Below are 65,529 nucleotides of genomic sequence, written 5' to 3'. Positions count from 1 at the left end.
GTTTTGCTTAGGTGTGGCTTATTACCAACAGCTCTGACGGCGGAAGATAAACAAGACTTCTTGGACAGGCCAGCTTTAAGAAGGGTATGTTTTTCACTACCAGGAATTGTTTTTCGTAAAAAAAGAGGACATGTGTACCTGAATGTGATGTCATGCACTTTTGTGTCAGTGAGACATGCCGAAAAGTTAAACTGTTGATAATGAATGATAGTTTTTTTTAAGTATTGAAAAACTTTAAACATTGCATTTAAAAAAGGAAAAAAAATGAAATGATCTGATTTATACTGAAATTGAACTTTATTCAATATTGATAATGAAAAAAAAAACAAGAATTTGTAGCAGTAATAGTTACTACAACAATAATAATGCAACAAAGAGGGGGTTTCGAAATCAGTAATCGTAGAAGTAGCAACAACAATAACAACAACAACTGTAGAATAATGGCGCTTGAAATCATTCGATATTTTCTAATTCGAATGCTTGATATTGATTCGAACAAATGCTCAATTTTGATTGGTTCCCTATGTTTAACCAATCAGAAACAATCTCTCCTGGAACAGCTCACTTACTCTCGGTTGCTATATAAAGAATTACATTTACACTTTTTAATCAGTTCGTTGACCAACTATTATCTACTACTTTCTTCGTGCCACAGGAAGATGTGACACATGGTCAGGAAGATAGAGAAAGTCAAGCTAGTGACTCTAAAGGAAGAGTATTCTCACCATTTAAAAATTGCCTGAATTGCCCTGTTGACATTTCCCTTTAGGGGCACCTCAGACAGTAAGTAATAAACTTATTCCACATGAAAAACAGAAGACAATGGTCTGGAAAGGTGAACCTCCTAGGACTGCACAGGATGTTTTTGCCATTCCTCAGTCAACAGACAAAAAAACATTTAAAAAATGACCCATACTCTGTTAGCTTTGGGGCCGAGGTAACTACCAACTGACCAAGTTATCCAACCAATCCACATTATTCAGAAAAACGATCAAATTTTTTCCTGGTGCACAAACAAAACCAACCTTGAGCAACTGGTTATTGGCATCAGCACATGGAGTTATTCTCTTTAGAATAGAAATAATATAAACTCTGCGAACCTTAGGAATTAACTTTTATTTCTACTTATGTATCTTTACAGAAGTTATAAAATAAAAAAAAAAGCCAAACATTATCGATTATAATTTTTTTTAAGTTACAATATCAACCTCCCTGTTGATATGAAAAAAAGATTTGCTGGTTACAATGTATGTAATTAATTGTGTTCCTATTTATTTCCCTCCCTACAAGGACAGAGGTCAGTCTAGAGCAATTCCTCTTTTACAGAAGAAAGAAAAGATTCAGTGTAATATGTAGCCTGTAACAGTGTCTTTTGAAGAGTCTTGTTTATCAGTATTTACACCAACAACTGTGATGTCAGCAGATAAATACAATTCAGTGAATAGGCATTGTTTTTATGAAGGCCATGGCTGAGTACCAGGTTCAGGATATCTCAGCTTTTCTAATTACTCTTTAACCTGGCGATTGGTCCAGGATGAATGGCACCTCAATGAAATACTTTTTAGTTCAAGTTTAGCAAACAGGCCTAATTGTTCGCACTGCAACATTACTGAAGAACTAAGCACAACTTCTTCAACTTTGGCTGTTCTGCAAGTATGACAACAAAGTCGTACCTCACATCAATCCCAGCAATTAGTACTGCTGGGCGTTATGTATGTAATTGACAATGTCGGCTAGCTATGGGCTAGGAGGAACTGAATGATGTTTCTAATCTTGGCCGTAGCTAGAATGATGATACAAAATGATACATCTGCAGAGATTTTTTTTTATTGCATTTTCACCTCAAACAAGGCAGAGTGCTACTTTGATGTAGAGGACTACTATCTAGAACATAATTTGCAGAGATACTATGAAGGGAGTTGAGCAGCAAGATGTATGTTTACATTACACTTGAACTTATGCATGTCAGTACAGTCAGGGAAGCAGGAACCCGGAAGAGAATACCAAAGTCTAGCAGTCCTAGGAAAGAAACTATTAGTGCAGAAGGTTTTCTGTCATCTGGGGATCTCTGCTGTGTGGAGATGGGATTTTACTGTTTGTCAGGTTTGTTGGGAGAATTTAGATCAAGAGGGTACACGGGCTTGTAGTTCATCAGAGCACTTACCATAAAAATACTTGTAAAACAGGCAAAGGGATGCAACATTTCATTGATGGGACAGAGGTTGAAGCCTAGCTGACAGTGCAGGACCTATTAGGTTGGTGACTCTCTTTTGAACCCTGCATAATAGTAAGAGACTAGTAAGAGATACATCAGCCCAAATGTGGCAACAATACTCCGTACATGGGCGAATGGTGGCCTTGTAGGGGTACAGGATACTCTCAGGCATAAGTAACTTTCTAGCACAGTAGAGAGATTTCTCATTCAGATCTGATTTTATTTTTTAAACATCAGCTTAAGATTAAAATTAGATGTGATAGAAAAAGTTTACATTCTATAGAATTCAATAAAAGATAGATATAAGTTGTGAGTTTGTGCATACAAAAGGGAGTTAAATGCGTGTTGCATTGTTTACTAATATCCCCTTATCTTCGTTCTGGATTTCTCATTGCCACTGGAATCAAGCAGTGCCCTTTCGGGAGAGGTGTGGTTGAGGATTGTGCAAACCTTGCTTCACAATTACACACATAGCTACTCTTGCAGGGTATATCCGTTATCTCTCAAGACTGACTAGAGGCCAATAGTTAAATGCACTTGAACACAAATAAATAATAATGTATCTTTCTATTCTCTCTCACATAACAAAAGTAATTATCAAAGCTTAAAGCTGTAGTCTTTAATTTTTTTGGTGCTTTTGTATTTACTGACCCGCAGTTCATTTGGCCTTGCTCGGCAGCTGACGGAAATAATGGGAAATGGTCAGCCAAGCATTCCTCAATTTTTAACGAATGCACTGTCTGTTTTTAGCTAATACAAATTTATGAAGGCTACTTTTTTTATAAATTGGAAAAAACAAAATATCGATTTTATTCTCACAGTTTAGGGTTAAGGTTTAAGGGTAGGGTTTAGGGTTAGAAGTGCGGTTGGGTTTGTAATTTTAGTTATTGTATTTTCCTGTTTTTCCTTATGTTTATCATTATAATTTCCTTGTAGCGGTTTGATGTTTCGTGATCGTCTGCTTCTGGTTATTTCTATCAGTGACCACACACACCCAAGAAACTCTGTGGAAACCACAGGTCAGTAAATTCAGAAGTATCAGTTTATTTGGTACTGTTTTTAAATATTCAACATGGTGGTCTCTATTTTAGCTTTTTATTAAAATGCTAGCGGGGATACCTAGCGTTTCCCGGGTGTTTGGAGGTGTGTGTGGGGGGGGGCGGAATAAATCAAACCAAAATGTGAAATAAGGAATAAGGAAACGCAATAACCTTGTTTAAATATTATAACCAAAAAAAAAAAAAAAAAGACAGCGAACGTGATTTTTTTTTTTTTTTTTTACATAGGCATCACCACATTATCAAGGCCAAGAGGCCACTCGAGGATAAGGGCTAAAGAGTGTACAGTAAAAATTGGACAATATAGTAATCATTAGTAATGGAAATTCGGTAAATTTGTTAACTTATATGGAACGGCTCATCAAGAACTTGTTTACGTTAGACTTGAACACAACCATATTGTAGTCAGCCGGAAAGCAGGAAAACGGAAGATAATTCCACAGGCGTGCAGTTCTAAGAAAGAAGCTTTGTTCATGGAATCTACGTTTAGGTTTAGGCACAGATAAAGAGTGGGGGGGGGTATTATTGATAGTGTTTTCAGTTAGACGAGTGTTTCTTGTGAAAGTTTAGCGAGGGGGGGGGCCATAGACTGAAGCTCAGTTGAACACTTTCCATGAAAATAACGATACATCAGAGACAAACTCGCAACATCTCTTCTGTGAGATAGAGGTTGCAGGGAAGAGAAAAGGACATCTCCTACGAGGTTACGAAGTCTATTTTGAACTCTATCAAGGCAGGACAAGTCCTTTCTAGCAGCTCCTGCCCAGATGTGGCAACAGTATTCCATCCTTGGACGTACCTGGCTCTTATATAGATAGAGAATTGCATCAGCAGTGAGATATCTAAAGGATCGATAGAAAGATCCCACCATTTTTCCAGCGGCCTTGCCAACAGATTTGATGTACGTGTTCCATTTAAGATCAGGAGTAACGGTCAAGCCCAGCGCAAAATAAAGAATAAGCGAACAATGTTAAAACTTCTTTAAAAAATTGGAAAAACAAAAACAAAAAAAAAACAGCGAGTGTGATGGAAAAATAAAAAATAAAATAAACAAACAAAAAAAATGCCATAAATAACCCTGTTTCAATATTAGAACTTTAAAAATCGAAAACAAAAAATCTGATATCTCGGCTCGAACCTGCAATCTTAAGATAATGACACTGCTACTATACCGACTGATCTATGACTGCGTGAGCGAAATTATTTTTTTTTTTTTTATATTTAAACTAATTCAAGAGAGAACGTTTTTTGCACATGCGTGTTTGATTAAATTGTCATGAAGGAACAATATTTTGCTACCCCTCTCTGTAGGAAAGTGCTCAGTTGAGGGTGAAGGAATTAATGTTTTGTGCCAATTTTTTGATATTTGTCGTCCGAAGGGTCGAGCTTCAAAATGATACTGATCTTGTGAAAATCCGTCGCCTCTGTTGAAAGTTTTTGCAAGACATACAAGCATACATGCAGATTTTTGGCCTTTATATTATAGACTAGCAGGGGTGCCCGGCATTGCCTGGGTGTTTGTAGATGTATGTGGAGGAAAAAAAAATGTGGTAGTAAGGCAGGCATGCTTGAACACAAACAGTGAAGGAGGAAAAGAATGTGAAAAAAAGAAAAAAAAAAAAGTGTTAGTAGGCAGGTAGGCTCGAACCCGAAGCCTTGACACGAATGCAGAAAAGAAAGGGAAAGAAAACGTGAGATTTTACCGCTACGCTATGACGCAAGACGAAGTGAAAAGCAATCAAGTTTAGCGATCAAAAAGTTGACAAGCAGAAAGTGAAAGTTAAGTGAATGAGTCCACGCAGGCACAGAAATGAAATCACGCTGTTAGCCAGTTAAGTTTTCAGCTTTCCGCCCACCATATTTGTTTCCCCAGGATGTTTGGGAAAACCAGCTCCACACAAAAAGGGAGTGTCCAAATGAATAGCAATTGTCTGATATGAGGGTTTCCCCCACAGTGATCAAAGCTGATTGCTTCTGGATGTCCCTGGCACAAAAGCCGGGAAGCTGCCTTCGCTTTCGCTTAGTTTCGATTTTATACGAAAAACACAAACAAACACGTGAGAGGAAGGAATAGCATGAATTTTGTAAAAGTCGCTCAAATCTGATCCAGAGTTCATAAAAAGGAGTGCTCATTACTCTTTTCCCCATTTTTAGCCAGAAGATTTATTGACGTTAATCAGAGCAACTACAAAAAAACTTCTCTGTTGGCCTGCCCACTTCCCAGTGAGCCATTCGGCTTTGGCGTCGACAAGACTGAAGGATTTAACATGGCAACCAAACAATCACACGTGGAATGATATCATAATACACAAGCTCATATTATATACAAAATCACATTGACGCACTGGTTTTCATTAGATCATCAAAGTTAAGCAATGTTGAGCCTGGTCAGTACTAAATGGGTGACCACTTGGGAACACCAGGCGCTGTATGAAGGAGGATGTTGACACCTTCCTGCAAGCAATGCAAAAACCTAGGGTGAATGCCTTTAGCATACATAAATATATACATACATATAAACACATCCATACATACACACACACACACACATATATATATATATATATATATATATATATATATATATATATACAAAAACATGCATGCATACATATACATACAAACATATACATTCATAAATACACATACATACAAGCACATGCATACATACATACATACAACTATATGCTTACAAACGCACTTGAACTCGGACTTTTTTTTAACAACAGACATTAAGTATGTATTTTCTGATTTAAATATTTTACTTATATAAACTTTCAAACCTGTTTCCTCGGTCATATTCTTAGTACTTTCTGCTACTAACCCCCTCCCTCTCAGCTCCCTTTACCTATGTCAAACGACAGCTATCTTCAATCAGAGATAAACTGCTCTCAGACTTTTGGCAGTCAAGATATTTTCCTAATTCTTTTCCATATTAATGATGTCCAATAAAATTATTTTAAATGTAGGTCAGAGAGTCCATATGTTGAACAAATGTTCTGTTCATAGGGAATGGAATTTTTGAAAAATGAATGAAGATGTGGCCACTAGAATTTAGCATTCTATTGTTATATATATATATATATATATATATACTAGCATGGGCGCCCGGCGTTGCCCGGGTTTTTGGATGTGTATGTTGAGCAAAAAAAAAAAAAAGTGGTATTAAGAAGGCAGGCTCGAACCCGTACCGCAAAGAACGGGGTAAAACCTAACATTTATGCTGTTACGACCACCGCCAAACCGGAGCAACATTTTTTTTAATTAAGGCTAGACAATCTAAAGGAGAGGATAACTTTCAAAAATATCGGCGAAAACAGTGCCCCCCCATGTAGAAAAGTGTCTAGTTGAAGGGGAAGATATTAATGTTTTTAGCCAATTTTTCGATATTTGTCGTCTGAAAGGTCGAACTTTAAAACGATACTGATCTTGGTAAAATCCGTCGCCTCTATTGAAAGTTTAAGGCAGACATGCAAACATACATACATACATTTATATATTGGTAACTAAAAATTTTCAACCCAAACTGATGAAAAAGCTTGCCCTATCTCTGAATACCCTTTATGTAAAATTTCAAATATTTAGACCAGAAATTGTCTGAGTAATTTGGAAGAGACCGCAGAGGTCAATTTTATTTTAACTTTGACCCCTTAACATTTATTGTTTTGGGCTCAAATCAAGTTATTAAGTTAGATCCATGTCCAAGGAACCTATATCTAAAATTTCAAGTGTGTAGACTAAAAATTGTCGAAGGAGTTTGGTAGAGTTTTCAAAGGTCAAATCGTTGAACTTTGACCCCTTAATCGCCAAATTTCTGACCGAAAACCGATCACATCGATTTTCCCAAATCTCAGTACCCTGTATATCAAATTTCGAGTCTGTAGACTTAAAATTGACAGAGTTATTGCGTAGAGAAATGTACACAGACACGTTCACTTTTATAGATATATAGATAGATAGATAGATAGATTACTAGCAGATTAGCCCGGCTTTGCTTGGACTCTATATACTGTTCATAACTTATGCGCATATGTATATATTAAAAAGTGTGAATATGTATGGTAATACTTTTCTATATTATAGGCTTCCTTAACTACCATAGAGAAAAGTTGTTAGAGACTGCAGACGTTTGGGCTCAAATTAAATTAAAATGTTTGACCCATGTCCAAGTAACCGCCATCTAAAATTTCAAGTATTTAGACCCAAAATTGGTGGATGAGTTTGGTAGAGTCTGCAAAGGTCAACTGTTAACTTTCAGCCAGCCAAATTTTCGCCCAAAAACTGACAAAAAGCTTGCCCTATGTATGAATACACTTTATGTAAAATTTCAAATGTTTAGACTTGAATACACTTTATGTAAAATTTCAAATGTTTAGACCTGAATACACTTTATGTAAAATTTCAAATGTTTAGACCTGAATACACTTTATGTAAAATTTCAAATGTTTAGACCTTAATAGTTTGCTAGAGACCGCAAAGGTAAAATCTTTTGAACTTTGAAAGCCAAATTTTCAGAAAAAAAATGATTAAAAAGCTTACCCTATGTCTGAATACACTTTATGTAAAATTTCAAATGTTTAGACCAAAAATTGGCTGAGTAATTTCATAGAGACTGCAGAGGTCAATTTTTTAAAACTTTGACCCCAATTATGACCCCTTAGCATTTATTGTTTTGAGCTCAAATCAAATTATAAAGTTAGATCCATGTCCAAGTAATCTACATCTAAAATTTCAAGTGTTTAGACTCAAAATTGGCGGAGGAGTTTGAACTTTGAAATCGTTGAACTTTGACCACTTAACAGCCAAATTTCTGGCCGAAAACCGATTAAAAAGATTTTCCCAAATCTTAATACCCCTTATGTCAAATCTCGAGTCTGGAGATTGAAAATGTACAGAGTTATTTGGTAGGGATATGTACACAGACAGACAGACAGACATTTTCACTTTTATAGATATATAGATATAGACAGAAATATGACAGCTAAAAACTTGTATTCAAGCATTGTCATTGTTTAAGCTTTTCAATTAATGCCTTTGCATAAAGCCTTTTTAATGTGAAGAAAGGCTTTGCACAAAATTAATCCCACTCTCCTAGTGGAAGCTACCTTAACCCAAAAAGAATAAGTAGTAGGTCCTATTTACTTGCCTCTCCATGAGGGCAGAGTTTGTTTAAATGTGGGGAAAATCCAGCTCCCTAAAAAGGGTCACTATGGATAGGAACAAAAATTAAAATTGCCTCAATCTAGAAGGATTTCTCCTTAACTGATCGAGGTAAGAAAAGGTGTAATGTAGCATCAGAACAGATACTACACTTTGCTCCTCGCCAAAAGGCCAAGAAATATTTTTCTTGTCTAGAATTTCCCCTCTATTAGACAACAAAAACATAGAAAAATCTTTATGACCTGCGACAAAATAAAAAGATATTCACAAAAAAAAAAAAAAAAAATCACAAATTAATCAAGTACTTTTATTTTTATAAAGAAAATCATTCTTAAATGATTAATGGGAAATCAGAGATTATAAGGCTAATCTTGCAAGTTTTAGTTATTGGGGAGTTATCTGCCCTTGTTTCAAAAGATGGTCCCTACTTGCTTACTCATAAAATTTTTTCTTAGTTAAAAATAAGACTACTTGATCAGTTTACATAATTTTTGGAATATGACATTTTCGTTTCGTCATGGATAAGTACATCATACAGTTTTTTTGTTTTTATTAATATAGGGAAAATTCTGGACAAGAACCAAATAATTCTACATCATTGGAAGAAAGTCTCTGCATGGTTTTTTTTTTGGCTTGTTTTTAATATCTATACATACCTCAAATGAAAGCTGAAGGTGACACCTTTGCCAGTGGTTTTACTGCATCCTCAGCCACCCACCTACCCACACACATACAATATATGCATATTTTTTTTATCAAATAAATAAAATAATTAAAAGACACGAAAATGAAAAAAAAATAACAAAAAAGGTTTATTTTATTTATTTTTTTTTTTACAAAAGTTGAACTTGAAATGATTGTTTTTCTGAAATAAAAAATATTTTAAGAAAATTTTCGCCATGACAGATTTAGCTTAACTTAAGACACCATTTACATCTGTGGCATCTGCAATTTGCTAACAGACTAATCTGACACGCAGAATTGCGGACCCAGTGATGAGGGGCCTTCGAGGCACTGGCTTGAAGGAGTCCAGCCCCATCAAGCGATTGATGTAAGACCGAGGCCCACTCTGTTTCAACTTCCTTCAGGTCCCTTACCATCTTCTCACGTACCTTCGCAGGGCAGTTCACGATATTGAGCACTGTTCGGAAAGCAGGGCTCCAGAGTCTCTAACAATGCCAGAGGTTGCCATGGCAAACAGCTTCTCATACCTACACTGTCTCGTTAGAGGAACCGACACTGCTAAAGCTGGCAGGCTGAGCCCCACCTCCGAAATAGCAGTGTGAAAGAAACCGACCGGGCAATCTTTTGGGAGCCTTAACCACAGACGCACTCCGCCCCTAATAATTATATCAATGGCTTTTAGAGTGTTGCTGTGTATGTTCCCAAGTACTAAACCATGGAGCAGTTTCGGGAGCGCATGGTTTCTCAATAACTCAATGCGCTGGTACGGTTTAAGGGGAGCGGACGATAGCTCTTCGATCCATGCATAAACTCTCTGTCAGTAGGGAAAGGCAGTGATACCCTTCCAACCAAACCAGACGCCACGATACTCGATGTTCCCGATCATGTCTAGGTTTTTGATCAGGACATAACTGGCATTCAGCGATGAGTGCTCGAGAAAAATGTCCTTTTCTTTTCTCTGGGCTCTTATTCTAAGGGATTGAGTTTCATTCCATTATACACCAATCCTTTCTCCACCTTGTTTATCTTAGTCTGCATCCTGGCCGGAGTCTTAGCGAAAAGAATCAGATCATTTGCATATGCTAATGACCTGACTTCCTCAGATACCATGAAAAATGAACCTCGTCCATGACCATATTAAACAATATTGGAGATAGAGGGTCACCCTGGCAGACGCCTCTGGAAGAGTGAAACTCTTTATCACCAATTATGCCCGTTGCACACTCATAGCTGGCGCGGATGTATCTAAGTAGTGGCGGCAGGGCCCCAAACTTACGAGCTGCTCGATATATAGAATCGTGCTTGATGGAATCGAATGCTTCGGAAACGTTCACCATCACCGCACATGGGCACTGCATATGATAACATGGAGGGCCGTAGTGGCCTCCAGGCAGTCGTCGCACACTTGAAAAGCGAACTGGCAGCCAAATTCACATGCCTGTCCCCACCTGTGCACCAGGATTTCATGTAGGCAGCGCAGCTCAATGGAGGTGACTGAGATGGGGCGCATCTGGGAGGGCTCTGTGATGACTTTGGACTTAGGAACCAACATGACCCTACTTCGACACAGGGCCGGAGGAGGTGATTCTGCCAATAGTACCAGGTCAAGAAACACGGTGACGATCTTTGAGATTGGCATAGTGTTCACGGAGGAGAGGCCATCCAGCCAAAGAGCTGATCTACTCATGGACTTAAGGACCGCCTCAACTTCAGCGATGCTGAGGGGTGCAAGCACCATTCTTCCTCCTTACAGGGACCAACTGGCTTCTCGTCTGCTTCGCCCATCGCAGACAGTCTGTCGACCCAAAATTCGAAATCTTAGGAAGATTTTGTTTGAATTTTACCTCCCTCCATCCCCCAGAGAGCATCGAGGCCACACATCCCTTTTTGTTGGTCGCATGCAGCCTTTGGGTCGCCACATACACCTCTTCTCAGCTCGGGGTCTAGGCAAACGTTTTGCCTTACCAATATTACCAGCTCTCTCACCGGTACCCTGTCACGCAGTTTTGCACTCCTTTCCCTTCCGCGATGATAGGTATTTAAGGAAAAAGTCGTTCAATAGTTTGCCCACTACCCCATTGTTGGGCATATCATGGATCAAATTTAGCATCCACCACAGCTCGGCTAGATCAAAGCTGGATCAACCTCATTGACAAGTATTTCAACTTCACGAACAATATCTTGACACCAGGCATGGTTTTCATGCTCTGGATCCTTCGCTCATTCTCAAGGGACAAACCATTGTCACTGGTCACCGGTTCCCTCCTTCTACCCTTCATCCTTCTCGACGGGAGTTGTATATTATGGTGCTGTAATTGGCGTTTAATGGCTTCAACTGTTCGATTTAATTTGGCCGCAAGCGCAGTGTACAACTTCATCCTTGACTCGCATTTATCTTCTAACTCATCCACCAATAGCGAAAGAGTCGCATTTCGCATTGTCCTTGCTAGTCCACCTACTCCTCCTCATGAAGAACCATCCTTCATGCTCCTTGTTCAGTTCTGATCGATGTTGCGACCAAAGATGAACCCCAAGGCCCCTCTTCGTCCTGAACACAGAACTGCAGTACCTACACTTGTAGGGCCTGCACTACCCCCGCTGCCCTTGCTACTAGGCCAACCGTCACCGACATTGATTCCTGCGGCTCCTGTGGGGGCTGCTTTACATTGAGGCATTTGTTATTTTCTGAAACCAATGTCTGAATCCCTGACAGGTGGTTGTGCTCTTAGCCGCACACCATTGCTGGCAGACATTACCAGTTCCACCACGAGGAGGTGTCACAACCTGAGAACCAAATCAAGACTGTGGCGCTCTACTAAGAGCCGGCAAGGAGACCGCTATGCTCACACCGCTGGAAACCAAACCAGTCGACCGTAGACCCGGGAAATTGCCAAGAACCCTGGCTGTCTCCACCAAACTGTTTATTTTATTTATTTATTGTGAATTTTGCTTTAACCTAAATTTTATTTTCAGTATTTTGGTTTAATTTGGCTCGGATTGTGTAGAAGCATTGGGACTGGATTCGACTTTCTTCAGAAAGTCGTTACAACTGGAAATTTCTGCATACATGTCCATAAAAGGAACAAAAAAATAAATTTAAAAAATACTCGGGATGGACTGAAAAAAAAATTTATCCTAAAACATTATGGTTTCCATACTTCCTTTTATTATATATCATTTATTTAATTTAAAAAAAAAAGAAATTAAAGTTTATAGAAGGCAGAACAATGCAAAGGTATGATGGATAGATTCAAACCGACGCAACTTAAGATATAATGGTTGAACCATCTATGCAGTTTTACTTTTATTGATCCAAGTCATGTGTATAACCATACTTATATGCATATACATATATTTTATACAATATTTTACATGTAGGATGTTCTTACTTGCGTCAGACAGTATGTCCATGATGTTATATTTTAAGATGTCTTCCTTTCATCAGGCGTGTGTTCGACTTTCAAATGTGCATGGCAGGTTTTATTGTAGATGGGGAACAGGTTTGCAGAAATTGGAAATTTATCTGTTTCAGATGCATAATTTATTAATATCAGACGTGTATTACTCAATATTACTTGCTGTTTTTTTTGTTTTGTTTTTTTAATATTAATATTTAGCCCTAATTTTTTTTTTAATTTTATTTTGGGAGGAAATTATACTTTTCTTCCACCTTAGAATGGGAAAATAAAACAGTCTACTCTGATGGTGTGCTGGGAACTCTTATTTTTAACTAACATAACTCATAAGATGAATGCGGTATTATGGGGATTAAAAATATGAATGTGATGTATAAATGAAAGAAATGAAAGGTATTATAAGTGTACATTGTGTAATTAAAAATATTACCAATGAAAAACTATCAGATATCCAAATTCATGGCTTTGAACTTACCAATAAATAGAATGGAATTAGGATGAAGTCATATGGTGTTGTGCTGAGTGTTCCTTTCAGCAGCTAGCATAATTGAGATATTGAATTTACATATTGTTGTATTGGCACTTGTACAGTTTAATCAAGACATTAAAAAATGAGAATATCGAAAAAAAAAAAAAAAAAAAAAAAAAGGTTATATTGTACGTATCCGTTTTAGACTGAAAATCTGCGAAAAAAAATTTCACTAAATTTTATCGAGTACCTTTTTTTTTTTTTTTCCAGTGGAAAAACACGTTTTTATGACAGCACGTTGTAAGTAGCCATCTTAGAACTTTTTTGAACACGCCATGGGGAGATAACTCAATTTAAAGTGCCGACACTCCCTCTCCATCTTTAATACTAGCTTTTCTTCCTAAAAATCAAACCGTTTGCTCGGTATCAAATTTTTTTGCTGTAAAATAAAAAAACTACTTGATGAAATTAAGTGAAATTTTTTTTCATAAACTTCATTCCATAACGGATACGTAGAATTGAAACTTTTCGATATTTTCATTTTTTAATGTCTTGATTAAACAGTATAAGTATCGTATCAAACTAAGTAAAAAATATTTTTTGAAAATTTAAAAAAAAAAAAAAAAAAAAAATTGTATGGAGCAAAAAATGCTGCAGATATATATATTATATCAGATATATAACATTCTTTAAATGTGAGATGATATATAATTATTTCCACAATCAGACAATGTTCAAAAGTTAAAAAAAAAAATATTTATGATTTGAAAAAAAAAAAAAAAAAAAAAAGTAAACAATTTTTTTTAATATAAAGGAACTTTTTTCTTTTTTGACTTTTTTTTTTTTCCAATACTTCCCGTATCGTTATAACTGTCATTTATTATTTCAAAAATTAAACAGGCATAAAAGTAAACAAAGATTCCAGGAACTTGCAGAATCAAAGTCGCTTAAATAGCAATTCGCCAGCAGCAATTAGTCATACATATTTAATCAAATCATGAAAAAGCGATAAGATGAATAAACTTTGGAAAATAGCAAAATTGTGTATATACAAATATATAAGTCATAAAAATATACATGGAAATTTAGTTTTACAGCATTTTCCACATTCTATCCCTCATAAGAACTCGTCAGCCTAAAATGTATGGAATTTGTTTTTATTTATTTATATATGTGTGTGTGTGTGTGTGCGCGCACACACACTAGTAAATATACCTGCAGAAAGCATTGCACTTTGCTGTACACAAAGCACCCTTGCAGTAAGTAGATTTTGCAAGAGCAACTATTGCTTAAGGTGTTTAAAAATTTCTAACCACCTCTTGAAGTAACTGAAATCAACTATGAAGATTGGTTGAGAGGATGGGGTTGGTGGAGGAGAGTGATCCGATTCAAATTCACAAAGAAGTTGGCTGGCGCTATGGTGGCAAACCCCAACTTGGTGTGTACCATCCCTTTGAGTGGTGAAGAACCACACCAAATATGACCTTAACCTTTGAAAAATGGTATACACCATCCCTCGATCAGAGGCCATCATCATGTCACGTTTGGTCATGATCAGTCCAGTGGTGTGGGCTGTAAGAGAGTGTATATATATATATATATATATATGCACACATATACATAGGCTATAATCTTGACCTTTACCTTGGAAAATGGTGCGCACCATCCCTAAGTGGGGGACCATTATCATGTCAAGTTTGGTCATGATCGGTTCATTGGTGTGGGCTGGAGGAGAGTTGTACACAGACCCACATGAATGCTACTGCTATATATATATATATATATATACACACACGGTGTTAAGGTTAGCTAACCAATCAGACTCATGGTTATTCCCATTTATGAGTGAATATTTTTATTAACCAATGTCAGAGCTTTTCTCAGAAAAAGGTCAGCTGACTCCTTTTCCTCTTGCTTTGTTCAGTTTTATATAGCAAACCTCATTGCTCTAATATAAAATACAATATAGGCATTAGGGTGTGGGGTGGCAATATTTTCATAGGGTATGTAAAATTTTAGAATATTAAAAAACTGAGTCCTTAAATAAAAATAAATGTAAAATATCAAAACGGTACCCCCTCCTCCTCCTCCTCCTTTGAAAGACTAGTTGATTTGTAAACTTATTGGAATAACATTTCACATGAAGTACATATTCCAATATATTTCTGAAGTGAAGGAGTTGATCCAAACTTAAATATAATCCCCCCTCCCCCAACTACAACCATCCTTCTGTAAAATGATTGGGAAGCATTCATGTAAAAAAAATTTTTTTAAATTTAAAAAATTATAAGCAAAAGCGAGAGTGCTCAGATGAAAAATAAAAAATTGTTGAGAATGAATCCTTTACATAATATACATAAACTTAAACAGCAGAAGATGAATTAATCTGACCATGAAAATGAGAAATGAAGTAAATGCAGTTTTCACAGCCTGTTTATGGAAAGCCAACATTGTTCGTTTTGGGCCATAGGCAGCTAACAGGCTTCCTAGCTTCTGGTGCGTCTGCTACCAGAGCGGTGACAAGGCAAATCAGTTCCTTCATTTTTTATTGTTTTTCAGTATTTCTATTGTGAAGAAATAATTCTTAAAAAAAAAAAATAAAAAATAAAAATAATTTCAATAATTCTTAATTTATTAAAAATAATTCTTAATTTTTTAAACATATTTTCAATAATTCTTTAAAAGAAAAAAAAAGAAAAAATGAAAAAAGTCTTCCCAATAATTCTTAAAAAAAAAAAAAATAAAAAAAAAAAATAATTTAAAAAATTCTTAATTAAAATAAGATTGAAAAACTTTTCAATGGTTATTAAATTGAAAAAAAAAATAATCAGAAAAACATAAAAAGAGTACATGCTCAGGGGAGATATAGGCATGACAGAAAAAAAAAGCGAAGGAACTGATTTGCCTTGTCACTCCTTTTGGTAGCAGACCAACCAGAAGTTAGGAAGTATGTTAGCTAGCTGATTATTACCCCCCCCCTTTTTTTGGGGGGGGAGGGGGCTGAAATTTTGAGATGAGGATATTTCTTTAACAAATAATTCAGTTATAAGTCATTTCTGATGAAAATTTTGACGTTTTATGAAGGGTCTTCTCCATTTCAGCTCCAACAATTGATTACAGCTTGGATAACTGTTCAATTTCAGTTTGTTTGTTTTTCTTTCTCTGAAAGCGGCAAAATCTAAGTTTTGCTTTCTTTAGTTTGTTTTTGATGTGAAGAGGAAAATAAATCAAGGAAGAATTAAAAGGTAATTTGTTTCAATTCAGGATCCATAAGACATTGACACCGGATAATCCCAAGTTTACTCGACTGAAAAAAAAAAAAGAAAAAGAAAATTAGAAGATGATATAACGTAGAGATAATAAAATAACACACATATAAACATGGCAAGAAGTGATATGAATGGATTTGAGATAATGAAGGATAATTAAAGACCTAACCAGAGATAGGTTGGTTTGAAAGTCATTTTTTTATTAGCTATTATGGAAATTGCACTAGACAAACCTTGAAGCCACTTGATGTCAGAAGTTTATATATATATATATATTACTATAAACTCAAAACCTAGCCAACAATAATTTTTAGATTGATAGTTTCTAAAACAGCAATTTCCTTTGTCAGAAACATCATTAATAAAACGTAGAGACTAAAGGACAGCTAAAAGCTGTCCAACACATGCCAGCATGTAAAACGAACGTTAAATTGAATATGGTGATGGTAATCTATTATATTTCTTTTTGTCTGTTTTTTTTTGGAAACTACTTGGCATATCTGACAGAAATTTTGTACGGATCTTTGCTATAATAAGGTGCCGGGAACTAAATATGTTATCTGTTTGGATTAATAGGGATTAGTATTTGGATTACTAGAGATTAGTATTTAATGCAAAAATGAGCACAATTGCATAAAAAAAAATTCAACCATCAGTTTGTCAAAGCAGGCATATTAAGTCACTGAGCCATAACTTTTGCCCATTTTTATGTGTTAAAAAACCTAGTTTCATAAATGACGCAAATGATCTCTTAATAACATTTCATCACTTTCATCTTTTTTTGCTCTTATTCTATAAAAGTATCACTCATTTCTGTCACTCTCTCTGTTTATTAACAATCAAAAAGCAATAAAGGAAGTAAGATTTGAATAGTTCATCATAAACAAAAGAGAATATCATCACAATCAGTAATACTATAAAATCTTCATTTGGAGAGGAAAAGAGATATATGTAGCAGAAAGAGGCTCATTTTATATTTTGGATTTATTTTTTTAATATTTAACTGACTTTGAAAATTCACTTTTCCTAATTTCAAAAACAAAATGTAACCCAAACTCAATGGGTGACTCAACATGTTACTTTTTTTTTTATTATTATTATTATTATTTAATAAGCACGGATTTAATTTGGTTCAATAAAATGTTGATGTGTTATAATAAAATCTTTCTTTTTCTAATCCATAGTTATCTCGCCAAATTTTCAAAGTCAGACCTAAATAGCATTTAAGCTGACAAATCAAACTTTCACAAGTCTGCTGCAGCCTGGGCAATGCCAGGTATGTATAGCTAGTAGCCAATAAAAATGGGCCCATTTTTGTAATTTGTTTCTAAAAAATTCATCAGGTGTAATGTTAAAAATAACGTGAAATTGAACCTGACAAAAAAAAAAAATATATATATATATATACACACACACACACACACATATATATTTCCCCAAAACCTCTGGCCTCTATAAAAGGGAGACTAAAACTTGCTACTATGGTTTCAAATGATCTGAAATAACAGCAAGAGGAGAATTGATTCCAAATATTTCTTGTTATATCTCCCCTCTTTTGGTGAAAAGAGTATGATTATGAATATCACCAGTATTAAATAATCCTTATACACTGTGAAATTTACTTTATGTATGAAAACCAAAGAGGGGAGATAAGGTGTGGTGTCTGTTCTTCAGATGCTGCACTTCATTTTCTTGTTCTCTTTCGGTGGAGGAGAAATCCTTCACGACTGAGACAATTTTTATTTTTGTACCTTTTCTCCACGTTAAAAAACGACCCTGGTGTCTAACTCTGTCCCATGGGGAGGCATAGTAAATAGGTATAATATATGAGAAATATGTTAAATCAAGTCTCCCCTTGTTATTATTTCAGATCATTAGAAACCATAGCAGCAAGTTTTAGTCTCTTCCCCCATCAAGGCCAGAGGTTTTGGGGAAATATTAGATATTTGATAATTCATATGCAAAACTAGGAAAACAAATGACTATGATTGAAGTATTAGTAAAGGTGTAGCACCCCTCCCCCCAAATCCTTTAAAATTACTTATAGGTTTTTGAGAGTGCTGAAAACTAAAATAACAGTTAAAATCCCAGGAAACAAGTAGTTTCCAAGATATGAAGAAATTATAGTTTTAAAACGTGGGGATCACTTTTCTATATTAATTTAACATAAAATGAACAGCCACTCTTTTTTTGTAGGGGCGGGGGAGCGTCTTATTTTTTTTTAGGGATGGTGTTTATTTGGTAATTGTGGCATGGTTAACCAACACAAAACCTACCTTAAAAACTTTTTTCTTTAGGTTTTCGGGGGTGCTGAAAATGAATATCGCATTTAAATTTTCTGCAAATAAGTATTTATCCGGGTATTAAGCAATGTAATTCTTTATGTTATAAGTGGTGCCCATTGTTGTAGGCACAAGCGTGCGCATATCTTTGCTTAATACCCGGAAAAATACTTATTTGCGGAAAATTTAACTGCAATATTTGTTTTCAGCACACCCAAAAACCTATGGAAAACAAGTTTTTTTTAAAGGTAATTTTTGCGTTGGTTTTACAGCAGGCACATGCTAACCATGGACACTTATTTTTGCCTCTCTGCATCGTTATCACAGGAATACGATTTACATATGTGTCTTTATATAAGCAGTTTTTTGGGGGGTAATTAATTTTTAAATCAATAACACAGTTTGCTTTTAATAGTTTTATACTTACCCTAACATGCCATCTTCTTTAGTTTTAATGTGATAAAGAAACATTAATAATGCCTGGAACATATTGTTTCTTCCCTACAGGAAAAAAAAAAAAAAAAAAAAAAAAAAATGGTGACATGAATTAGTAAAATTACATGGCATTATTCAATAGAAATAAAAAATATTAATTTATTACAAGTGTACCCATACCATAAAATAAAGATGTGAATGGCCAGTGATAAAAAAAAATCTGAAATGAAGATGAATTTCCCAACCTGGATGTCATGCTCAGTCCTACCAATTTCTCAGCCTGCACCCCAACCCAATGAAATTTAATGAAAAATGATTTTCATTTCCGAACCATTCTAGGTTTTTAGAGTGGTTAATCAAAAACAATTTTTGCTATGGGAGATAAATTCTGTGAAGGAGAAAGAGGAACAAAATCAATCCAAATAATGAAAAAAAAAAAAAATAAGGAAAGCTTAAAAAAAAAAAATTTTTAAATGAAGAAATCTCATCCGCTTTTTTTCATAGAAATTGCTCCAGACAAGACATGATGCAAGAAAAAAAATATTTTAAAGTTAAAAACAAGCCAATGCTAAGTTCTTTCTTTTTTTTTTTTTTTTTTTTTTTTTTTTTACTTGATTCTCTACGAGTTCGACACAAGGTCGGTTTTTAATTGGGAGGGGGGCAGCTCCCCAAAAAGAGGCACTCTGGATAGTAACAAAATTAAAAAAATGTATCAGTCATGAAGGATTTCTCCCTCATTAATGAAGACCAAAAAAGTGTAATGCAGCATCAGACAGATGCTACACTTTGATCTTAGCCTTATTTTGTCAGAAACATCACTCATGAATGTGAGGACTAAAATGAAAATAAAGGCAATCAAGAGTTATGGATCTGTTGAAAGTAAACATCAGGTCTATTGTCTACCGTTCTTGATAAAAAAAAAAAAAATCATGGCTGAATATTTATATCGATATGTCTAAAATGTTGGCTATATACACTCCTGATAAAAAATTTAAGACCACTTGAAAATCTTTAAAAAGAAACCTTTTTTTAAGGATAGATTTTAAACCCCTCTCACTTAAGGTTATCAATACTACAACCTAAGAGGTTATGGAAAAAAATAAAGCTACATTCCAAATATTTAATTAAAAAATTTACATTTTTATAAAATGAGGCATTTTGCACTTTACGTTGAGTTTAAAATCTATGCTTAAAAAAGGTTTCTTTTTAAAGATTTTCAAGTGGTTTTAAATTTTTGATCAGGGGCTGTATATTATTAGTCAACAAATGACAAGACTGTATGGTCTTGATGATTAAAAGAGATAATTTTCTACGACGCGCTTGGAGTTTATTTTACTCAAAATAAACGATTTGAACTATTTCGGATTTACACTATTAGGTAACTCCAATCTAACATCCTTATCCATTCAGCCACAATGATAGCCATATCAAATGTGAAAGGGAAATACATTTGATATTTTATTTACAAATATAATAAGTATTAGAAAGTGTTCAATGGAGAGAACTTATACAATATTGTTGGATTAGAAACTCTTCAGATTTCTTTCAATACGCTCAGCTGGAAAAGAACTTTTAATAATACTAGCGGGGGTACCCGGCATTGCCCAGGTATTTGGAGGTGTGTTGTGTGTGTGTGTTGTGGGGAGGGGGGGGTAGATCAAAACCACCCTGTTTAAAAAAAAACGTTGGCTGGGTGTTTGGAGGTATAAAAGAAAAAAAAAAAGCTTTAGTAGGAAGGTAGGCTTGAACCTGAAGCCTTGACGCGAAGGTGGAAATGAAAGGGAAAAAAAAACCCCGACACCTAACAATCTTGGCCATGAGGGGAGAGGAAGTGAAAGCTGTCTTAACGTTTATAAAGTGAAATTGACAGGTGCAAGAAAGCTAAGTCGCATGATGTTTGACCTTATTATGGTCAAACTAAGTTTGGCGCTAAGCCAGTTTCTGTCTTCCCCTGCCCCAGCATTCGCTTTTTTTATACTGAAAAGCATAACGAAGAAGTGGCGATATTAAGATTTATAAAAAGTTTTAAGGAGTGAACCGACCGAGAAGTTCGGCAAAAAAAGCCTTTGACGGGCATACACAAAAAGTGCACACTAACACACGTTTTCGCTTTTATATATATAGATGAGGGTGTTCTAATGGTAATGCCTTCTATTTTTTTTTTATTCCGCCTGAATGGATCAGAGGGGATTGCAAATTGCATTGTTATGTATGACTGAACTTATACATTTATGACCTGAAAGTTTCATCTCACTATTTTAGATATTGACAGTGTGAGACTAAGAGCAGTCCGTCATGGACATGCATCAGAAGCAGAGATGCACCATTGAATTCTTGGCAGAAGTGCATTGAGAATGGTGATGACTGAGTAGAAAAATAAATTCCAGAGCATAAATTCTGGTTGCTTCTTTTAATGGTACCACTTCTGTCTTCAATTTTATTTTTGTTAAGAAATAAAAAGACTTTAATTTTGTAACGACCATCATTATTAAAAATAATTTTAATTATTTTTTATAAATAATTATCTATTATCCACAGACAAGTGTTATGTTCACTTAAAATAACCAGTGTGGAACATTACCACTGGTCAAACAATTATATATATATATATATAATTCTAATCCAACATTTTTTAACCATTTCTCTGCCATGACCGTCACATTTTAATATGATAGAAATAAACCTTATATTTTATTTACCACGTAGTAAGTTTCATATAGTGTTTAATCTTGCAAGGGAGAGAACTGGTAATATTGCTTAATTAGAAACTTTTCATATTTCTCTGGACTTGAACAGAGACTTAATTTATTTTTCATAGATAGAGACAGAAATATTCTTTATTAAAAGTTCATAACCTCCACAAAAAAAAAAAAAATCATCAAAGATCATGTGAATTGATCAAGTAGTTTTATTTTTATTAAAAAAATTATTTTTAAGCAATTAATAAGAATTCATAGCATTCCTCATGTTAAGAATGGCTTTTTAAAATCCCATAAAAGTTTGAATTGTTTGGAATTATCTCCCTTGCAAAATAGCATTGAAAAATTAATCATTTAGCCATACAATTTGATTTTCTTTTCTTTTAAAATATAACTACTTGATCAATTTATGTGATTTTTGGTGTATGCTATTTTTTCCATTAGATACATCATATTTTTATTTTTTATTTTTTCATGGTTGAGGGGGATTGAAAAAGTTGAAATTCAAATTATTGAAATACCAAATTAGTTTGTAAAAAAAAATGAAAAATAAAGATAAAAAAAAAAAATAAAATAAAAAAAAAAATAAAAAATAAAATAAAAAATAAAATAAAAAATAAAATAAAAAATAAAGATAAAAAAATAAAGATAAAAAATAAATAAAAAATAAATAAAAAATAAATAAAAAATAAAGATAAAAAATAAATAAAAAATAAAGATAAAAAATAAATAAAAAATAAAGATAAAAAATAAATAAAAAATAAAGATAAAAATAAAATAAAAAATAAAGATAAAATAAAATAAAAAATAAAGATAAAAATAAAATAAAAAATAAAGATAAAAAATAAGATAAAAAATAAAGATAAAAGATAAAGATAAAAAATAAATAAAAAATAAAGATAAAAATAAAAAAATAAAGATAAAAAATAAATAAAAAATAAAGATAAAAAATAAAGATAAAAAATAAAATAAATAATAAAAAATAAAATAAAAAATAAAATAAAAATAAAATAAAAAATAAAGATAAAAATAAAATAAAAAATAAAATAAAAATAAAAAATAAAGATAAAAAATAAGATAAAAAATAAAGATAAAAAATAAAAATAAAAAATAAAGATAAAAAATAAAAATAAAAATAAAGATAAAAAAAATAAGATAAAAAATAAAGATAAAAATAAAATAAATAATAAAAAATAAAGATAAAAAAATAAAATAAAAAATAAAATAAAAATAAAAAATAAAGATAAAAAAATAAGATAAAAAATAAAGATAGCATAAAAATAGCTTACAGAGAAATGCCATTCTGTTTTTACTTACCTTTGGTAAATTCCACACATGTTCACCAATAATCACCTGAAAATGGGGAGGGTTTATACTTGTCTGATAGATATAGAAATTATCCTTTTTGTTTAAATCTGAAAGTAAAGAATGAAATATATTAGTTATGTCTATTATATAAAGATTAACATGTTCACATTTCTAACTTTGGTAATTTTAGATAGAAATCAAAGGAGAAGCAAAAGGATTGCCTACAAACAATAAATCATACGAAAAAGGTATATTTTTAAACAACCCTAGATGGATTGAACCAGCTTCCTCCAAAGGAGGAAGTGTCAAGAGAACATGAAATTTACAAGCGGTCCACAATCACTTATATATCCTGATCAGGAAAGATTACAATGTTAGGTTTTTGCATTTCTTGCAGGGAAGTGTCAATGTCCTACATACAGTGAAGGCAGAAAAGCGAAAGAAAATCTGACGTCTTACTGCTACGACCGAAAGTTCGGAACGTTAAAACTAGTCAATCCAACCGATACAATGACTTGCAAAAATGGCTCGCAAAAAATCGACCCCTCCTTGTAGAAAACTGCCCGGTTGAGGGTGAAGAAATTCATGTTTTTGACCAATTTTTCGATATTTGTCATCCAAGATGTCGAGCTTCAAAATGATACTGATCTTGTGAAAATATGTCGCCTTTGTCAAGTTTTAGGCAGACATGCAAGCATACATAAAAACATTTAAACAGACCGGCGAGATTTATATTATAGATAAGTTGGGAAGGCTTTTTTAGATGCAACATCAAATATGGTGGTGAGAGTTGGATGGCTGGCCTCAGTGTGGAGTTATTGATTATTGTCAAGATTATCTGACCTTTTTTTACTTCAGATTCCTGTTGTCCATATGGCCGGATTTATGATCAAACAGACAAACAAGCCATTCTTAACATAAGGAAAAAAAGAGGGAGGCTTTCACGATATCCAAGAGGAAGATAATCATTAATCAGAAGGGATCATATCTTGCTTATCACTGCCATCCCATCTACAAAGCAGAAACCGGAAGTTAAGAGCAGACAATCTTGACTAACAGATGTATTGTCACAGTTATCTGACCACAGCACTGCTTTATCTGAATCGTCTATCATCACTCCTATTAACAGAAGCCAATCATATTAAAGAAGCTTACTCATGATCATCATCCTGCACAAACAATCTACTGTTCAACTTAACATATTAACCTTCCAATAACTATTTAATCTGCTAAAATTTTAAGTGATCAGATGCTGACAAGATTTTTTTCTTCCATTAGTAATTCATATATGTAATGCATAAAATAAAGTCAGTCTTTATCGTTTCTTTGTTATCGATAGCTTTCTTTCATACAAAATTAATATTTGATTCTGGACAGTCAATATTTTTTGCAAATTATTGCATGTTGTTAGGAAGAACAGAATTTAACTCCCTTTAATTTCTTCCAGGAAAATCCTTGTTTGGGTCAGAATTATTTTCAAATGACAGCCATCTTGAAAGCATACAATTATATTCATCTGTACAGAAATACACCCTTTAATTTTCAGGAAAAAAAAATCGACTTATCTCACATAAAAAATTGGTTAACTATCCTAAAAGGCTAGAATGGCTTGGAAATTAGGGGTTATTTTACATTAAAGTCAATATGCAAAACTGATCTAAATTCTAAAATATTTTTTTTCTTTTCTGCCAAGTTTTTCAGGGTGTTCACATGCAATTGTTTCATTCAATTTCTTGTGCTTTAACATAGCATCACATTTTTATTGAAAAAGTCGTGTAAAAAAAAAAAAAAAAAAAAAAAAAGATGACGAAACATGCATGGTCTAAAAGGAAATATATCCAACTGTGTGGGGCACAGAAATAGTCATAACTTCTTTCTAGTCGGATTTTAAAAAGATTCTTAAACCATCAAGCTTTTCTATGCATGCCATTATCCAGATATTTTAAGCCATTTACATTGTTTCATGTGTTCTGCTAATTAAAGACGGATCAACCTGCTTTTAAGATTTTCATTTGTTTTTAAAGGAAAACATCTAAAGAATTCAATCTTAAAAAATAAAATCCAATTCTGATTCCTAACAATATAATTGTTTTTACCGACACACCACTTATCAAGGCTAAAAATAAACAAAATCACTTGAAGATGAGTAATAAGATGGACATATTGACAGCCAAATGATGATCAATATTATGAGAGGATTGAAAATCTCTACATACTAAATAACAGCTGACCTAGAAAACAGTAGTTTGTCAAAAACATTACTCATCATGGAATGCGAGAACACACAAAACAGAGGGAGAGCAAAAGTTACGAGGCTGCCGGAAATAAACACAAGCTCCACATTTTTGCTTTTCATTTGTTCAGACTCCACAGTCCTGGATGTTCAGTCTTAAAAGATAATGGATACGCCCTGTAAGGGTTGTGCATTCTCCAACAACCTGAATTAGTACTGCTTGATTCCAGTGGCAAGAAGAAATCCAGGACAACAGGAAACAATGCTAAGAGAAGCAAAGAGCACACACAGCACCTGTATTCTCATTTTAGTACTGACCAGACTCAATTTCGCTTAACTTAAGCGATCTGACAAAAACTGATCTGTCAATGTGACTGTCATATGAACCTTGATGATATGTTGTAAAACAGACAAACTCCAAACCATTAAACTACTCTCTCCAGTTTATATATATAGGTAAGAGATATACTCATATCTGGCTAAAATTCAAACACTAGAATATTTGGTATTTGTCCAGAATTCTCTCTATGTTAAAAAACAAAAATAAAAATCTGTATGATGTACAAACCTGTAATGACACAAAAAATATCATCCAAAAATCACAAACTGATCAAGTAGTTTTATTTTTATAAAGAAAATCATTTTTAAATGAATTTGAATTTTTCTAATGTTCCTCTCCTCATGTTAAGAATGGCTTTTTAAAATCTTGTAAGTTTGAATTATTTGGAGTTCTCTCCCTTGTTTTCAAGATAGTGTCGCGATTTTATCACTGTTCGCTCAACTATAAAATGTGATTTTCTTATTTAAAAAAAAAAAACTATCAATTTACATGATTTTTAATGTCCAATAATTTCTTTGTTTTTGTTTTTTAATATGGGGAAATTTTGGACAAATACCAAATTTTCTCATTTTGGAGAATTAGTTAGACAAGTTGATATCTTATTTATATATATAAACTAATAGTTTGATGTTTGTCTGTTTTATAGGATCATTGACAATGACAAAATGGTTCTTATTAGATCACTAAAGTTAAGCAATGTTGAACCTGATTAGTACTATGTTGATTGTTTGGTTTATTGGCCTAATAACAGCTGCATGGTCATTTAAGGCCAAAGAAGTGGATTTGGGGGGTGGGGCGTCAGTTTTAACAGAATAGGTATGTTTTACTTTTCAGTATGTCAAGATGAGTTTGGAGGGAGTTTTGTAAAGGATTTAGGTTAAAAAAAAAATTTTTTTTTTTTTTTGAAAAGTAGATTTATATTTTGAAGAAAAGATTTACTTCTTTCAAATAATTTAGAATTTTTTTTTTTTCATTTATATTTTCAAAGAGATCTTTAATGTTGTTAATGTTGTAATTGTAATGTTTTTGGCGTAATGGGGCTAAATCGATGCAGTTTATTAGGAAATGATTAACCGTGTAATTTTCTTGGCAGGATAAGCATTCTGATGGGGTTTCTCCTTTTAATAGGAACTAGCGAGGGGTACCTGGCGTTGCTCGGGTGTTTGGAGGTGTGTGTGTGGTTTTGGGTAAATGAAAACTCCAGGGGGAGGGGGGGGGGTTAAAATAAAAAAAATGTTTTGGTAGGTAAGTATGAGGATCGAACCCGAACCGTTGAGACAAAGTTGTAAATTAAAGTGTGGAAAAAAAAAAAAAAAAAAAAAAAAAAGAGTGCGACAGTTTTAACCATTGGGCCACCGCAAGATGCTAACGGAAACATGTTTGAATTTATTTAATTACTTGGATTTGGCAGGTGCACGTTTTAATGACTTAATGAGGTTAAGTTTGACTGCGGGATAGTATTTCATTTACTGCGGGAACACTTTTTTTTATTTTTATTTTCCACCGATGTTATAGGAAAAAGACTAACTCACATGCGGCGAGCGACAAATGTTGAATATTTATCTTCCCGAAGTCGAGCAAATTAAATAGACAGGCGAGCTCCGTTGTTAACTCTGAGATATTACGATTTATATGTGATATAAAAAGTTTTAAGTTGTGAACCGACCGATTGCTTCTCTGAACAAAGGCTTTTGCAGACATACAGAAAAAGCGAACACACAGACATTTTCGCTTTTATATTTATAGATGAAGGAGTGATATTTGAGTGCCCTGTTCTTATTCTTGTAATAATCACCTCTTTCCGATTTAGTTTGGATTTGGGACTCCATTCTCAAAGTTTGGGTTTGGTTTCTTGTAGCTTGAATTTTGTATAAGTGTTCCACTGTTGTTGCCATTTTGTTTTGATGTATAGGTTTATAGTTGGTTTAAAGTCAGTATACGGGACTGTTGGAAATTTCCACGTTTAGCCATTCTTTAGCTGCTATGTCAGCTTTTCTGTTTCCTAGAATACCAATATGACTTCAGATCCAGCATGGAATAATTTGTTTTTTTGATTTTAAAGTAATCAAGTCTGTTTAATAGGTTTGTTATTAGCGGATTGTAAGTGTTCTTTTCTTTTAATAAAGTTAGAACTGATAAAGAGTCCAAAAATATTATAAACGTGTTTGCTTGATCAGCACTTTGATATTTAGGGCCAGGTGTATTGCTGAGGCTTCAGCACTAAAGATGAAAGCTCTCACGTAGGCGTTTTTGGATTTTTCTTTGCAGATAAATAGCAGAACTTCCGACTATTTATTTGGTTTTAGCTCCATCGGTATAAATATGTTCATAATCTGGATAGTCTGTTAGAATTATTTGTACTCAAACTTTGTAAGGTAATTTGCATAAAGCCACTTATGCAAATTACCCACTATTACTTGGAGTTGCTTGCAACAATAAAAAAGAAAAAAAAGATTAACAGCGAGCACTTCTCAGAAATTACTCTCTTTTTCTGCAACAAACAGAAACTCCTCCAGAACAACTGTTTTGGAAACTTTAACCTTTACTTGTAAATATACGTTATTTTAAATACAAGAATTTTATTGTGTTATTCTTTCTCAAAATTAACCAAGTTGTTTGGATAACAAGGAACCAAGAAAAGAGAGGTGCGTTAGAAATAAAAAAAAAATTTCTAACAAGTCTTGAAGAATGTTGTGCAATTTTTCCATAAAGGTTTGTGTTGGTTTGGGGGTATTTGGAGAGGTTTAATAATATAGTAGTATGTTTTGTTTGTTCAGGTGGGTTTACGGAGGTGTTGGATAGCCAGGATGGATGTTTGGTTAGTACTAAAATGAGTGGCTTATTTGCGGATATAATTGCTATGGCAGAAAAATGATATCTAGATTTTGCGAGCAAATATATTTGCAAATGAAATAACTCTCACCTGGTTTATTTGGAGTTTTCAAGAAGTACTGGCTGGTGAATGTTCTCTGATCAGGATATTTGGGATGCACAGGCAATCTGGAATCCATATAAGTGCAAAATAAATGCATCACCAGCTGAAATAGAAACAAGTGTTGATGAGTAACACAAATTAAAGCAGAAAGATTCACATGTAAAAAAAAATTAAAAGAAAAATACAAATGGATCTTTTGTCTATGCAACTTACTTGTTATTTATAGCCAGGATGGATGTTTGGTTATTTATTAGTAAATCGCTGATTGAAATTTAAAAATGCAATAGCAAAAATACAAAAAAGTAACTTTACACATCATATTTTTAAAAAAATAATTACAAAAAAAAATAAAACAGATGCATGCATGTTTGTTTAACCGATAAACTCTTAAACTTCTGGTCACATAGCACTGAAATTAAGAAATAGTAATCATACACCAAGGATGGTTTATAATGAGTAAAATCTTTGTTTGGATGGATGAATAATGCATACAGAAATAATGTTGGCAAGTCGAAAGGCAAAATGTTAATTTCAACTTTCTTCTACTTCTATTACTTTTGCACATATGCAAATTCAATCACAGCTAGAAGTTGTTTATTTTTAAATTTTTCTTATCTATCTGTTGGGTTGGCTCAAACAGTAGGGAACATGGCTGGAACACTAAATGTTTTGGTTTCGATTCTAGCTGATGGCACCCAAGTCATTTATTTATTTTTTTTTTTTAAATCAATGTAATATATACATATTCAAGAGAGAATTGGCTCTGTAATATTAAAGAAATCTGCATGAATTAAAATATATTCAAGCATATTTTATGATCAGCAAGGTCGGGCACGCTTTACCAGTTACAAAATAAAATCCACCAAAACACTTTTTTTTTTTGTAAACATGTCAACTACTTTTTTTTTGATAAATGATAATTGAAAAAGAAAAGTACATTAAATATAATAATAAATGAATGTAACCCTTGGAAATTTAAAAGGAATTTGGAAGCATTTAAACTGACAAATAAACAGTCATTTAATTACAAAATATATGCATCATTAATTGAAATAAAAACTAGTTTTAATGAGGAACACAGACTAGAGCAGAAATATTCAGATGTTTAAAAAAATTTTTTTAGATTTTTTTTCCCTCAATTTAATTTTAATTTAGAAATTTTAATTCAAATTTACACAATGTTTACATAGAATTAAAAAAATTATTTAAATCTAATTTGTTTCATGTGCAATCCTCCTTATTAGAACATTTGGGTAAAAAAAAATCACCACGTAAGATAACACCAAGTTCGTTTTTCTAGTAACACCATGCCACAAGAAAGGAAAGTAAAAAGAAACTGTTTCCATGCCTAATAAAGACATACCGTTGAAACTAAGTTGACTTAAAAAAATTTTAAATATAAAATGTTTATTTAAAAAAAACATCTGCATTGTATAGACATTTTAACTTATAAATTCTTTTTTTAAATTTTAAAAATACATACACGTGTTTCTCGCTTCTTACATTTTTTTTTTTTTTTTTTTTTTTACTAGTAATCGCCTATTGAAATGAAATATGCAATAGCAAAAAATAACTTAAAATATCTTATTAAAAAAACAATTTAATTACATAATAAAATCCACCAGAATGAACTTTAGTTTCTTTGTAAATAACTTTTTAATTATGATAATACTTGGGAACAAATTACATAAATAAAAAATAACTTTGTAACTCTTGGAAATTTAAAAGGAATTTGAAAATATTTAAACAGTCATATCTGGCTTTAAATTTTTAATAATAGACAAAAGTTTGTAGAAGCTAGAAATAATTGTAAGAGAGAAATAGCCACAGCCAACAGAATGCATTCTGAAGTCACCAGAAAATGCATTGAGTCACAGAAACTAGGAATTCATAATTTCTGGAAAATTCATAACAGTGTAGTAAATAATGGACAATTTACAATTTCCCCACTCTCCAACAACCTTGAGACTGTTTGCACAGCAACTGAAAAGGCAAATCTGCTCACCCAACATCTTGCCTCTAACTCCAAGTATTCGAAATAAATAGACATGAAATAAAGCTATGTTATACTAAACTAAGTAATTCGGTTGAATTTATTTCAATAAAGGAAAATTGTAATTATGCAAATTCTAAATACAAAAAATATAGATAAACTTGTACTTACTGAAGCATCATTTGGAAGGTGTTCACCCCATTCTTTACCATAGCATCCACCACGGTTCCAAGAGAATTCACTTATACAACCATCTTTACCCAATTCTTAAAATAAAAGCAAATAAGGAATTATTGACATGTTTCAAATACCTATGGATAAGTTACCAGTATAAATAATTTAAAATAACTACATCTTGCATAATGTTCATTAATGTTCACTAATCTGCGGATAAAATTGCTATGGCATAAAAATTATATTTAGATTTTATGAGCAAATATATTTGTAAATGAAATAACTCTCACTTGGTTTATTTAGAAAAAAATTTGAAAAAAAAAAAAAAAAATGAAACTGCTTAAAATATCTAAATAATAATGGAATACATAGAAAGCGCTTTATGATCTAAGAAAGAATCTTTAAATTTTTAAAATCTGACTAAGATTAAATTATGACGTTTTGTGCCTTACACGTTTGAATATTTTTCTCTCTTTAAGACCATATGAATTGTGTCACATTTTTTATAATATTTTTTTCAGTAAAAATGTTATGTTAGAAACAATTAAATTTGCCATATAAGTGTACTTTTGTGTAAGGAATCCGAATGTGGCACTGAAAATATCCAGATATTGTAGGATTTCTAAATAATCTACAGTAAATGCACATAAATATCCTGCAATTCTATAAAAATTCCATGTATCCATTAAAAAAAATTACAATAGAAAAGTTGTATTGTAATGCATTTTATATACAAGAAACTGAAATATAATACTGTTTAAAAATTAATATATTGCAAGATTCCTTTGATGTTATAGATTAAGACCTTCTGTTAAATCACCTCCACCTGTCTTCCCAAAAGATGTGGTTTTCCCTTTTTTAGGCAATTACATATGAATACAGTGAAAACTTGGCAGAAATTAAATTTAATGTAAAATAATCTTAGATTTCAGGGCCATTTTAATGTTTTAGAGCATTTTTTTTCTTGTGACTTTATTTAAAAAAAAAAAAAAAAAAAAAAAATTAAGACAATTATGTGTGGTTTTAAGTGGGTTTTTGTAGGAGGAGGAGGCTTGCCACTTAAGGCTGGGGGTAATTATATGCTAACACCTTCATAAACTCGGCAGAAAAAAAAAACGCAAAAACAATTATTTTAGAGCAAGGAATTAGTTTCACATAAGTTTTCTGTAAAATAATCCATCATTTCCAGGTCATTCTAGCATTTTAGGACAGTTAATTTACTTTTTTATAAGAGATGGATCATTTTTTTTCTTTTTATACAATTGGGAAGAGACTTGCTAGTGACTTAAGGTTAGTAATAGGGTTATGGAAGGGTTTTTATTTTGAAGTGGGGGCCATTCAGATTTAGATTAAACGAGTTTATTGGGGGCGGGGATTGTCATTCTGCTTTAAGGTTGATTGTATGACAAGTTTAAGGGAAGGAACTTTTAGCATGCTCTCATTCTGTCAGCCATGATCGAGTAGAAAAGTTTGACAGAAAGATTCCAGAGATCAGCAAGGTACACCTGAAGAAAGTCAGAGGTTACCTTGGCCGAAATATTGTGAAAATAACACTTAAGATGAGAATAATAGTGAGAATAATCCAAACGCTACAGATCTGAACTTTGTATTCAATAGATGAGTAAAAAATACCAAGTGAGCTGGGGTTTTTTTTTAAGCTCCAACTCAGAAGAGATATCATGACTGTGGACATGGAAAAGATAGTATGATGATTGAACCAGAAAAAAAAAAAATATTTCTATAAATTTCTTTGATTTAAAAAACTAAAGTCTACAACCCTAATGAACCTGTCCCTAGTCGAACATGAAAACACTAACTCTAACCCATCCTCACAAATACATGCATTCTTTAAAAAAGAAATTTAACCTTATTCAGTAAGGCAGTCTTGGCTGGTAAAGCAGTAGAGGTACTAAATTCAACTTCACTCCTGTACAAATATAACAGAAGTACAAAAAAAAATAGTTATTTCATGTTAATTAAGTTCAATTGAATATTTTCTTTTTTCATGAATTTTGTATGGCAGCCATTTTGAATTTGGGCCTATTAAACAGAAGAGCTGCTACAGAGAGATTAGGTTTACCTACTAAAGTTACCAGGTGAAAAAGTGATTAAAATGCATAAAATAAGATACATTACCAGATATTCTTTTGATCAAATATTCCTGATTTGCTGACAGATCCAAATAAGGAATAACAGAGTTCAATGTTGGAACCCGAACACCTTTGGTAAGTACAACCTGCTTTAATGTGGCGATACTAACTTCTGAAAGGAGAAAAATAAAAATTCATGTATATATTTTATATAAATTTCCAAAGTTGTACACACGTTTATACAGTAGCTCAATAGTGTACAAATGTGACTAGAGCTCTTGATTTAACATGGTATAATCATAGTCCATTGATTTAATATATAATCATAGTAAATATTCATTTACAAACAATTCTATCTGCAAATTTCATAAATCTACACATTAACGTTATACAAAATTTGCCAAACATTCACAAAAAGTGTATAACTCCATAGTTAAGGTGAAAAAAAAAAAGAAAAAATGCTTTCAATTTTCATTTAATTTCTACAATTTTTTTTTCCTTTTTATCACTATATCAAATATTTTGCTAATTTATACTAGCTCTTCTATTACTTATGATCAAGCACCATTTTATTTTCAAATAATTTATAGTGGGGAGGTACGCCCGGCATTACCCAGTCATAAAATACAGTTAAATATATTTTAATTTATGGAGATTTTGTATATATTATAATAAAATAAAAAAAGGAATTGGGTGCCATCTTATGTTATTATAAGGAAAAAAAATGCTGCATAGTGGGCGCAAACTTGCAAAAGTTTGTAAATGAACACATTATAGATTAGACCAAGACGGCCATTGATATTATCATGTTGCAAATTTAGCTTTTTAAAATGAAAATAATAAATTAACCATTTGTGCATGCAAGATTAACAAACAGTGTGGAAACCAAGATTTGTACCTGACCCCATCTTCAAACAAAAACATAAAATAATTGACAATTTTTTTCTAATTTTTCGATATTATGAGTGTCCAAGAGATCCCTCTTTCTAACTGTACCAGGTTCATGCCGGTTTGATGGGGATGACAAGAGTTTTTAGTGGGCATACAAATACACAGATGACTCAGATTTAGCGAGGGGTACCTGGCATTGCCCGGGTGTTTGGAGGTGTGTGGGGGGGGGGTTAAAAAAAAAAAAAAGTAAGTATGAGGATCGAACCCGAACCGTTGAGACAAAGTTGTGAAAAAAAAAAAAGTGCGACATTAACCATTGCCCCACCGCGACATGCTAACGGAAACACGTTTGAATTTATTTAATTACTTGGATTTAGCAGGTGCTCGTTTTAATGAGTTAATGAAGTCAAGTTTGACTGCGGGGATTTCATTTACTGCTGAACGCTTTTTTTTCCCCCCAAGATGTTATAGGAAAAAGACTAACCCACATGCGGCGAGCGGCAAATATTGAATTCCTGAAATCAAGCAAATTAAATAGACAGGCGAGCTTCGTTGTTAACTGTGAGATATTACGATTTATATGTGATATAAAAAGTTTTAAAAAGTTGTGAACCGACCGACCGCTTCTCTGAAAGAAGCCTTTTGTAGACACACAGAAAAAGCGAACACACATACATACATTTCCGCTTTTATATTTATAGATGAGAAGAGTATATGTCAAAAAAACAAATGTAAAATTACATTCACGTTACAAGTTTAATTTATTGAACTTGTAAAGTATGTAACATTGTTTATTTCATTATTTTCTCTTCTATAATAATGCTCCCTCTCTAATATCAAGCCTATTTTATTGCAATAGAAATTAACATAATCTAAATATCTCTTAGTTTGTCTGTTCTACTTTTTCTCAAACTATAGAGCCAATCTGGCTAAAATATTATATAAACCTTTATGATAAGGTGCAAGTATTATGATAATGCAGTTAGGGATTAATATTTAATGCAAAAATGAGCACAAATTTAACCATATCCAACTATCAATTTGGTTTAAAGCATTCATTATAAGTCAACAGGTTATAAATTTTGCCAGTTTTTAAATGGGTCAAAAAGTCTAGTTATTTTATAATATTTAGAAAAAAAAAAAAAAAAAAGTGATATACATATAACAAAATGATTATAGCAAAGTAGGTGTTTCTTTACCTCCAATCATACTGTCTTCACTTCCAATGCTTTTCAAGTTTTTATTGAGTCTTGGAATTTCTTTTGCCAATTTTTTCAGAATGGTCAACGCCAGCCACTGAAAGAATTGTTTGAAGGTCATTTATTAAACCAATTAAATCAAATCTTACAGAAAAAAAAGTTTGATACTTGTACAGTTTAATCAAGACATTAAAAAATGAAAATATCGAACAAAAGGTTATATTGTACGTATCTGAAAATCTCCGAAAAAAAATTTCACTTCATTTGATCAAGTAGTTTTTTTTTGTTGTTTTTTTTACAGCGTAAAAACGCGTTTTTATGAGAGCGCATTGAAGGCAAACATCTTGGAATATTTTTAATTTTTGTTTGGAGTTTAGAACACGCCACGGGGAGATAACTTTAGTTAAAGTGCCGACACTCCCTCCCCATCTTTAATACTAGCTTTTCTTCCTAAAATTCGAACCTTTGCTCGGTATCATAAATTGTTTTTTCCCTGTAAAACAAAAACTGCTTGATGAAATTAAGTGAAATTTTTTTTCAGAAAACTTCATTTCATAACGGATAGGTACAATATAAACTGTTTTCGATATTTTCATTTTTTAATGTCTTGATTAAACTGTACAAGTGCCAAAAGTTCAATTGAATTATTTTTTGTTTTTTACCGATTGATCATGACTCATCAAGACCCAGGGGCCACTTGAGAATAAGAAGTTAAAGAGATCACCAGCTGGATGATAATTGCCACCACAATATGATTATAAACAATGGATAGAAAGGGTAGAAGATTAAGAAAAATAAGTATTTGTTTACATTAGACTTGAATACAATCATGCTGTGGTCAATTGAGAAACAGATTTGTGATATCTTGTCCTGCAAATAGGATGTTCTATGAAAGAAAATTTGTTCATGAAAATTCAGTTCTGTTTTTAGTAAAGAGAGAGCTAGATGAGTTCTTACTGTGAATGTTTTATAGGGAGAAACCAGAAACTGGAGATCAGATTAGCACCTATCATAAACATAATGATATAGCTAAGAGAGGCTAGCAACATCTCTTCCATGTGAAAGAGGCTGTAGGGACAAGAAGAGCTCATCTTCCACTAGATTGTGAAGTCCATTTTGAACTTTGTCAAAACAAAAAAGCACTTTAAGCAGCACCTCCCTAGATGTGACAGCAGTACTCTACCTTGGAACATTACTCTTACACTACATCATTAGGTTATAAAATTAAATGAATAAAATTGTTTAGAATTAAAAAGTTACATTTCAATGTGAATTGTTACAGATAAACAATGTTATGTTTCTGAATTTTTGAGATGAGGATTCGTTATTCATATTATTCGGATTCTCCGAACTGCTGTTCTCATTTTCAGTGTGATTTTCATGTTTCAGTCAATGTAATCTCCAGCCTTCTTAAGCTGTATCTTGTTGAACTCGGGAAACCAAAAAATACAATTGCGAATTACTTAGGACCTCTATCCAGTCATGGCTGATGGAACAAGAACATGCTACTTTTGTGAAGTAAATAAAGGGTTCCATTCAAAATTTCGACCAAATTCCAGAGTTCGGCAAGATACACCTGAAGGTTAGAGGTTACATCAACCGAAACGTTGTGAAAATGACACTGAAGATGAAAACAGTAGTCCGAAGAATACAATACGAATAAACAATGCTGTCTGAGCATTATATTATATACATGAAGTAGAATTCTCAATGTGGTTTTTAATGATTGTGAGCAGATGAAGAAAAAAAGGGATGATTTGTTTACTAGTGTGTGTGTGTGGGGGGGGGGACTTTGCCCAGTCGTAAAATATGCTTAAATATAATATTTTAAGTTGTCCATATTTTGTATATATTATTATAGAGTTGTGATTTCAAAAGTAAAGTAAAAAAATAAAAAATAAATAAAAAGTAGTATTTGGGTGCCATCAGCTAGAATCAAAACCGAAAGCAAAACTGTAGCATTCAAAGCTGGTGATGTTACCACTGTACCAACGTGACACGCATGTAAATTGATTAAAAATAAACTAAGATGAATGTACAAAATGTTTAACGATTTTTTTTTTTTCAATTTTGACCCATTTTTGACCCCTTAAAACTATTTTAACTGGCTAAAGACCTATAAAAGAACAGTCCATAAAAAATCCAATCATTTGAGGCCCCTAGCACCGCTCTGCGACTTTTAGTTTCAAAAGAGATAAGAGTTTAAAAAATATGGTGACAGGCAGACAGATAGACATATAGCCTTTAATACATTAGATTAAATGAGACTTGCTTTAAGAAAACAGAATCCTGTCAAAAACGACAAAAATTAAAAATGAACATCTCACCTTGCGTATGCGTTCTGTCCAAGTGTAAAGAGTAGATTCTGTGACATGCAAACAGCTCCACACCTGGAAAATAAATCGAAACCAGACTTTAATGAACACAACAGATTCAAATTTTGTTAGAGGACCCAAGACTTGTTAGGCCAACATTGATACATTTTATGTTAGATATAGAAAGAACAGTAAAACTGTTTAGACAAGTTCGACAATGCCCATTATTGAGAAATGTCCTGTTAAAAAGTGATTACCCATAATTACTTTTCACTCTCTCTGTCCTCTCTCTGCTCGACTGATCAGCAATTGAGAACAGATGATCCTAGGTAAATAAATCTTTCGTCTTCAACAGTCGTCTCTTCTTGGTCCTTTTTCAGAGTATGAGCAAACTTGTTTGCAGAGAGTGTTTTCTTAGTTGGGCAGGACCACACTAAGAGATATATACCGGAATGAATAATCAGTAATGTATGTTATAGCATTCATATATTATATTTGGTTGTGACTGAAATATTAAAGCTCCTCTTAGATAATGTGAAAGAATTGTCTATGAATTATTCTTTAACTAGCAGTTCCGTCCGGCTTTACTCAGGCCCTATGTTCTGTTCATAACTTTATGTGCATATGTATATATTAAAAAGTGTGAATATATATATATATATATATATATATATATATATACAATAGGCTTTCTTAAGTACCATAGAGAAAAGTTGGTAGAGACCACAGATGTCAAATTTTTTTAACTTTGACCCCAATTTTGACCCCTTAACATTTATTGTTTTCGGCTCAAATTAAATTAAAATGTTTGACCCATGTCCAAGTAACCTACATATAAAATTTCAAGTGTTTAGACCCAAAATTAGCGGAGGAGTTTGGTAGAGTCTGCCAAGGTTAACTGATTAAAAAGCTTGCTGCATGTCTGAATACCCTTTATATAAAATTACAAATGTTAAGGCTCAAAATTGGCCGAGTAGTTTGCTAGAGACTGCAAAGGTAAAATCTTTTGAAATTTGACCACTTGGAAGCCAAATTTTCAGTAAAATACAATTAAAAAGCTTGCCCTATGTCTGAATACACTTTATATAAAATTTCAAATGTTTAGACCAAGAATTGGCTGAGTAATTTGGTAGAGACCACAGCGGTCAATTTTTTTTTAAACTTTGACTCTAATTATGACCCCTTAGCATTTGTTTTGGGCTCAAATCAAATTATAAAGTTAGATCCATGTCCAAGTAACCTATATCTAAAATTTCAAGTGTTTAGACCCAAAATTGTCAGGAGTTTGGTAGAGTTCTCAAAGGTCAAATCATTGAACTTTGACCCCTTAACAGCTAAACTTCTGGCCAAAAACCGATTAAAAAGATTTCCCCAAATCTTAATACCCCTTATGTCAAATCTCAAGTCTGTAGACCAAAAATTGAATTATTTGGTAGGGAAGTGTATACAGACAGACATTTTCACTTTTATAGATATAGAGACAAGACATTGAATTAGGTGCATGATGGAAAAAAAAAAAAAAAAAGTTGCATATTGTATAATATGATGAAGAATAAAAAAAAAAAATGAATTCAAATTGAACCTCATTTGCACTGTAAGAGCAACTCTCCTGGCTTGTATCTCGTGTTGCTGTTGATGATTGCGGTGTTCGAGTGGCAATTTGATACTGGTATTTCCGTAAAACATGAGTTTGATCACTTAGTGTCCGACCATAGTTCCAAAATGAAGTGCTGCTATTTGAAAGATTTTCAGGAGAGCCTGAAAAACACAAGGAAATAATTACAAAACCTATTAGTTTCTGCATTCAACAGAAAAAAAAAAAAACGTTTTTGTTTTAACAGAAAGCCAAGATATTTTCTAAAAGAGAAAAGATGATCAACTTACTTAATTGACTCCTGCTTTCTTTTTCTTCCTCACTTCTCAGGTATTGAGAGAGAGATTTCAAGTCATTTATTTGATCAAAAGGACTTCCTAAGAGAAACAATAAATTTTCATGTAAAATTAATTTTTAATTAAATGTAAAAAGTAGAGCGAGATTTTTTCCTGTGCAGTTAACCAAATGCAAGCTTTAAAAAAAAAAAAAAAAAAAGGTTTAGCAAAATAGGGCAAATACTTAGTATTCATGCTTTATATAAAATAACATTTTTAATTAAAAACATTCCGGTTAGTTTATAACTTTGTATTTAATTCGATCAATGGTTTCTGTTTTGATTATAATAGAGGGAACAGGAGCAGATAACCCTTTCTGAGAAACAAGTTCTCTTACCGCTACCCAGATCAAATATTTACCAAAAGACATCATTTTGTGCTGCACCACTTACTAAGTAGTAAAATAATATCAAAACATGTTTTCGTCAATAATAAACATTAATAAATATATAAATAAGGCAATAACAAAATTTTAGTGTTGGCATTTGTTTAAAACGAAATATGTGTTTACATTTTCGATAGTTGTAAATGTTACAAGGTTGAACCAAACTTAAAATTGTTTTTTTCTTCTCTCTTATTCTACTTCACTTAGCTCTCAGAAATCAAAAGGTCTCTTCCCATAGCTAACATTTGATTTCTATATGAGATAGATATCCGTGTTTAATCAAGAATTTCTTTTACCTATACTTCTAAAATGTTGGGTTAAATAAGTAGTGAAGAACACAAACTTTCCTCTCCCCAAACTGATCACTAGGGCTATGACAACAGCATATTCTTTTCATTATTTTGACTCTCGAGTATATATTTGACACAGACACAATTAATCAACAGAGGCCACATCACTATTAAAAACATAAGATATCAATAGATATATACCTGAGAATCAAGACAAGGAAAAGAATATGCTGTTGTCATAGCCCTACTGATCTCTCTGTTATAGTTTTTTTTATTTATTGTGGTCTTTGCTTTGTCTTGCTAAATTTCAGGACTAGAATTCATCTAGTTTGGTAGAGTATCCAGACCAATGTTGTTATTTGAGATAACACTAGGAGAAAGTGTATGTACGACATAATCGCGTTGAAACAGATCATGAAAGTTAAGCAACGTTGAGCCTGATTAGTACCAGATGGGTGGCCATTTGGAAATTTTAGGCATTGTATGTGCTCTCCGCTTATCTCGGCATTTGTTTCCAGTCGTCCTGTACATACGCTTCACTTGCACTGGTATTTAACAAGGTCGACTCAGGAGAGGTGTGGTTGGAGATTGCACACCTCCTGCCACAAAAATTTCACGTGCAGGCACCCCTACATAGGTATCCATAGTCTGTCAAAGACTGAAGGAGCCCCTTTTTTAGGAGAAGGTGCATTATTCCTTGTATAATCAAGTATATAGTCAAGTCAAGGAGATCTTATTGCAATTTTGAATACTATGTTATTCTGAAAATTTGGTCAAGTTTACGTGTTGGGTTGAGTATCTTCATGTTAAGTTCTCCTGACAAAGAGAAACCTAAGGTATCTGAGGATAGTATCTAAGTTGACATTCAAACTCGATAATAGGTGCTTAGATGAACCAAATAATATTTATTTTTAAGGGATTAATGGAAATTTATAGAAATTACAATATAAATCTCAAGTTTGAATTGCTATCTAATTTTTTTTTATATGGTTTTCAAAATGGGAGACTAGACAGCTGCTCTTTGGTTACTCATAAAATTGATTTTCTTATTTAAACACATGAATTTTTGGAATATATTTTCATTTCATCACAGGTACAGATTTTTATTGTTTTTTAATATAGGGGATTTTTGGACAAGAACTTTATGGTGTGCATACTCTCGACTGAAAGGAAATATACACAAAAAATTCACATCAATTAATCAGGTAGTTTTATTTTAAAAAAAAGGACATCAAATTTTATGGCTAAATGACACCATTTTCCAAATATTCTGAAGGACAAGGGAGATAATTCAAAATAATTCAAATTTCTGCAAGATTTTAGACATTCTTAATACAGAGAGAGGAAGGAAGCAAGAGAGGGGGGGGCATTGGAAAAACAAATTTATCACTGGTTAATCCTCCTTAAAATAACTCTTCAGAAAAAGAGTTTAAAATCAGTCTCGTACATCATTGTAATGCCTACAAATTCCAATTAACCGCTTAAAAATGATTTCCTTTATAAAAATAAAGACTACTTGATCAATTTAAGTGATTTTTTTATGTGTACAATATTTTCTTGCTGTTACAGGTATGTACATGGTAAAGATTTTATTTGTTTTTATGGGAGGAAGAAAAGTTATGAACTTGCACTCACAATTTTATTAAAATCTATTTTTAATAATTTACAGCCGACTAATTTTATAAAAGAAATATTAACAATAAAAAGATCATATAGCAACAAAATGGTCACTATGCTGCTCTGTTATATTGTGGTATAATTGTACAGAAGAAACTTTTCATTATAGTAATTCTAATGAAATTGCTGGTCATAGGCATTTGAAAGAGATTTTCATGTAATATAAATTTAACATGTGTAACATTATCTTGGGGAAATTTCAAAGTCAGGCACAAATAGTTTTATTTATCTGAGAACTTTAAAAAACGATTAAAAAAATTAAAATACTTAGATAAAAAAAAAACAAATAAAATGCAAAACAAAAACAAAAGTATTCTTTATTTAGATTCTTTAGACTACAGTTCTCATCTTGAGTGTTATTCACACAATGTTTTGGCTGATGTAACCTCAGACCTCCTTCAGGTGTATCTTGTCAAACTCGCAAAACCTTTCCCCCCATCAAACTCGCAAAACCTTTCCCCCCCCCCATCAAACTCGCAAAACCTTTCCCCCCATCAAACTCGCAAAACCTTTCCCCCCCATCAAACTCGCAAAACCTTTCCCCCCATCAAACTCGCAAAACCTTTCCCCCCCATCAAACTCGTAAAACCTTTCCCCCCCATCAAACTCGTAAAACCTTCCCCCCATCAAACTCGTAAAACCTTCCCCCCATCAAACTCGCAAAACCTTTCCCCCCATCAAACTCACAAAACCTTTACCCCCCATCAAACTCACAAAACCTTTCCCCCCCATCAAACTCGCAAAACCTTTCCCCCCATCAAACTCGCAAAACCTTTCCCCCCATCAAACTCGTAAAACCTTTCCCCCCCATCAAACTCGTAAAACCTTTCCCCCCCATCAAACTCGTAAAACCTTTCCCCCCCATCAAACTCGCAAAACCTGCATGGAATTTCAAGCAAAACTCTTTATTTAATTCATGAAATAGTATGCTCACATTCCATCAGTTGTGACTTAGTATCGCCCGCACTATGAATTGAATCGTCAACCTGCAAAAGGGTGTCAGTAAAAACTGAGTTTTACCTAGTACTTTATCCATTACACCATGAGCGCTTACTATGAACAATTCTTACTATTTAAGAATTGTTCAAAATTCTGTACATGTTGCCAAGTTTAACAAGATACACCTGAAGAAGGTTGGAGGTTAAATTGGCTGAAACATTGCACAAATGGCACTCCAGATCAGAACAGTGGTTCGAATAATAAAAAAAAAATAATTTCTCATTTTTTTGTTTTTTTCTTTTTACTGAAGGGACTCACCACTTATCAAGGCCCAAAAGCCACTCGGGGGTCACCAGAATTGTTAGTGGTGGAAATCGGAAATAATTTGATTATTTGAAGGGATGGCTCAACAAGAACTTGTTTACATTGCACTTGAAACGAAAATATGCATGGTTGAATCATTTTAGTATACTCCTGTACAGATGAAAAAAAATGAATGAAGAAATAAAATAAAAACGCACGATGATAGAATCATGAAAATCATAACTCACTAGAAGTGTTCACTGTTGGGATTATGGGTCTTGATCGCAATCCACTTCTGTTCGGAGAATCATAAAGGGGAGATTCTTTTGAATAACTGGAAGTATTTAAACTTTGATTCTGAAAAGTTACAAAAAGTCTAAAATCTTTTAACAATTCAAGGTAACACTTAGGTTTAATATTTATACGCTATGTGTATTGCAGAATCACAGTTAACGAGGCTAATACAATAAATTGTAATAATGTAGTAATAATATCATTTCTTAGCGATTTCTAATGTAGTAATATGTCACAACTTAGCACACAGAAGCCCAACTACACTAGCCTGAAGAAATAGCAAATTTGCTATTTCTTCAGGCTAGTGTAGTTGGGCTTCTGTGTGCTAAGTGGTATCAGCAAAGTAAATCAAGGGCATCAGTGTTGTCTATGTCAATTTTTTTTTCCGTGGGATACCTCATGTTGTATGCCTCTCACTGCCATCACAGGGCCACACGTCTATCTCGCCTGCATACACTTTTCTCCTCCTAACCTCATGTTGTACATAGCCATTTCTCGCCTTCGATTTTACATCTCCATCTTTCTTGGCACGCACTTTGCTTCTCTTCAACTACGTGCTGTCTTTTTTTTTCTTTTGAAGCAAGCCTGCGCACATTTGCTAATTGGCATAGTGCTCAAACTGCAGCTGCTACTAATACCTTCGCTAGCCATTGATCCTTCGACTGCTGCTTCTATTTTCACTGTTTGTTGCAGGTACCAATATCAAAACTTATCCACAAGCAATCTATATTAGTAATTGTAGAGTTGAATGTAATAATCAAAGAAGAAAGCACCCGTGTGTGTGTGTGTGCATTATGTGGTTATATGACTTACCTTCAGATTTGATGGGATTTGAGAGAGAGAGAGAAAGGATGGCGGCCATGGATTTATAACCTGTAGTCTCGTGGAATCAGCACTAGCCAATGTCCTTATGCCTGTTCTACAAATACTTTAATGGTGAATGCTCTGACGAACTGCAAACACTTGTACCTCCCCGACAAACCCGACAAGCTACTAAGTCTCATCCCTTTACAGTAGAGATCCCTAGGTGCAAGAAAGCCTTTTACTCCAATAGTTTCTTCCCCAGAACTGCGGGTCTTTGGAACTCCCTTCCGGGATTCTGCTTTCCCAACTGCAATGATATGCAGAAGTTCAAGTGTAATGTTAACAAACATCTTTCTACTCTTCTCCCTTCATAATGACCCCGCTAATTAATTCCCTAATAGTAGCCCCCTGCTTCAAAGTGGCACTGTGCCTTGTTTGGGGTGAAAATTGAATAAAAAAAAAAAAAATTAAAAAAAAAAAAATCAGTTTTTGAAACTTTAAAATTCATTATTAAAAATTAAAACTATGTAAAAAAAAGAAAAAAGTAATATAAAGAAATATTCCTCCATTTTTAATGTTTCCTTTCCAGTTTAGTATTATAATCGCGTATACTTTTCATATCAAATCATACATATTTGATGCATTGTTTATTTTTTTTTTAAATGTTTGATAAATATTCAATAAAATATTTGGTAATCTCTATATATATAAAAGGCAAAATGTGTGTGATCATTTCGTGTATGTCTTCAAAAGGCTTCTTTCGCACGTGCTCCTGGGGTCGTTACTATCGCTTAAAACTGTATATAGGTCCTATATCATAATATCTAGGAATTAGGAAAGCGCGTAGCGTATAGATTTATTTACGTCGATTTTTACAAAATTGTTATTTTGGCTTCTCGCATGTTGATTGGGCTTTTTAGTATAAATAAAATGAAACTAAACTCAAACGGACGTGTTCGCGGCAATGCGCCGGGAACAGACGCTTACGCTGCGTGACTTCTATTTGACCTTCTTAATTAGGTCAAATGGAAGCAGCAAAGTTAACTTTTATTACGCACACCTGTTTTTATAGTTATAGTTAGATAAATAAATTCAAACACGTCTACGCTGTATGTCGCGGTGGCCCAATGGTAACATCGCACGGTTTTTTTTCACACATTAATTTCCAACTCAAGGGTACGGGTTCGATTCTCATACTCACCTACCAAAACATTTTTTTATTATTATTTAATGTTATGTTTAGTTAAGTTAAAAAAAAAAATAAATATAAAATATAACTGAAAATTGTATTGATTCTGTGCCTTCATACCTAAATTGAGAGACGCATGTGCCAACTTCCGGTGTGTTTAAAACTTCCTGTCTCCTTTTATACACCATTACCAAATATTTTTTACTATAATATTTTTTATTTTATGTTACTTTATTTTAGATCCATACAAAGTACAAAATCCCCATGCTAAACTCAAGTAAAATTTACAATATTTTCACTTGTTCAATCTGTTGACCAAGAATTTAGTAGATGAGGTCTCTTAGGCTTGTGTACACGCCTATATCTCCCCTGTGCAAGTACTCTTTCTTTATTGTTTTTTTTTTATTTTTTTATTTAATAATCATTGAAAAAAGTTTTTTTTCGGTCTTATTCTAAACTGTATTTTAATGCATTCTTTCTGGGTAAGTATATGCAGAAGAATTGAGGTCAGTTTACAGAAAAAAGGCCAAAGAAAATGTGATAAGGATGGAATTGAGAGAAAGAAAGATAAAGACCTAGTAAGCTTAGAAGACAATTTCTAAAAGTTGTCTTAACACATGTCAACAAATAAAATGGACATTATAATGATGTGGCCATGTGAATAAAAGGTTTTATGCCATTGTGGGTTTGAATCTCACACTAGACAATGTTTTTATTTTTTTAATAGCATTCCAATTATTTTCTGACTGATATCGATTATCATAAAAATAGAATAATTTTATTTTAATAACAAAAAAAAGTGGCAGAAAAATATTTTAATATGTGTTCTAAACTTCTTATCTTAGCTACAAATTTTTTTATAAGTTGAGGCATTCAGCATAGACAAGTACTTCAGTTACAAATAGTTTTCCTTTATTCTAACGAGTCACCACTTATCAAAACTTAATGCCACTCGAGGATAAAGTGTAAGGTTGACGGCGAGGCCAACACCTTGATGATTGAAACCGAACAAAATGGGATTAGTTGAAATGGTTCAACAAAAATTTGTTGATATTGGACTTGAAACAACCATGTTGTAGTCAGCTATGATTGTACATTTTTTATTTTTCATCACAAACAAGAAACATTGTCACCAAGATGCAAGGGGTTACACAATGAATTAGAGACCATATCTACAAAAGCATCCCAAGTGAGGAGTTGTACAACAAGATGTTTGTTCACATTACATTTAATTTTCTGCATGTCAGTAAAGTCAGGGGAACAGAGGTGGAATTTCAAAGGCTAGCAGTAAGAAAAACTGCTAGAGTAGAAAGCCTTTCAGCATCTGGGGATCTTTACAGTGAAGGGCTTGGATTTTGTTGATTCTTTAGTCAGCGGGTATTTGCATCAACAGGGCACCAGTGCTGCAAGTTCATTGGAGCACATTCCACTGAAGTATTTGTAAAACAAGCACAGGGATGCAACATTGCCGCGATAGGATAGGGGGTTGGAGCTTTTTTGACAGTGTGGGACCTATTTTTCTTTTTCATCTATTTATCCCAAGCAAGGCATATTGCCACTTGGGATCATGTCTACAGGACCGCAAGTAGGAAGTTGAGTAGCAAAATGTCAGAATTAAAAAAAAAAAAAATTTTGAAGAGCAAGATAGATTTAAACTCCTACAGATGGAACCATTCTACATTAAATATTTATAGTAAACTACTAAAATTAGAAAAGTGGAGGGAAAAAAAAATGGAGGCATTTATAGATAATAGAAAAAAGTGGTCAAAAAAAAAAAAAAAAAAAAAAAAAAAAAAAAAAAAATGAAATAAAATAAATAAATGTTACCAAAGGCAAGATAAGTTACATCTCTACCTACTTCGGATGAGTTTTTGATATTCTAACTTATTTTATAACATTTACCAAGTAGTGCAAAAGTTGCTAAGTTATAACAATAACAAAATGGAGATGAGGCAGTCATTTGGGGAGTCTCAATCACTCAAAAATTTTTTTAAAAAGTACTGATAGAAATCCACATAATAAACGTCTCCACAACATTTATTACGTGGATTTCTATCAGTATTTTGTTTCATTTTTGTAGTTTTAAGTGATTATCATTACTCCAAAAACAGCATCCTCATTTTCGCCATCTTGCGGTCATACTAACTTAGCAACTTGGTACTATTTGTGTTACAAACTTAATAAAATAAATTAAAACACCAAAAACTTATCCAGGTAGGTAGAAGAATAACTTATCTTGCCTTTGGTAACATTTATTTGTTATATATTTGTTTCTCGACAACTTTTTTAGCTTGTTGTCTGTCGTAATTTAATGCCCAAAATTTTAATTAAAAAAGATATCAATTTACTTGTTCTTTTAAAAATAAATGCCCTATCCACAAAATTCTAACAGATCAGGTTTCAATGATCCAAATCGAAAATTCTACTTACAGCACTTTCAGATGACAAATAAGATGAAGACTGATTGCCGCCATATCGATAACTGTAAGAGCTGTTTGATATAGTTGCATGAAAGCTTGCTGACCCTGGACTAGAGATAGGGCTAGGGTAAAGTGGAGAAGAACTAGGGCTTATTCCACTTTTGTTACCAGTGCTCGGGGTGTAATACATGGAAGAGCCTGTGCCAGGTGGGGTACGGCTACCAGAATAACTATGCGACTGGGTAGGAGAGCTACAGTTGAAAGTCAATTGGATCGGTGATGAAGAGACGGCAGGTTTCACAGGAGAGATTTTAAAACCAGGATCTGGGAAAGAAAAAAAAAAAATGATTAATTACTGCATGTTTGGAATAAGAGCAAAAATCAAATTTCTGTTAAAATCAATGTTATCTACTTAATTTTGGAGTTCTTATCCTCTCACGGTTACCACCTAACGAAGGCTAGAGGAATAGTTGGCCAAAACGTTGTGAAACAACAAAGAAAAGATGAGGATAACAGTCTGCAATAAAAGAATAAACGATACTCATCTCAATAAACATTCCAATCGAAAATCAATGTTTAGAGGGTGCTTGTTAAGATAAAGTTGACAGATCGATTTTCTTAATATGTTGTTTTTAAGCAAAAACAATATTATGTACTTAATTGTTATGCCAAAAATAGTAATATATCTAAAAATTATGAAAACTCATTGAGTAGAAATTTATTCCTAGTTGTAATTTTTACAGAAAATTAGGTATAATCACAACAGGGGACATAACTCCAATATTTGTTGTCTATAGCAATAGAATTTTTTTGTTTTACTAAAAATACAATAACAGTTGTTCTACTCAATGATTTTTTAGCATGCTCTTGTTCAGTCAGCTTTGACTGGGTAGAGTTGGGTTGGTTAGTTTAAGGTCATATCCAGGACCTGGCTGGGTAGAAGTCCTAAGTAATTTGCAATTGTAATTTTGAGTGTGTACTAAAGATTGAACCTTCAACCTCCAGAAACTAAACGTTGAACCTTCAACCTCCAGAAACTAAACGTTGAACCTTCAACCTCCAAAAACTAAACGTTGAACCTTCAACCTCCAGAAACTAAACGTTGAACCTTCAACCTCCAGAAACTAAACGTTGAACCTTCAACCTCCAGAAACTAAACGTTGAACCTTCAACCTCCAGAAACTAAACGTTGAACCTTCAACCTCCAGAAACTAAACGTTGAACCTTCAACCTCCAGAAACTAAACGTTGAACCTTCAACCTCTAGAAAAGTTTAACTTTACAACTGAATTTTACCAAGTACTTTATCCACGTATCCTTGCAGACAAATAACACTCAAGATGAAAACAGTAGTCTGAAAAATCCAAATAATAAAATATCATCTCAAAAATTCAGAAAGCTAATGAGATTGTTCAAAAAATTTGTTACTTTAGTGATACTGTTGGAGCACAAGGATGAGCAGGTACTAGTATGATTACAAGAATTAGGAATTTCTGAAGTTCTGGAAACTTCTGACATTACTAATCAACAGAACATTACCATTATCAACCAAGGACAATTATGGAGTCTTACAATTAATAGCTTTTTAGTTTTATATAATTTCATCAACCACCAAGATCCTGTCCTCAGGTATCATGGGGTTGCCATCCATGGCCAACAAGTGATCCCATCAGTGTATCCGGCTAGCCAGTTTGAGTAGTTGAAAAAAAAAAAAAAAAAAGAAAAGGTTGGGAAGAAGAAAAATAACATCAGAAGAAATTTAGGACTCAAAGTCAGAATACGTTGTACTATCATAACAAACCCGCTCCCTTCTATTTTCTTTTTATTTACATTATTCTTTCCTTTACATTATTCGCCTTCTACCATTCTTTCTACCATTTCAAACAGTTTACTTGTTAAAAAGTTGGAGGGTGCTATGGATATTAAAGGTCTAGGAATAATACGCAAGAACAACCTCCTCAGAATTAAGAATATAGATTTTATAAACATCTTAAAATAAAAAAAACAAAAACTCAAACAAGGTAAAAGGTTAAAAAAACATAAGGCTAAAAAAAGAAAGTTAAAAAGAAAAGGAAAAACAAAAGGTAAAGAAAAGTTAGGAAAAAAGAAAAGATAAAAAATAAATATAATGTAAAAAATACTTTAAAAATAAAATAAAAAGACCAAAACCTAAAATCTACAACTAAAAACTACAAACAAAATTTTTTTAATTTAAAAAAATGTTTTTAATTAAATTTTAAAAATTAAAAATAAAAAAATTAAAAAAAACTTGTAACTCAACTTTTTGCCAATTCATTTCTGTGCAAAAAAGTGTAAGACCAAAATATTCTATTTTGAAAGAAAGGATTAATTCAATAAAAATAATTTACCAGTGTCTCTAACTCCCAATAATTTTCTCTGCTTTGGAGTAAGCACCACAGGACTGGTCATAACATATGGCCACACCCAACATGTCAAGTCAACCAAAGAATTGAAGCAGAAAAGCAAGAACAGAGCCACCTCTGGGAAAAATAAAATAACAAAAGTAGTTAAACAAGAATTAAGGAAAATCTAAAAAAACTACACAATTTTTTTTAAATCATGATTTGATAAAACTTAAGGAAATAAGTTTTTAAAATGCTTTACAAACTTGTGATGCAATAGCTGCAGGAGAAATACCTGCCAGTCAAGAAACCTTTTTACATGGCTTTAAAATTTGAGTATTTAGTAGAGTTAGGAAGAAGGAAAAAATAGAAAGGGCTGAGAAAGATCAATGTTGAGGCAAAAGGTATCGGAGAAAGTTCAGCACTTGCACGATGAGAAAAAAGAAAAAAGTAATAATTTTATACATCAGTTATTAAAAATAAACAATTAAGATTCTTGTCCAGATTTCCCCCTTAGATTAATAAAAATAAATCTGTATGATCTACGCACCCATGATAAAATGAAAATCTCATATTCCAAAAATCACGTAAATTGATCCAATAGTTTTAGTTTTAACTAAGAAAATCAAATTTTATGAGTAAGCAAAAAGAGAGTGTCTTGTATAGATAGATATCTCAAAGAAACAAGGGAAAATAACTCAATAATTTAAACTTGCGAGATCAGCCTTGTAATGCCTAAGATTTCTCATTAATCACTTAAAGATTACTTCATGAAAATAAAAGTGCTTGATTAATTTACATAATTTTTGGAATATGATGTTTTCATTCTATCACAAGTGTATACATCAAATTTTCTGTATTTTTGGTTTTTAATATGGGGGATTCTGAACAAAAACACAATTAGTTTCATTACATATTTTATGAGACATACAAAATCTAAACCCTATAAACATTTATGAAACATTTTATTTGTTAAGAGCAATTGTTAATATTGAAGTAAGACTGGATTAGAATGTGAAAAAAAACCCAAAAAACTATGTCTCCATGAATAAATAAAAAAAATTATCTCATAATAATCAAACAGAAAACTTAAATTTGAGCCACTCACCAGAATACCACAATATTGGGTAGGAAACCTCAAAATACTGCTGAATTGTCATATAACGTCTAGAATGAAAAAAGGATAAAGATTAGAAGCATCATTGTTAATGCAAACATTAAACACAATTTAGGAATTAAGAAAATGCGGAAATATTACTGACATGTCCATATACAGAACGAAAGCTGAGATAACGTTGAGAGCTGCCCAAAATAAGGCATGTTGGGAATATTTCCATTGTTTGCGTTTTTTGAAAACTGTGTCCATCAGCGAAAAAGAACCACTTTTCGTCATTTCTGAAACAAAGTAGAAAAAAATCAAAAGTATGGTCAATTTCTTGAAACAAGATTTTTTTTGGCCCTATTAGGACAAAATTTCACATGAAAACAATGGTATCTACATATTCCTCGCATTTTTAAGATGATTATATATAAAAACTACAAAAATCGATAAGGTAGAAAATTATTTATTAAAGAAAATAAAAAATAGAATTTGATGAAAACAATAAGACAAGAGTTCAACAGGGAGATAATTTTCCGTTTTGATTTAAACAAAATGGTGAACAATTTTTCACCTGCTAATACGATTAAAGTTGTTTTGTTTAATAATTCAGTAATATTCTGGTAATTTCGACTGCATAATTTGGAAGCTACCATTGTAACTTATTAGAACTGACAAAAAAAATCAGTTGAAACCATTGTTTTTTGACTGAAAACTCCATTTATCAACTACAAAATCTTGTCCCAATTCTGTAGAGGCGCCATTTTTTTTTATATTATACATAGGATACAAAGTCAAATGGCCTAAGCTTTATTTTGGTTAACAATTTCATGCAATTTTAATTTCAGAAAACAATAAGACACAAGAGAGTTCAAAGTTTTTTTAATAAAATTACATTAAATATTTCAAAATATTTAAATACAGAGTTGGTTATGTGAAAGTAACAAAAAACATTTTGAAATAAAACTTGACAAATGTTTAAAACGCATAGTTTTAAACTTTTAAACTGTAGACAAATTTATTTTCTATTATTTGATAACATGTTTTGTTTATTTGACATGTCTCTCAATCCTTGACCAATGGTGTATACTAAAAACACCCAAAATTTATATCTGAAAACAAAACAAAAAAAAGACATCTATCTATATATATAAAAGCGAAAATGTGTGTGTGTATGTATGTGTGTTCGCTTTTTCTGTATGTCAACAAAAGGCTTTTTTTCAGAGAAGCGGTCGCTCGCTTTAAAACTTTTTATATCACATACAAATCGTAATATCTCACAGTTAACAACGAAGCTCGCCTATCTATTTAATTTGCTTGATTTCGGGAAGATAAATATTCAATATTTGTCGCTCGCCGCATGTGGGTTAGTCTTTTTCCTATAACATCTTGGGGATGGGAAAAAAAAAAGCGTTCAGCAGTAAATGAATACTATCCTGCAGTTGACCTCATTAACTCATTAAAACAGGCACCTGCTAAATCCAACTAATTAAATAAATTCAAACGTGTTTCCGTTAGCATCTCGCGGTGGGGCAATGGTTAACATCGCACGTTTTTTTTTTCACACTTTAATTTACAACTTTGCCTCAACGGTTCAGGTTCGATCCTCATACTTACTTTTTTTTTTAACAACCGCCCCCCCCCCAAACACCCAGGCAATGCTGGGTACCCCTCGCTAGTAGGCAAAATGTGTGTTAGAGTGTGCATTTTTTGTGTATGTCTGGCAAAGGCTTTTTTTATGAGGCGTGTTCGGTGGGGTCACTCGTTTTTTAAATTTTTTATATAGTCTAAATTATATCTATGAGTTACAAAGAGAGATTGCATCTATCTTTAATTTGGCCGACTTTTACACGCTATTTTCAAGATTTTTTTTCACTCGCCATGTCTTTGTTTCGCTTTTCAATATAAAAAAGTGAAACTGAACCTCCGTAGCATTATCTCCCTGGCACTCGTGGCAGAGGGAGGGGGGGGCAGAAAAGCAATAAGGTTTGATCAATGTGGGGAAACCCCTTATATCAGACAATTGCTATTCATTAGGACACTAGGGAACTGGTCCCCCCCCCAACATCTTGGGGAAACAAAAAAAAAAAAAAAAAAAAAAAAAAAACTACCTCGCAGAAAAACTTAACTGCTGGATATGTTTGATCTCATTATCATTAAATTCGTGCACCTGTCAATTAAATTTTAATTGTTAAAAAAAAAAACACTTTTCTGTTACTCTGCCATCATGGACGAGCAGGTAACATGTCAGGATTTTTTTTTCCACCTTCGCCTCAAGGTTTCGGGTTCGATCTTACCTACCAAAACTTTTTTTTTCTTCTTTTGCCACACGGGTGATGTCAAGCAGTTCACCGTTTCTTTTTTTCTTTTTTTTTTTCCACGATTTTTGAAAGAAGCTTAACATCGTTTTTTTTTTTTGTTTTGATCTAACCCCCCCCCCTAATATACACACCTCCAAACGCTAGGCACCCCTGCTAGTCTCTATATAGAAAAGGCAAAATGGCCATGCGCACTTTTGTATGTCCAACAAAGGCTTTTTTCGCAGGGGTTCTCAGGGGAGGTTATTATATTTCAGAACATTTTATATACTCCCTAGATTGTAATATCTACGATTTGCGAACGGTCGTCGTCTCTACATTTATTTTGAGCAAGTTTAAAAAAAAAAAAAAAAGAAAAAAAACATGGTTTCCAGTGTTTGTTTGTCTTTTTCATATAAATAAAGACAAACTGAATCGAATCAAATCAGCTCACTTGCCTTTGTGGCCGGCACATCTTGAAGGCAATCAGCTTTGATCAACGTGAGGAAAACCTTTCATATCAGACAATTGCTATTCACTTGAGAGCTCCCCTTTTTTCGGGGAACTTGGTTTCCCCAACATCGTAGGGAAACAAATAAATGAAACAGCAGAAAGCTGAACTGGCCTTCAGCCAACGTTTATTTCTGCACCTGCGTATTCACTTAGCAAGTCAATTTTTTGATTGACCTCGCTAAATTTGAACGCTTTTCACTTCCTATGGCCTCGTAGCGTAGCGGTAAGATGTCACATTTTCTTTTGCTTTCTTTTCCGTCACCGCATCACAAGTTCGAGCCTGTCTGACTACTAACACTTTTTTTTTCTTTTACACTTCCAAACAACCGGGGCAACGCCGGGTACCCCAGCTAGTTTTTCATACAAAACTGATTTCCAGAGACATTATTTACAAAAAAAGCAAAAATAGCAGTCAATTGATCTTGCTTTAACTCATGCGATCAAAATAACTTTGGATGCTCAAAAGTAAAAAGCACTAGTTTGGAGCTGATGACCAATTATTTAAGGCCAGATTTTTTGTTGAATAAAACAGTGGAGCTAAAATGTTAACATCTACATTATATGCTCATGCTTTTTATTTCGCCCCTCTGGGCTTAGGAAAACTAAATTCATTTCTCAATTCATGCACAATCATACACTTATGCTCTCTGGCAAAAAGCAACAAACAATCTCTATACAATAGCACACCAATACATACTCCAAAAATTGTAGTATAGTTAACAAAAACAAATGCGTAGCAGCATGGACCATAGCTTTGTGTTGAGTTTTGTTGCATCTTAGAAAAGATGCTCAAATAAAACTACTTGATCGATTTATGTCATTTTTTAAATATATTTTCGTTTTGCCATACATCATAGATTTTCGTTATTTGCATCTAAAAGCAAAATATGTGTGTGTCTTGCAAAAACTTTCCACGCACGCGACGGATCCTCACAGGATCGGCAACATTTTCAAGCTCAATTCTTCGAACAAATATCGAAAAATTGGCCAAAAACATTCATTCCTTCACCCTCAACTGGACAGTTTTGTACACGGAGGGTCGTTTTTTTTTACGTTGACATCTTTGCAAGTCATCGTTTCCGTTGGATTGACTAGGCTTAATTTCTACGTTCTCGACTTCCACCATGGACGCATCATCGGCCAAGACATTACATTTTTTTTTCTTTCTTCGCGTTACAGGTTCGAGCCTGCCTACTACCACTTTTTTTTTTTTTTTTAACACCTTTCTCCACCCAAACTGCCTACTGTTGTTTTGATCCCCCCCCCCGGTTCCTTATTACACCTCCACACATCCGGGCAACACTGGGGACCCCAGCTAGTATTTTAATATAAGGGAAATTCTTGACAAGAACTCAAATATCTTATCAAATGATAGAAAATAAATTTTCGGGTTTGTATTACTGTACACAGATTCGAAAAAGTTGTCAAAAAACTAATATATAACAAATAAATGTTATCAAAGGCAAGATAAGTTACTTTTCTACCTAACTGGATATATTTTTTGTGTTTTTATTCAATGTAACATGTTTATTCAGCTCGAAAACCATACAGTGTTTACCGATGTATTGGAACATTCAAGATGGCGTCTGATTCTCTCTTTAACACGGTAAGTTTGGGAAAAGGTGTTATAAATAAAAAACCGGTTAAAATACTGTTAAAAACGCGCTCAATATATGTTACCGTGACATAGGTTGACATATATTCGGCGGGTTTTTAATAGTATTTTGTATAGTTTTTTATTTATAACACCTTTTCCCAAACTTACCGTGTTAAAGAGAGAATCAGACGCCATCTTGAATGTTCCAATACATCGGTAAACACTGTATGTTTTTCGAGCTGAATAAACATGTTACATTGAATAAAAACACAAAAAATATATCCAGTTAGGTAGAAAAGTAACTTATCTTGCCTTTGATAACATTTATTTGTTATATATTTGTTTTTTGATAACTTTTTCGAATCTATGTGGACAGTAAACCCAAAACTTTTGTAGTTAGATAGAAGAGAAGAGTAACTTATCTTGACTTTGGTAACATTTATTGGTAATCCCCAAAAATGTCTACGCACGTTCGTAGACATTTTGTAAACATTGTTTTTAAAAAATAAAAAATAATACTTCTATTATGTTTTAAACGACTGTAATAGTTTATTTTGGAAGTATATTTCATAAAGAAAATTGACAACCCACTTTAAAAACAGAAATTACGAGTTTTATATATTTTATTCGCAGTTTTTTGTTGACTCTTCTGGCGGCCATGTTGTAAGCCCTAACGGTATTTTTGGAGATTACCCATTTATTTGTTATATATTTGTTTTTTGACAACTTTTTCGAATCTATATGTACAGTAATACAAACCCGGTCGGCGTTGTGTTACAGTTAAAATAAACATTTACCCACCATTTAACATTTTTCGAAGATTTTACTGTTTACATTGGGGGCGCGAGTGGGGGGGGGGCGCGTAGCGTAAACGGAAGCTGCAAAATGGTGGAAAGTATTTCATGGGTTCAGGGGTTAATACCATGCAAACGGTAAATTTGCCCAAAGTTTGACTATCAGATTCGTTGTCAGCGACCTTAATTACCTATAAAAATAAACAAATTAGAGTGATCGGTGTTCTGTTGTAGCGTATTTGGATATTTACCAAAAACAGTTGTAAAACTCTGACAGTGTTAACGATGATGAAAGAGTTAATGTTTTGCCGCGTTTATTCTGAGGGGTTAGGTTCTCACACGACACCGCTTACAGGCCCACCTTTCCCCAAAGGAGGCTGGATTTTTGGACCCCATCTTTATACAATAATTACAATATACAAGTCCCCCTCCCCCAAACCGCTTCGGCGGCACGGGGGTGAAAAGATCAAAGTGTAGTATCTGTTCCGGCAGATACTGCACTTAAGATAATTTGTACCAGTCAATGGAGGGGAAACCCTCTATACTGGGACAATTATTATTTTTGGTAACCAGAGTGACCCCTTTTAGGGGAGCTGGTTTTTACCTCACATTAAAAACGGCCTTGTGCCTAATTTGCTCAGTGGGGGAGCAAATAAACACCATCTTTATACAATAATTTGAAACTTAACCGACTTTAAATTTTTAGTTTTGTCTTTCTTTTGTTTTTTACACAAGTAAAAAAAAAAAAATATGAAAAGTATTGTGCCATACCTGTTTCGAAAGAAAATAAAACCGTTAAAACAATATTTGAAGTCGACTTTAAACGAATGGCATTACAATAAAATTTCTGGCTGATTTCTTCAAAGTCGGCAAATGGTGTAAACGAAAGAAAGTAAAAATATTTTACAAAACCCACGTTTAACGGAAACCGGAAGTAATCACGAAAAAAAAAATAATTTAAGAGAAAAATCTATGCGAGGTTTTTAAATTAAATTATTAAATTACAGAAAATAATTCCATTTATGTTTTACTTGTTTTTTTATGATATTTATAAAATTGATTTTAATTTAATAAAGTTTTTTTTTTCTTGCTTATATGTTTAATTTGCCGGTGGGCGGTGAACGTTAATGTTTGCTGCGATCCTGTTAATTCTACACACAATGGTCTAAAAATCCAATAAGATTATATTCTTTTCACGAAAAAAAAAAAAAAAACGGCTAAAGAGAACTAAGGTAAAGATTTGTACCATTTTATTGCTTCAAGTAAAATAATTCTTTATAAATTTCCTATGGGAATGAAAAATAATTGTCAGTTTATTTTAAAATCAGAAAATATGCATCACCACAATGGCTTAAGAACATTTTATGATGATTGTGGAGAATGGGATTTTAAGACCAAAAACTATCATTGTGATTATTATTTGAAAATGATATTTAAAAGAGAGGAAATGTTTTATTATCGGAAGAAGTCCAAAGATAAAAGATATCTTATTGAGTTTGAGCCACAGACAAAAGAAGCCGACATCATAACGATAATAAGATATTAATCATGAACATTCACCAGGTTTTAAACGACGAATAATCACTGTTATAATTGACAGTAAAAATAAAAATGTCAACGAACTGATGTTTTATCAATATAAAGGACTGCAGCAACTGACAAGTCAGTTTGTTAGGACACACTCAGAAGATTTTCAGACAATTAAAAAATATATATATTAATCTTCCAACAAAAAAATATATATGGAAATTCCTAGTTTACGAAAATGTCGTGTTATTACCAATATGAAACCAAAACGAAATCCTGAAAATGTTAACGTTTGTGACCAAATTCAAAAGTGTTTGAGACTTGTGGTCAATGGTTTTGTTCGGTCAGTTATACAAATTGATAATGATTTACCTGCGATTATAATGGATACTGATGAACAAATTACTGATCTCATTTCTTGTACAACTGATCATGATTCATGATCATCATGAAAATGCAATAATTCGCGTTGATAGAACTTTTAATGTTGGTCCATATTTTCTGACAATGTTAAATTATAAAAACAAAAAGTGACCAGAATTGATTCAAAAGATCGTCCGATATTTCATGGACCAATTCTGTTGCCTAAAAAATCAACATTTGAAATTTATCATGCATTTTTCAGCCACATTACTGCAAAAATTAACAAAGTTAAAAATATTTATTTGAATATAACGCAAGATATGCAGGTTGGGTCAGATCAAAAGGCCATTGTTAAAGCTTTAGAGTTTGTATTTCCCAATTCCAATAGGTATCTTTGCATCAGACACATGAAAGAGAATTTGAGCCGCTTTCTTAATGACCACAATATATCAAAAGTTGAAAAAGATTATTTTATGAACATTTTTTTTTTTTTTTAAATAGCTTATCTGAATCCATGAATGAATACGAATATCAAGTATCATTAATGGAGCTAAACAAAATGTTACTTGATAAAAAATTAACAGCATATATGAATAAATTATCAGAAAACATTTACAATTATGGGATCAAGTAAAGATTAGATACCCCGTAGCAAGAGACGAATACTGGCGCACATTTCAAGTGATACCGGTTGCTCGACCTTGATATTGACGTTGGTTGTTTGTAAACACGTCAAATAGCAGACATGGTCGAATGTTTGCGAGCAAGATTTAAAAAAAATATATTTAAATAAATGGGCGTTTTTTGGGGTTTTTTTTTTTTATATATATATTTACAGAACTTTTTAATAAAACTAATACTAATAATGATTATAATAAAAATAAATTAAAAAATAAAAAGAATGAACAAAACATTAGAAACTGAGAATTTCAGACGCTAAATTTACTTGTATTTAATTTTTTTTTTTTTCTTTCATAAAGATAATCGCTGACACTGAGTTCTACTACAGAATCTTGTAGCATGTGCTTTAACAAGTACTTTTTGATGATTTATGGGTTCATGTTACAGGAGGAGAAGAGTAGAAATTTCCTCCGACAACAAGGTGTGTTACCAAAAAGGGTAACATGCCCTAAGTGTACGCAACCATGTTCCTATAGGGAAGATAAATGCTTATGCCGATGCACAAATTTTTGTGTCGAGCCATATAGAAAAAAAAAAGAAAATACTGCGGCTTTAGTGTAAGTGATGCGAAAGGAACTTTTATGGACCAAACACGCATGGAGTGCTGGAAGATTATCCTTTTTGTTAACCATTTTTTGAGTAATTTGTGGGATCACAAAACGGTCATGGAAAATCTTGACATCTCTAGCTGTTCCACTGTTGACTGGAGATTTTTCTGCTCCGAAGTTTGCCATAACTGGCTGCAAAATCAAGACCCAATAGGAGGCCAAGATATTGAAGTCGAAATTGACGAAACGTTAATCGTAAGACGCAAATATAACTGAGGAAGAACCCTCAGTCAAATTTGGCTTTTTGGGGGCATCGAAAGAAATTCCAAACAGAGTTTTGTGGTCGCTTTGACAGGCCCCAACAAACAGAAAAACAAGGAGATGCTGTTTCGATTAATAAGAAAATTTGTTCTGCCAGGGTCGATCATCTACAGCGACTCCTGAAAAGCCTACAGTAACCTCAGCCAGAACTATACCCATCACATCATAAATCACTCAAAAACTTGTCGATAAAGAACACCCAAATATTCACACACAGAATATTGAACGGCTGTGGCGAGATCTAAGAGTGGGTGAAAAGGCCTGGCAATCGAGCACAATTTATGAATCAATACTTGGCTAGGTACCTCTTTATAAGAAGTGAAAGTGATAAGTCGAAGCTACTACATGTTTTTCTGTCACGCTTCAAAAATGTATAAACATGGTTCAGAGATGCAAGAGTAATAAAGAACCGCATGAAGTAACACATGTCGCTTCTTCGTGTTGATTTTCATTTTAATTATTTATTTGTTCAAAAAAAAAAAAAGTTTTATTTTATAAAAATCCAATGTTGCTTTAATTCCAAAATTGTTTTATTAAAATTGAATTTTCTTATGCATTTTTCTGTTCGGAAAAAAAAAATCTTGTTTGTTATTTGCCGGTTTAATGTGATGTTCGTTTTCAGCATACCCGAAAACCAATAAAAGTCGTAATTTAAAAGGTGAGTGTCGAGTTAGAATGTTCTCTCCTTTTATTTATTTATTTATCTTTTTTTTTTTTTTTTTCTTGCGAACCTGAAATATTATTTAGTAACACATACTCAACATGGAGAGGGGATGATGCTTTGAAAATTTAGAAAATTGTCCTGTTGGACCGAATGTATAAAAATGACCAATTTTTTTTTTAATTTAGGAAAACTCCTCCCCGGTTGCTAGGTAGGAAAACTGATCTCTTATTGAATGGGTACGAGTTTTCCAGAGACGAGTTTTGCGGGCATCATTTTTTTTGGGGGGGGGGGGCATTCTCAGTTAAATTAATGACTAATAAGAGGGGATTCTAATTACATGACACGTCGGGAAAGAAATGGACCGTAAGTCAGAGAGAAATGAAGTAGAACTTCATAACGAGAAAAAGAACCCCCCCCCTTCTTAAAAGTCATTAAATTTATTCGTTTTCCAAAAATATTTTAGTTGGGGGGGGGGGCATTCTCAGTTTCAGAAAAGTGGATTTTTCTGCTAAGTGGCAGGGGCGGGGGCAATCCCAGAAAAGTGTTTCCGGTAGGTGGCAGTGGCAGTCATAGATGAGTAGATTTGTTTATGGCGCACGCACGTGCGAAAAAAAAGATGGCCGCCAAAGAATACAATGCATAATACAACTTTTTATATCTCGATAACTACTTATTTCTAAAAAATTTCAATGCGATTTTCGTATTCAGCATAGTCGAAAACCTCTTAAAGTCGTCATTTAAAAGAAAATTGTGGAAATGGACCTAATCTAAAAACATACCAAAACGTGTTTTGTAAATATATATTTTTTCTTTTAAATCTTAGAAAGTTTTGTAAATATATTTTTTAAAAATCTTGCTCGCGAACATTCGACCATGTCTTCTATTTAACATGTTTACAAACAACCAAAGGCAATGTCAAGGTCGAACAACCGGTGTCACTTGAAATGTGCGCTAGTTTTCCTCTTCTGCTACGGGGGTATCTAATCTTTACTTGGTCCCAATTATATTTGCAAACCAAAGTGGAAAAATAGTCATTTCAGAAATTGGTCAAATAGCAGTGTAGAATCATTGCATAAAAAAATTATTTAAACTGGAAAGTTGTCACACCTGAAGAATTGATAAAAAGTTTAAAAGAACTTATTGATATTCGATTTATGGATCTCAGAAAGGCATTATATGGAATTGGAAACTATAAACTAGAAAAGTCAATTTTCTATCATAAATGGATGACTTTTTTTTTTTTAAAAAACAAAAAACAAACTTACATTCCAAAAACTATTGAAAGGTAAGCTTGGAAAAAGTATTTCAAGTGATGCAAACTTGGAATTGCCTGAAAGATTGTTCAACGGACAGAAAACCTGAATCTAGAAAGCACATAAGAACAACAAGAAGAAATAATCATTGATTCTATGTGAATTATTGATTAAACATTTTTAGAAACTCCCAATGTTTTATGGCGTTCTTGGAAATGTTAAAGTTCCTTTACTTGAACATAGACATTAGTAAGGTAATAAAGTTGAATTTGTTTTGTATCATACAAAATGACTGTCCTCTGGAGATACTGAGATCTGTTAAAAATTATTCCACCCATTTCATTGTTTTGGTGCTCACGAATAAAAGGTTTGATTTTTAGCTCTAACATGTTAGACGAGTTTAAGGAATGATGTATTGTACAGAAGTTACATATATGATTTGTTTTTCTTATTATTATCATTGTTACAGTACAAGAATAAACATTCTAGTTGAAAGCTAATACAAATGAATATTCGGGTTTGTATTACTGTACACATAGATTCGAAAAAGTTGTCAAAAAACAAATATATAACAAATAAATGTTATCAAAGGCAAGATAAGTTACTTTTCTACCAAACTGGATATAATTTTCGTGTTTTTATTCAATGTAACATGTTTATTCAGCTCGAAAAACATGCAGTGTTTACCGATGTATTGGAAAATTCAAAATGGCGGCCGACTATCTCTTAAACACAGTAAGTTCGGGAAAAGGTGTTATAAATAATAAACTAGACAAAATACTGTTAGAAATTTGCTCAATATATATTACCGTGACATAAGTTGACATATATTCGGTGTTTTTTTAATAGTATTTTGTCTAGTTTATTATTTATAACACCTTTTCCCAAACTTACCGTGTTTAAGAGATAGTCGGCCGCCATTTTGAATTTTTCAATACATCGGTAAACACTGCATGTTTTTCGAGCTGAATAAATATGTTACATTGAATAAAAACACAAAAAACATATCCAGTTTGGTAGAAAAGTAACTTATCTTGCCTTTGATAACATTTATTTGTTATATATTTGTTTTTTGACAACTTTTTCGAATCTATGTATAAGTAATACAAACCCGAATATTTTCTATTGTAACAGATTGAATCATTTTCTTGAGAAATTAAGACCAGACTATGGCACTTTTTCTAAGATTTCCTGAAAATAGCTTCCCTTTCAGAGTCATACGAGAGTACACTGCACGTGAGGAGTTTTATGTGATTTACATCTTCCTTTTCTGATAAACTATGTCTTAATTCAACCATTTGTGTTATATGGAAAAAATGAGTAAACTTGAGAAATTATGTGAATCATTGTTGATATGCTTCAGGGAAAAAAAATCTAACGTTTTCTATATAAATGAGAGGATATGTACCCATGACTTTTTTTCTCAACATGAAAAACATTCACTATTTTCAATGAAAATTTTAAAGTCTAATTTAAAAAACTTTTCATCATGTTTATTATTTTATTATCTGATTATAGAAGCATTCACCGTTATCTTGCAAACCACCGAGACTGGATGTTGTATCGATATCATATAGAACAACTTCTGGATACTGCATTTTTAATTGCTGGTTTTAGGGATTTATATTAGTAATTTATATTCTATACATCTTCGAACAAAACTATAAAAATAAATATAGATGCATAAAATTGATGACGCTTCAATGCTTTCCTTTGAGTGTGTTATAAAAATACACTAGAATTTAATTTAATTACTGTTGTCACCATTGTATTTTCTCATTTTCAGTAGTTTTATGAAATGGATTATTTTAAGCACATTTAAAAACTTTGGAAAGAATATAGATAAAATTAAAAGCTGTTTTCAAATCAATAAAGCGTAGAACTATTTTATTTAAAAAAAAAAAAAAAAAAGTGACATCGATTGTTGATCTGTTTGACTTGAAAACAAACTTCATAATAACTTCTTCATGATTTTTTCTGATTTTTAAAGTAATTATATATTTAACTCTTAATATTACTAATTGATTATTATTATGACTATGATGATACGATTATATCAGGTTGCTCATATACTTGTTCAAAGATTCATCAATAATTTTCTATATTTTATGTTCTTTTAATGAATGATTCATCAATAATGAATGTGTTGCAAGATATGTCAAATTTTGTTATAAATTTTTGTTTCAAATACAATTGTTATTCAAATTAAATTTGAGCCGATACATTCTGGTGTCACAAAAAATAAACAAGGTTTTATTTGTTTGTTTTTTGTTCTTGATAGGTATTACTTTTCACCGAATCCCATTTATTGGCTAGTTGAAAAGTTTTAGAATACAGTTTGTGTTGACAAGATTCAAATTTTAAAGAAAAAAAGTCACTTGTGTTTATTTACGATTTAGTCTGAACCGTTTCAGTCCAGTCTAATTTTTTAAATAGTAAATAGCAATTACAGTAATTTAACATGCCAGTCTTAGTGAGGGAATGAGATATAGAAAAACTGCATTCTGCTACCCACTGCATCAGTATGGCTAGAAAGACCCAGCCAACTAGTGTGGTGAACGTTAAAATCACCAAACACATGTACTTTGGTGCTAGTATCTAAAGAGAGAGCCGTGTCTATATTGTCAGAGACATAATTAAGACACAGCCCTGGGTCGAGGGAGAAAGGTAGAGGAAATACAGGTAACTAATACAGTGGTGTAAGGTTAACTTAAAGCACATGAAAGCCTGGATTTCTAATTCTAGATTGAACTCTTTAGTCAGGGGGAGGGTGTCATGAATGTAGACTCCGAGTCCATGCATATATCTGAGTCTGTACAGCAGAGTGGAAGGTATCCAGTAATGTTAAAGAGATTGGTGGGGACTGAAGGGTGTAGATTAGTCTCACTTAATGCTAGGATATCCAGGGAGGTTACTATAAGAAATGCTTCTACATCATCTAGGTTTTTCCTAAACCCATAGATATTTGTGAATGCAAGCCTCAAAGGAGAAGGCGATTTATGTGTATGAATATTTGTTTCATGCCACTGTATGTTCACTCTGACAACATCATTTGGCATGGCAAGTATCTATTCCACTTCAAACAAACACCAAGACAAAATCGTTTGTGGCATGGTCATTAGCCCAGATGACATGTTATCCTCTTCAGAAAACTTTATATTTTAACAGCTCAATTCAGAGTTCTACAAGGTGTTCAGAGAAGATCTACCTGAGTATAGTGTCTCATTTGGTCACTCCAAAGCCTCCACCACTCCAGTATCGAGGCAGACTTCTATATAATGAAAACAAACTTTGAGAACTACAAATTAAGTTCAAGGAGTTCACATTGGTGAATTTTCCTGTCTCGAAGATATCGGAGTAGCAGTGAAATATGTGAACCCGTCCTTCCTAGTAAAAAAGTCTAATAGTGAACATGGCCTGGTTACTGCATTTTCTAGTGTTGGTCATATGCAAACCTCAGCCATGTCATGCTGAACATTGCAATTCTCTATCTATATAAGAGCCAGATACGCCCAAGGATGGAATACTGTTGCCACATATGGGCAGGGGCTGCTAGAAAAGACTTGTCCTGCCTTGATAGTGTTCAAAATAGACTTCGTGGCCTGGTGAGAGATGTCCTTTTCTCTTCGCTGCAACCTCTATCTCACAAGAGATGTTGTGAGTTTGTCTCTGCTTTATCGTTATTTTCATGGAAAGTGTTCAACTGAGCTTCAATCTATGGTCCCCCCTCGCCAAACTTTCACAAGAAACACTAGACTAGCTGAAAACATTATCAATAATTTTCCCCACTCTTTATCTGTGCCTAAGCCTAAACATAGATTCCATGATCAAAGCTTCTTTCTTAGAACTGCACGCCTGTGGAATTGTCTTCCATTTTCCTGCTTTCCAGCTGTCTATAATATGGTTGTCTTCAAGTCCAACGTGAACAAGTTTCTGATGAGCCGTTCCACTTAAGTTAACAAATTTACCGAACTTCCATTACTATTGATTACTATATTGTCCTTTTGACTACTCTACACTCTTTAACCCTTATCCTTGAGTGGCCGATCGGCCTTGATAAGTGGTGACGCCTATGTAAACAAAAAAAAAATCATAAAATATTGTGGCGTTGTGAT

The 65,529-nt window shown here is 33.0% G+C and overlaps 1 protein-coding gene across 1 annotated transcript; it reads right to left on the bottom strand.

The window, feature by feature from the left end:
- Positions 1 to 16,055: 16,055 nt before the first annotated feature.
- Positions 16,056 to 56,994, bottom strand: LOC145277934 (transmembrane protein 209-like). Its single transcript, XM_080130011.1, has 16 exons — positions 56,829 to 56,994; positions 51,020 to 51,152; positions 50,866 to 50,924; positions 49,764 to 49,895; positions 47,406 to 47,719; positions 42,937 to 43,045; positions 39,050 to 39,136; positions 38,748 to 38,923; positions 37,178 to 37,240; positions 34,851 to 34,947; positions 32,807 to 32,932; positions 30,668 to 30,762; positions 28,492 to 28,606; positions 23,005 to 23,102; positions 18,981 to 19,054; positions 16,056 to 16,309 (listed from the first exon to the last, which is right to left on the bottom strand). Exons 2-16 carry the CDS (start codon positions 51,148 to 51,150, stop codon positions 16,258 to 16,260), a joined length of 1,728 nt encoding a protein of 575 aa, XP_079986137.1. The 5' UTR covers positions 51,151 to 51,152; positions 56,829 to 56,994; the 3' UTR covers positions 16,056 to 16,257.
- Between the last annotated feature and the right edge of the window lie 8,535 nt (positions 56,995 to 65,529).

Source organism: Euprymna scolopes, chromosome 6, assembly GCF_053919585.1.
Source record: "Euprymna scolopes isolate OS-2025 chromosome 6, ASM5391958v1, whole genome shotgun sequence".
Lineage (NCBI taxonomy): Eukaryota > Metazoa > Mollusca > Cephalopoda > Sepiida > Sepiolidae > Euprymna > Euprymna scolopes.
This window is presented reverse-complemented; position numbering and strand designations above follow the sequence as displayed.

What these genes read in the sequence shown, in the direction of transcription:
- LOC145277934 (XM_080130011.1), bottom strand. Translation starts at nt 51,150, where the DNA reads ATGACGAAAAGTGGTTCTTTTTCGCTGATGGACACAGTTTTCAAAAAA. An exon ending in ATTGGGAGTTAGAGACACTG is followed by an intron (nt 47,720 to 49,763) that starts GTAAATTATTTT and finishes TTTCTTTCCCAG; the next exon opens with ATCCTGGTTTTAAAATCTCT. An exon ending in GCTCTTACAGTGCAAATGAG is followed by an intron (nt 37,241 to 38,747) that starts GTTCAATTTGAA and finishes TTTATTTTCCAG; the next exon opens with GTGTGGAGCTGTTTGCATGT.